Genomic DNA, 72,089 nt, shown 5'->3' with positions numbered 1-72,089 from the left:
AAATCATGAAGTGTCACCTCTTGGTGAAATAAATTGCAAAGATGAATAACGAAATAAAAAATGACATTATGCCTTTAAAATCAACAATTATTTACAAAGTAAAAAGTCTACAATTTACCGTACTTTTTTATTATTTTTAAGCTATCCTGATAATAAATGTATTTCCTGACTTGAAATTCATTGTTCATTTTGTTTACAAATCTAACTAATACCTAATCTATCTTGAAAGATTTCCCCTTTTCTGAGTAGAAGAAAAACAGATTTAGAGATCACAAAAGAATTGTAATTGGGATAAAAAGGGTCCAGAGCACAGTCCCCTGCAGCCCCTGAATGAGTGTAATCTATGGGGCTCATTTAAGTCTATGGAGGATGCACTACAGCTTGAAGCACTAGGGGTCGCTGGTGCACAGTAGTATACATATACATACATTTCTTTGCAGTAGATGAAATTCGTTCATATTCTGCGAAATTTGTCCAACATTTTCGTTTTCGGAAATCCCTTTCATTTGTCCGGTTGCCATGGAAACAAGAAAGAAGAAGTTGAATAGGGAATTTGAGATCAATCGATGGAAGAAAGAGGGTCAAAAAATGTGAAAAATAGCAGGCTGAGGCTCACCAAGTCTCACTCAGAAGAATCTCACTCTGTTAAACGCTCAGACGAAGCACAGCAGAGTCACAAAAAGCCGTGTGAACGGATCCCCTGTCTGCTCTGCTCCTATATAGGCTCTCTGCGTTACAAGTCTGCTTTTATTTTTTTTTTGAAAGATGCAGCACAGCCATTGCACAAGCCCTCAGCATGATGTGACAGGAGTGAGCTGATTGGACAAAGGAAGATCAGCTCACTCAATGTCCCTCCTCTTAGTGCAGGCAAAATGGCGAGATTCTCCTCCTCATGTTTCTTTCGTCCAATGGACGAAATGGTAAAATTTGGCCCAAAAAACACATTTGTATGAAAAATTCTAAGTCTAATTATGATGTAAGTAACCTGGAATTTCCAATATTTACAATTTACATTTTTTCTTTCAAGTTTATCAATAATTGATGATATCATTGCATTAGGATACAATTAATCTAGAACTTGTTAAGCGTGAGGAGCTTCCATCTTAGGACTTATCTCTTTCTGTTTTTATGAATTCCTCCGTGATAATGTCTTCAAATACTATGTAAAGAACTGCGTTTGTGGGGATTCCAGTATCTCAGGCAACAGGAAGTAAATAGAAGTGTGCCATTTCTTCAGTCTGGAATATTGGGGCATGATTGTGGAACGCTAGGCATGTGAACGTGATAAAATTATTTTCTAAATAAGTCAAATGTTCATAAAACATAATTTTTAACTGTATATTTAAACTGTATTTTTTTAACAAGCGATTTACCATAAATACCACAAAAAAAAAGCCAGAATAAAAATAGTTATTTTCCTTTAAGTGCTCTTGTCGGTAAATAACTTTCAGTTTTACTATGTTTTGCAGTGCAATGAATTATTTCCATTTTCTAATAAATACTCAACAAATGAGGTCCTCATATTAATATATTTTAACTCATTCTTACACTTACAACCTGATGAGGTTTCATACATCGAATTGTGTAATTTTAACTCACTGCAGAAAAAATACAAACCTCCAACCTAAAAATGTATTAAATTAAGTGGAAAGTTTCAACAGCCCATTTGATTTTTTTTCTAAAAATGTACAAGAAAATGTACCAATGACATCATAAGGAAATGTTTTTTTCTTACCTTTTCTCTTCTTTTAAACCTTAAACTTAGCAAATGTAACATTAAACTAACAATGGAATATATTTTCTTTTGCCCATTATGTTAACATGTTTTCAGCTCGTCACTAGCATACCTGGGAAATTTCCAGGACAGGAAACCTGGAGGTCTCTAGGGGTGTGGCTTTGTGAAGGGGTGGGGTAGCTATACATGTGGGTGGGGCTAGCTCCAGACAGCCTTTAGTGGATGGGACTAGGTAGAAAGTGGGGGATGGAGTGACTCCGGCCAAATGACGCTCACCTGTCTGGAAAAAGTAGAGACTTGGAGGAAGGGCTTCACCCGGAGACTCCGCGTCAAACCCAAGAGCGTTCCAAGGTATGGTCATTAGTTGTATCTGAGTCTACAAGTTATATACAAACTGAGAATACTTGTGGGCCAGTATGGCCACCTTAATTAGCTCAGGCTCCAATTCCAAGCTAGAGGCCAGGAGAAGGCTGGCCCAGTCCGACATTGACCGGGCCTCTGAACTACTTTGGACCAGTTAAATTCGGAACAAATTTACAATTTTCGCCAACTTTATAAAGCCCACTCACTGACTTTCTTCAGTGAGTGGGCTTCACTGGCTTATTCAGTTGTCAGGAGAGATTTCAGGAGAATTTGTTCCAAAGAAACGCACTTCAAACACCTCACAATTTTCCTCAGTTCTGAGAAAATGAATGCGTTCTCACAAAACCAGGCAGAAATCGCAAGCAGACATCATGGTACAAAGAAGTTTCATAAAACTTGCCTGCATCATGATGTCATGAGAACACGTGTGAGCACATGAGACGCAAATGAAATGCCAATGAGAATATTTTTCACTTTAGTTTCCATGGGGCGTACTTTCCGCCATGGTTTACAGTTTAAAAACACACACACAAATAGCAGGTTACGCATTTAGCAGAAACAAAAACTAACAAGTATTCTGTTTCAAAGGTTGTAGGTTGTTTTCTCTCTCTCTGTTTCTTTATAGTTTTGATATTTGGTGCTTCCTCTGGTGGGGGATGAAAATAAGATTTGATAGAGTGCTTCCTCTGGTGGTGGAGCTGATCAGATACCATCATGCATGCACAAACCTTGGTCAAGTATTGCAATGACTTACAACATAAACATTTTCTTCAACTGCAAACAATTACATGATTGAAACACAGATGTGACCGATTAGAATGTAAAAGGACAGCATTCTATGTTCTATATATATATAGTATATCACTTAATGAACATTTTTCTTTATACGTTATTGCTACTTTTTGTGGAAACCCTTTGTTGGCATGGAAAGCAAAGGTCAGACTTTTTCATCACACAAAACTAATATACTAGTTTGCCATTGACCATTTTTGCCAAACCTAGGAACTTTCGAGGGAAGGCTACTTGGAGCTTCTCATCTTCTGGAGTAGTGGTTTTGTAAGAAGAAGAGCTAGCCATACACGGGGCAGGGCTAGATGAGCATTTGGACACCAGGGCTGCCTGGGGCTAGCCCTAAGCGGGCTGGGGTTAGAAGGGCAAGTGGGCTCAGAGTGTTCCTGGTCAAACACAGCTTCTTTGCCCTATGAAAAGGAAAAGTGACCCGGTGACCAGCATTTCACCAGGAGACTGCCTTTGCAGTATAAGTAAATCAATTTCTTAAACTACCTACTACTTATCATCATTGTCATTTCTTTGGATAATTAATTTTGGCACAAGGTGGAATGGCAAGTAGCCAATTAGTTATCTAATCAACAAAGAGCGACAAAACAAAAGAGGAGAGAGAACCTATTGGGGTGGAACTTACAATGACTGCTCCCATGGTTTATACATCCCACTGGGATTATTTAGCGTGTAGAATTGTAGAATTTAGGGAAAAGCGACAGATCCCTTTAAAGACGGCGCCGATAATAATTGACAATATGCTCATGCAAGCTATTGGTAATCAGGATATCTTGTTCCTCCGATGTATCAGAGACAGGAAATGATACGCCGTTGATAGCAAAGATATTTTTTTTCTTTTTTATTCGAATTCTCAATAATTGCAACAGTGACAGAAGTGTTTTCTCAGTGGAAGGTAAGGAAGTTTTTCCTTTTCAACTCGTTTCTGAATTAAAAACCGTAGATTCATTTGATAATTGAATCTTTGATTATGAAGATCGTTCAGATTAGATTTTCTTTCGAATAATTGTAGAATATTTAATACAAAACCATAACATCAGTTTGTAAGCACTCTCTTTAACCAAATTAATTATGTAATGATTGAAACATTTTACTTTGTTTTAAGTTGGAGGGGCGGTTTACTGCGTTCCCACCAATGAAGGCATATTAACCCCTTAATGACAAAGCCCGTACATGTACAGGCTCAAAATGCATTGTTTTCAATGGGTTTAGGGACCGCCCATTGCCCTTAAGAGACTTTTAGGAGAAGCTGCAGTTCTGGAGGAAAATGCATAGAAGGGATATGTAAATGTGTTTGTATTAATGTTTTATTGTGTGCAAAATTCATATATTCGAAGCAAAATATATGTCTTTCAGCAGGGGCTTTACCATACTGAAAACCCATCAGCCCTGTTACATGGAAAGGGTTTCCCTTCCGGCAGTGTCAGCACCGATGGTTCCCTTACTGCTGATCCCAGACAGTGTGATCAGGAAAGCAGGGCTGCAGCACTTCACACTGCATGTCCTCGTCTGCGACTCACAAAATCAGCACATGCCATATTAAATAAATAAAAGAATAAATTGAGGGTTCTCGGGATAAATAGTCCTTAGGGGTATATGCCCTTTCATACTCCTCTCCCTTACCTCATGCTAATGGGGATGAGGGTTAAATTATCAAAATTGTGCACCCCCCCTTTCTGTCCCTCTTCTGTGGGATGGAGGGAGTCGTCCCCTCCGCCCTACGGTCCTTCCTTACTACTGGGCGCTAGGATGTTTCTCCATGTATTATAGCAAAATAAACTCTTTTGAATTCTGCAAATACTTATATGCGCAGCACCGGATTTTGTTTTATGTATTTCAGCATATTAACTGAATATAAAGCTATATATGATGAACCGCCGTCTGCCGGTGCTTGTAATCGTGGTAGTTTACCTGATACAGGAAACAAGTGAGTGGAGTTTTAATTAACCAATCAAAGTGACCTTCAATTATACTTTTGCCCCTTTTCTCATCCCCCTCCCCATTTGGTAGATATGCTTTTATTTTTTTTACTTGTGAAGTATTTTAATATCCATTCAGTAAACTGTCCCTTTAGTCCTCGTCTCAAGAACTCACTGAGAGGATGGATCTCTAATGCATAAGTGGCAGCTCTCATCTTTATACGCGTTTATACACCTAGTCGGGGGTACTAATGTAGACCAAGAAGTAGGAGATCTCATTTCTCGTGCTTTTCTATTTACTTATTTAGTTTCTTAGGAAGCCAGAAGGTAAACAAGGTTAAACGCTGAGGACATAGTCTTCACCTGTAGATGAGGGTATAATCTACCCCCCTCAAGGAAGCGGGGCAGTTACCCAGACTCACTACTTCAGCTGAACCTCCTTTATGAATTGCGTCACTCTAAGTCATTTGTCCCACCTGAATAATCACTACTATCTACTAAAAAAAGTATAAATTAACCTCTTACATGCATAACATGATATCTGCCATTATCATATCTGGGAGGTTATGATGGCGGGGCCGAACTAGCCATGTGTAAGTGTCGGGCTAGCCCCTGACAACCTCATCAACCCGGAAAAATAAGAAAACCGACCTGGAGACCCAGAGAAGCAGCGCTTCACCCCGAGACTATGGGTCAGACCTGGAGAGCTGCCCAGTATGATGACTTTTCGTCCCCCGTCGGACAGCTCTTCTACTTTGATGGACATTGATTTACTTCTATATCATATCCATACAGCTAACACAGAACGCAATCCGGACTGTGTTGTCGATTATGAATTCAAGATGCACTGCACGTGGTCCAAAGGATCGTATACTGGAGATGGACCTTTCTTCCTGCTTATCAACAGGTAACTTTTTTATAGGAAAAAAATTACTTTAACATATGATTTATTCAAAAGTATAACATTGTTAAGACTAATTCATTGAATGAGTCTATCCCAGAAATGGTGGCTGCTGACAAAAGCCAGTTTGAACAAAACATTAAACAATAAAATGTCCGGGGGCTCCTCTATGCACATGGAGCCCCCAAAGTTACATGAAAGTAGGGTTCACGGGCAGAATAATTGTTATTAAAAAATAATCTTCATTACCCATCAAAATAAAAGGACACCTCCGCTGAGAAGAGGTCCAGTGTGGAAAAGAGGAATAAGCAGAAGCTCGCCAGGTGTGCTTCTGTTTAGATTTCTGATTTAATGTTAGGGAATTTAACCCCTTAAGGACAATGGGCGGTCCCTAAACCCATTGAAAACAATGCATTTTGAGCCTTACGGGCTTTGTCATTAAGGGGGTAAACTATATGCTTATATTTAATGGCATATTTACATAATTTGGGGGGGTTTTTTGATACATAATTTTAATTGATATCAGTTGACTTATTTTAATGTTACAAATATATATATTTTTTTTCAGCTCTGGAACATTGTATTCGTGTGACTTCTCTGTTAGACGAGATGCAGAGAATTCATATAACTGCACTACATTGATATTAGACGGATTTAGCACATTTGACGAATACACAATGCAACTGCAATCACCAAATGCTATCGACGGAAGCGATATATTTGACATATTTCATTTTATACCTTCCGATAACAGTTAGTATTACCTTTTCTGTATGAATCCCATTAACTTCCAAATATCTGGACTTTAAATGTGGAACTATCACCTCTGCTGATTCCTCGTTAATATATATTTCTAAAATGTCTTTCTCAATGCCCCTCTTAATAGAGAACATAGCTTTCTTCCCCATCTGTACATGTCTTACGGAATCTAAATAAAATGTAATATAATGTAATTTACACGAAAATATTCAAGGAATAAATAAAAGAAAAGACCACAAAATAGCTAGAAGTAAATATGAGACAGAGGAGAATCGATAATAATGACGGCTGACCCATCATCGGCAGTCCAGCCCTTACTAGTCTAAGACGAGTCCAAGGACCAGGGCCGGCCCTATAATGGGGCAGACTGGGGCAATTGCCCCAGGCGGCACTTTAGAAGGGGTGGCACTTTGCCGCCCCAAGCGCTTTTTTTTTGTTTTTTTTTAAGCGGAGGAGAGAGAGAGAGAGGGGCATTGAGTGGTTTTCGCTTACCCGCTCGGCGCCCCTCTCTCTCTCTCCTCTGCGGCGAGTCTCCCTGTTCGGTCTCGGTGCCGGCATGTAATGCAGAGCGCCGGAAGTGACGTCAATTTCCGGCGCTCAGCATTACAAGCCGGCACCGTGGCAGAGCAGGGAGACTCGCCGCAGGACTGTTTAAAGGTAAGTACCGGGGGGGGTAGATTATGGCGTCGGCGAAGTTTAAAATGATGCCCCCCCCCGGCGTCGGCATTTTAAACTTCGCCCCAGGCGGCGTTAAGTCTTCGGCAGGCCCTGCCAAGGACTGATTAAGGTCTGAGTCTTTACAGCAGGAACAACAGACAGACTAGATGGGTTTTATCTGCCATCAAATTCTATGTTTCTCTGTTTCAGTGAAAGGTCTAAAACTGGAGGTTTTTGGTGATTTTTTGTGTCTGGGTGCATTGTTCACTTAGCGCCCTCTAATGGCCAGCCCTGGTATCACTGCCCCATGACAATTAAAATGTCATTAAGGTAAAGTGTTGCAACCAAATGACATTTAAAACATATATTCTATTTTATTTATATGGATTCTACTGCAGAGTGAGGTCTGGAATTCTGACATTTGTTCAGAATTATTGTGTAGGCAACCAAAAAAAAAAAAGAAAGTGGGATCTTTTATAATATTTTATGTTTTATGTGGTCTTTCATGTGAAGAGACGACTTTGATCTATGCATAGGTAATTGAGTGATTAATCCAGACTTCAGTGGTTCCCCTGCAAATACCTTGATTTTATCAGTAATAACAATAATAACTAATAATTATATATAATCATACCCAAAAACATTCTAGCTGATGAGCTGATCCGGAGAGATATTAACTCTTTAATAACCCGCCATGAAGATCCCATTGTAGTGTTTCCCTAATGGTGGTAATCAAATGGTTCTAATAAATGTCTTTATGAAGGCCGGTAATTGTAAGATGATAAATATTTTCAGGATAAAAAAAAAAGATTTTCTATGAAATCCTAGACTGGAATAAAAATTAAAAGACTTGGAGTAAAAACTGTGTATTTCCTAAGAATGTATCTGTTTTCTATATTGCATTGCATGGTGGTTTTTATATTTTATTTTTATGTTTAGATTTATTTGTCCGGAAATAAAGAAAAAAACAGACGTCTTATTAGTTGATGAGCACACATCCGGGGCCCATGGGCAAAAAACATAGCATTTTCTGTGTGTATATATATATATATATATATATATACATAAATATATACAAATATTTATATATATATATATAAATATAGAAATGTACGTATAATTTCTTTCTTGTCTCTTCTAGTAAAAACAAACCCACCTTTTGACCTTCATTACAATTTCTCGGACAATAAATATAATATAACATGGAGTGTGGATGTAGAACTTACACCTTACCTTAAAGAAAATTTGGAATATGAAATTCAAATCAAGAAAGAAAACTCAGCCTGGGAGGTAACTTCTTTTTATCTTTTGTTTTTATTTTTCTTCTCTAGGTCAATATTTTAGCTTTTCTGTGATCTTTTGTGTACAAATAACAATACTATAGATGCTGATTCATGGGACTCTGAATGATCATATTCCAGATATCATTCCCAATAATAAATCTTCCACCTATATTATTTGTTATATTATATGGACATTAATGCATATGATAGCTGACTGTCAACTAACACTTTTTCTCCCTTGTAAGCGCATGGTGGGATTCAGCAGATTTGTCCTCTTTTCCTGCCCGTCAGATCTTTGTCCTTCAGGAGATGTGTTTGACCCACACACTTTAAACTTCAGCAGCCAACTACAACACTGATTTCTAGAGGGTCTAATGAGATCCCCTCTCCACATGCGCAGAAAGGGCTCCTTATTGAGTAATCTACATGTTTATCATGTTGCAGAATGCAAAGCGCAAACAGGTCAGATATGATACATACGTGGAGATTGAGATGTCAGAGCTGGAGAGGGACACGGAATATGTTGTCCATCTGCGATGTAAGACAACTGAAGCCGTCAGTGAGCTTTATATTAGCAATTGGAGTGAGTGGAGCTCAGAGCTTCGCTTTCATACTATAACACAAGGTATGTGATATCTGATAACATATAGATCTACTATCTATTCTTTTTAAATAGTATGCACCCTTTCTGTGCCCTGCAGAGTGTTTCTATACAAAATTCTCTGCTGCCTAGCCTATGAATGTTTCAAATCCTCAACTGCATTTGCTTCTACCACTTCTGATGAGAGTCTGTTCCATTTATCTACCACCCCCTCAGTAAAGTAAAACTTCCTTACATTACATTCTACAAGCGGATAGTATGACTTCTTTTGAAGACATTTTTCTTCTAGAGTAAAACCTCCTTTAGTGAGACAATTTTTCTTTTTTTTGGGGGGGGGGGGTGGTATTTTTGTTTCTTTTTCTTCCATTAAATGTTATGGGAAATACTTAAAAAGTTACGCTTTACATTATTACTTTCTGTATTACCGATACATTGAACTCGTCGGTCTTTGCTTTTTAAACTAAATTAACTGAATAATTCTGGCAGAATCAGCCACTTTCCTCCTGCTGACCTCAGCAGGCAGTTTAACCTGGATGGTTTGCGTGTCATGACATCATGAGCAGTCATGTGACAAACGTTACGACGTTTGTGATGCAAACAAGAACTTAAACTCTGGAATATGTTACTTTCCACCAAATGTTGGAGGTCGGGGACAATTTTCGCCAGTTTTATTGTTAAATACTTATTTTCGTCTACTAATAACTTTCTCTTTCCAACTGCAACCATTCTCTGAGTAAGAAGCCGACGTGAGTCGATACGTAGTGTTCCCGCTGGCCGCAGTGATCTGCGCACTCATCGTGTTGTATGTCCTCAGCTTCCATATGTCTTCCAGGTAAGGAGTAAACAGTGGCCTTTTTTTCCTGGGTGCTTTTATCACTTAATGTCCTAATAATTTACGGCATATTAATGCGTTCTTCTTGTTTCCAATCACATTGAAGGGTAAAAGTATTATTCACGAGGGAAATCCCGACAGCGGCTAAATTCTTTCAACCGCTTTATAACGAATACAATGGAAACTTCCAGGTAAATGTACATTTATTTGTCATCTACATACCTTCCAATGGTCCCTTCTTTAAAGGGACAGTCCCTATTTTAGGCCCAAACCCTGTCCCTTTTTTCATCGCCCGATATCATCTTTTCTAGAATGTTTACTGGGTGTGAGTGTTTGCTGAGTATGAGTGTTTGCTGAATATGAGTGTTTGCTGGGTGTGAGTGTTTGCTGGGTATGAGTGTTTGCTGAGTTTGATTGTTTGCTGAGTATGAGTGTTTGCTGGGTATGAGTGTTTGCTGAGTATGAGTGTTTGCTGGGTATGAGTGTTTGCTGGGTATGAGTGTTTGCTGGATAGGAGTGTTTGCTTGGTGTGCTCTTCAGCCAAAAAAAGCAGAAAAAAGCGTGTAAATGAAAATGTGTAAATAAAATATACAGTCCTTCTAAATGCCTTATTTGCTTACATACATAGCTGTCAGATAAAAGTCTTGGTAAAGCTCCGACTCCTAGCCCTTCCTAGAAAAGCACCCCAAAAAAGCAAACCTACCGTAGGTGCTCCATTGGTTGGCTTTTGGTGGGCAGTGGAGCTCATGGGCTGATAGGGGAGATCCTCTGATCTCCCCAGACCTATGCAAGGAGCTATAAAATCAATGGAGGTCTGGGCTGTCCATTGTAGCTCCCTCACGCCCAACTCACAACCGTAGCACCCCAAGATGGCTACGTGTGTAGGGCGGTGGGTGTGGGAGCGCGACTTTCATGTTCAGCTGCAACTCTTCCTTGGCAGTTCTTAAAAGCATCTGGGCTGCTGATCCAGAGTTACCTTTTTGGGAAAAACCAACCGTTCTTTCTTTTTACCTCAAGAAATCTAAGCCCACTTTAGACTATGACCTGAATCGTTCATACAAACCCTAATCAGAGTTTTAACCCATTGGTTACCTGTGTTTTTACAAGGATACTTTTATTCCAGGACTGGGCTAAACCCCGACTGAAACCCCTCTACAGTCCCAATGGTGGGAAATCACGAGGTGTCACAGATCTAGACTTTCCAAGTATGACTGTTTTATGCTTCCACAAAGAGGTCTTCTCAAACATTGATCTTGTTATGCCGCTATCATCAGAACACGTGACACAGGACATTTGTGACATCGAAGATTATTCCCAAACATTTAACCAAGACGATGTATCCTTTAATGATTCTTATCCTGCTATCCTCCAAGAACTTAATACTTATAGTTATCAAGAGAAACCAACATCGCACGTGGATATTCTAAATTCATATATTTCTTATGATACAGATAATTTCAGCGCAGGCCTTCACAGTGTCAGTGGGCTGGCGGGGGAGATCCGTAATGGGCCCACTACATAGTGGTGCTAAAGGGAGCCTGATCACCCAAAAGGGCGATAGGCTCTCTGTTTTTGTGCAGAGGGGCTGCCGAGTCCCCCTAAACCAGAATACCCCAAGGAAAAACAAAACTGAAGTCGTTTTTGGAAATTCCTGCGCCTTAATTCAGCCCGATTCTGTATTTCACATAGAAATAGTTTTTTTTTTAATGGGCAACATTAAGACAGAAAAAAGGAGTTAAAAAAGTTAACCCTGTACGACATCTCCCGGGTTGGTTATGGATTTTGATTGACAGGGATGGCCCTTGGATTTTTGGAGCCCTGGGTCTCGAGATTTTGCAGAGCCCTTCGCTGACACAGATAATGGGTTAAATTATACACAAACTTCAGCACCAAATATACATTACATTATGGTGATTCATAATGCATACATTATTCACAGATCTCTATCCTCTGGGCCATCGTGGGAGCATCCTTACCAAGTGTCCATCTCCAGAATGGACAGTCCCTCATACCTCCCTTGACTTTCGTCTTTTATAGGAGCTCGGAATGTTTCTACTAAATGACCAAATGATTGTAACAGCGGAATCAGATGGTGCTATATAAATAAATGTAATGTACCTAATGGCATAAAAAGTTATCGATAGGTACCATAAAGATTCTCTTGAACCAAAGCTTCCCCTCTCTGGCATTTCAAATACCAGCGGTATGACCATTGATGGTCCTATGAAGCTTTCTAGTGTATTGGACCTGGGATGCTATCAATGTTCATTACTTGGTTATTTCATGCATTCTGTAGCCTAGTTCTGCTTATATACTACTTTTTTTTTTTTCCTCCTAAACATTTTATCATATTGTTGCAACGTTAAAGGAATAGTATTTCTTTGCAATAAAAATGTAAATAAGTGTAATGTATGATCTAGAAATAAATTTGTGATTACTGCGACTGAGAAGCCTCTGTACGATTTGTCTCATTATCTGTGTTCAGGTTTTCTCTAAACCTTCTGGTGATAAGAGCCATCTCACACGGGATTTATTAATCTCCCTAACCCACCAAGCACATTGTAACAGGCGTGGACCAACCATCGTCAAATGTCTTCTGCATCTAAGACAAGACCAAGGACTTATAAAGGTCTGAGTCTTTACATCAGGCAGGCTAGATGGCTGAATTGTTCTTGTCTGACCTCAAATTCTCCATGATTCCATATTTCTATCAGAAAAAGAAGCTGCAGATTTACCTTTATTGCTGGATGCATGCAGCTGCCTGTGTAGCGTGTAGCCCCGTGTATCCAGCTGGCAGCTACACGTATGTCATTGAGCAGCCATTGGCCTTAAAGTGCCAGAGTTGGTTTTCTCTCCAAGTCTAGCCCAACAGAATAGAGGTAAATAGCTACTGTATATGTAGGAGACACGATGACCAAAGGGATAACAGAACCCTGGCTGACTCCCATTGGTTTAAATAAAGCCCACATATATAAGTATGGTATGTGACAACGGTACAAATGGGTTAAATTCTACATAATTCAGCCAAGTTTCCTCTTACAATCAAGCGAAAGCTCGGGTTATAGTGAGTATTCTTTGTACAATATCACACTTCCAGTGTGCAAAAGTCACAAAACCCAGAAACGTGTTAACGCTGGTAACAACTTTACACACAGTTGCTGTGAATGTGCGCGTTACTGAGCCTGTCCTTTAATTAAAAAGACAATATATCATCTTGTGAATTTTCCGACGGTCTGGTGCCACCTGCAGGACCTTAGTATCAAAAAAAGGGAAAGTAAAGGAAATCAATCACTAACAAACTAAATGACACAATTAAGTATTTAACCCCTTTTGTGACCGGAGGTTTTAAAGGCGCTGTTCCACTTAGATAAAACAATTGAAAATGTATAAATGAGGCAAAAGTTTACTTGCTTGAATAATTATTTATGTTCGTCGGTACTAGGAACAAGGTTGCTAATCAAGTTTAGTTTTGTTAAGTAGGTGGAACTGCACCTTTAATGTCAGCAGCATGGCAGCCTTCTTAAATAATGTACATGCTGTTTTGATATGACACAAACATCTATAAAAGAATCTACCAATGTAAACATGATATCACATGGCGTCTATGAAATGTGATTAAATTAAATATCTTAGTTTCTTTTAAGGGATCGATCTGCTTAACAAAGCGTTGTTAATGTTTTGTGCTAGTGGAACAGCACCTTTCAACAATACTTATGATAAGATCTTTACTAACTCGGGTCTTAAATAGTCAACGTATCTGTGGTGTCCCCACATCACACAAAACTTAACAAAAATAACTTGAATTTGCGCGTACCGACAACCACAGCAATCGGCGGTAACTTCCTGTATTTTGTCACATAACGTGGCGGGTCTCGGTATTTGTAAATAACGTGCACTTACTACTCGGCAGGCAGAGGAAAAGCCGCCGGTATATATAAATAACAGACGCTTCTGAATAACAAGGTAGAGATCTGTTTATAATAAAACATTTTTGCTTTGCCGGCTGGAATGCCTTTATTTGTATAGTCTAACGCCAATGCTTCGCTGTGTCAGACACCTTTCTTCATTCCTCCTTTGAAGTGTAATCTTCATTCTTCTTATTTGTTCTACAATGTCTGCGGGGAGTCTATGCCAGACCTCCATGTCCCTACCAGGCAACGGTTCGAATGGCCAAAAAGGGACACTTTTGTTCTAGGGGTGTGGTTGGAGGTGGGGTTGGGGCGGGGCTTCATCAAGACATTTAAGGTGACTTTCAGATTTATCTATTTATACATATAGGGCTGCAGAACACAGCAATGCATTAATGTCCAGCAAACATTCTGGGGAGGAGAGAGGGATCTGGGTCCCAAAGAGGGACTGTCCTTGAAAAACAGGGGCATTTGGGTGGCATGCACCTTGTATGCAAGGTACTTAGAAGATTGAGCTTGGTTACATTTCTCAATCAGACAGGGTCAGCCGTACAAACAGGGTAACTAGCCAGCTGCCTAGGTCATAAGGTGGCGGGGGGGAATTTTGCTGGAATTTTGGTTCTGCTTGACTGCTAAAAACCCCAGGGCTGGCTAACAGAGGAGAATGCGTCATTATCAATAATTACAAAAGTTAATAGCGGATACCGTCAGTCCCAGCTTCAAAGGGTCCAGTTAATCACCTAGAAGCCTTGGGGTCAGGGGAGGACCGTCACCATCTGGCCCAGGGGGCAGGTAAAGCCAAGCAACCCCATCGGCCCCTTGGTCAGCCCCCACTATCATATGCACTGGCACACACTAACACATTCTCTCACACACACACTCTCACACTGTATATATGCACATTCTTGCTCCTTACTAACTTCTCCTGCCTTCCACCACTCTGATCCTTCCTCAACACTCCGGCTGGACTCATCTTCCTTTGTCATTGTCCCTCATCTCCTGCTCCTCTGTGCCAGTCGCTCCATTGTCTCCACATACCCTCCAGAATCAAGTTCAAACTTCTGACCTTGACCTACAGAGCCCTTAGCAACTCCGCACCCCCTACATCTGAACCCTCTTACCCAAATGGAATTCCCTTCCTGGTTGGTAGAACTTTCAGATCACTAAATGCAACCACTGGTTAGACTCTTCTCTAGAATAAAATCCCGAGCACAGGTCGCTGGTGGCATGTGTGAGCGGACCAGGACCAGACACTACCTACGGAATCAAACCAAACCTGGAACAGGAGAAATACATCAGACACAACACAAGCGGGTCCACGCAAACGGATATCGGTGCTAAATATGACAGAATTGTGTAGATTTATGGAATTACTAGCAAATTCCACATCGATTTCTATGGCGATGGCACTATTCTTATCACTTTGCTCATACATTCTCTTTTTCATACCATCAATGTGTTTTATATTTAGGAATCGTATGAAATGATCCCTTATTCCTTTACTAGTATGTTATTGCTACCATTTTGAAATTCCGAAATGACTAAAGGGACGATTTAGCCATAATCTGCACTTTAATGCAAGTAATAACTGAGGAGTCCCTTTACATTTTCATGCTCAGCCCCCATACGGATTTGCCTCTTTCCCCACCGTCTATTCTCCATGCAGGGGATGTGTTCAGCCGAACACGTCCTGACACGTGAAATACTTACCACCATTCAGCTCATAAAGCACTTCAACATGCATACCTTCTGGAGGCTGCCTGGCGCATTAACCTGTCCCTTTAATACATGCATATGGGGCAGAGTGGGCTGGGCTACCATTAAGCTCCTCCCATTCGCCGCCTGCAACGTTTTTAGAGCACAGTTTGCCTTTTATAGAACCCCGAACGCGCATTAATAAATTACTAAGCTAACCGTCCTTTCATTATTCATACATTTATGAATAAAACCTTTAAGTTTATGAATAAAAGTTTTCTTTAAGTTACATTTATAACTTTTTTATCTACACACAACTAATTTCATTTGTCATTTTTACATCAGCGGACTAAGCAACTCCTACGTATGAAATAATTAATAAATAAGTAATGCACCCCTATATATTATATATAACAACATGCGTATTAAATAACTAAATAATAAATATATATATGAATATATCCTGATTATACATTTATACATATATATTCATATTTAAAGATAAATTAAAATATATAACATTATATTATATAATTATAAAATTGTTACACTATATATATATTAAATATATGTATAAATTATCTTCAATCTGTGAATGGGTATGGTTTATTACATGGATGTATGTATGCATACATAAAGTTATTATACAAGTTAATACAGCTATGTAAATATGTAAAAATATGTATGTATGCAAATATGTATGTGTGTGTGTATATATATATATATATATATGTCTGTATGTATGCAAATATGTATATATTTAACTGTGTATGTACAAATGTAAATATGTAATATATATATGTGTGTGTGTGTGTCTATATATATATATATGTATATATGAATGTATATATATATATATATATATATATACATATGTGTGTATATATGAATGTATATATGTATGCATCTATGCGAGTGAATGAATGTATATGTCTGTACATTTGCACGGATAGCGTTCATTTTGTATTGTATGCACGGTGAGGCGCTCAGGTATGAGCCGGTGTCACGGGCAGGTACACCCCGCACCATCTTGCTGCGAAATGGAGGAAACAAACAAGGAAACGAAGACGCTTTTTCTGTGAATGAGGAGGAGGGGTGGGAGGGCGCGGGCGGCCACTGGGAAACGAGCGTCCGGCTCAGCCAATTACCGGTCAGTGTGGGCGGGCTGACAGCGCCAAGCGCCTATGGCATGGTGCTCAGTTCACCAAGCGGTCCCTCCCTCCACCACCACGAACATTGTTGTGGAGTGACGTCAGCGCCAGACGATGCAGGCGGCCATTACTGCTGGCTGTGTGATTCCCTGAAGCCACAGGAGAGGAGCCCATGGCCAGGACCACTAGCCAAGTGGTGAGATACCTGCTCGGTGTGGGGCTCGGTTATACGCTTAGGGGCAGGAGTGGGCCCAGGGGGACTGCGCAAGGGCAGAGAGGGAGGAGCCAAGTTCATTGGCTGAAGGCCTCTCCCCTCCTGAGCTGGGTGTAGTGCTGCTGGAGACAGTCACCCCATTTACCCCACTGCCTACCCCTGATACCTGCCCTGTCGCACACAGACCTAGGGGTAACGGGGCAGTAGAATGTGCGGGCAGCCTGCAGCGTGTGCAGCTTCTATAACTATAGCATGTGTGCAGCGTGGAAACACCCTTCAGCATAGGGCATCCTCATCCTCCTCATCTACTCAGCACCCTCTCCTTATGCTTCATACCCCAACATAGACTTTAATCAGTCCCCGACCTCGTCTTACATTCAGGATCCATATGCCTGCCCCATGCATGCAAAGTCCCTCACTGTATTAGCCCTCTACCACCTCTGCTGGGAAGCCGCAGAGCTTATCTACCACCCTCTCCGTAAAGTAAAGCTTCATCCTCCAAGCTATACGTATAATGTATATCACAACTGCTTTACGATAGACATCCTTCATCACCCCTCCCTAAGCAGATACCCACGTCAATTGCTTCACCTCCTGCCTGTGGATACGGGGGTACGTTAGGGGTTTTATTGGGGGGGGTTCGGGATAAAAGTGCAAAAAAAAAAAAAGTGCATTGTTGTTGAGTCTTCACTCCAAACCTTTGTATCCGATCCAGAGGACGGGGTGGAAAAAGTTACTTGTGCCGGTAAAATGACAGGGTGTAGTCTGATGTCATTCCTTCTGCAGATGCCACTTATTGTTTGTTTGTTTTTTATTGCGTGTGTTTTTTTCGGCTTAAAACAAAACAACAACATTCTAGTTCCTTTTCTGACGAGCGAAAACAGGAAGCTGCCGCGAGGGGTTAAACTCCGTGCCGAGTGGCCCGCGCCGATTCGCCGTGTAGTTTGTGGAAGCCATTCATAAAGTGGCCGTCATTCACAGATCTCGCGCCGCCAGTCGTTTGCTCGGAACGAGCCGTGTTGTTGTTGTTGGCGTGTTTGCCGTTGCCTGCTCGTTGCTTGCACGGCTGCAGCGTGTGAGTGCTTGTGCGAGCGTGAGTGCGGATGTGGCATTCGGATGTCTCTTTTCTGACAGCCCCGGGAACGGCTCCTCTGTCCGGCTTGCCTCGGCGTCCCTGTGTTACTCCAGCCTGGAAATGGTTACCGTCGCCTGTATCCCGCTGGCGTGCGGCGGGTTAAATATACGGAGTTTACGTTATTTTCCAATTCTTCAGAATTTCATTCTTTCGTAAACAATACATTCTAATGTTGCCGTATTAACGGGGCTGCGCATGCACAGGGCTTTATTTCGGTAGCTGTAGCGCGAACCCGTATTGGTTCGAGTCGTCACGTACGATTTCACAAAGTAAATTCCTTTTTCTGTATTAGCCTCTACCACTTCTGCTGGGAGGCAGTTCTATTTATCCACCACCCTCTCAGTAAAGTAACACTCCGCTGATAGAACAGAATGTGTCGTGTGTTCATCTTCCTTTCTTGAATGTATATTTCGACCCACTTGTTGCTTACCAGGCTGTGCAGCGCTTACAGGTTTCCGACGTCTCAGTTCCTAGCTAAGGATTATGGGAGTTGTAGTTCTAGGGACTGGTGGAAAGGCACCTGTTAAACTCTGTCTGGGGGGCTGTGATCTTGTATGTTGAATTAAGAATCGTACCCCTGATTAGAGCGCTGTGCGCTTTTACCCCTGCATTTGGAGAGACGGCTTATTATGTGTCGTTACGTGCCTAGTGCGTAATTGTTGATAAAATAACTCGTTTTATCTGCTGGTGTTGGCTGTAGAAGGTTGGGTTTCCCGTCTGATGAGTGCAAGCGCTTTCCCCGACTGTCAGATCAGAAATATCTTCTTGCCTTAGAGATCCTAATAAGAAGATTACTGTAAAAGTAATGATTTATCAACTGCACCAGAGCTGCTGGTAAAGTGACATCATTCACCGGGCTGCTGTGTTATGATGTCACGAGATGAGAAATGTTTTCACTGGAATTCTGATTGGGATCTGTTGTGTTGGTACTTCTTGGGAAAGCGGGGGCTTTGCTGGGGGGCGTCAAACACCCACCTTACGGATATAATGGATATCATATTCCATGAACTCTTTTCTGACTCTTTTTAGTTTACAAGCATATTAGTATTATTATTATTTATACATACAATCATAGACAAATAGACTAAGACAATTAGATAAGGAGGGTCCCGCTCCCAATATATATATATATATATATATATATATATATATATATATATATATATATATATATATATATATATCTCTATATATATATCTCTATATATATATCATGAGTAATATCCAGCTGCGCCACATCAGAGACCGAGAATGATACATTTTAGTTATATCTGGTGGCCAGTACTGTATACACTATATAGATATATATACTGTGTCTATATATATTTATACACAAATACTAAGTGTTATTACATGTCTCTATATATTATATAATTCATCTAAATATGCCATGCAATGCCGCTTGTAATTTGGCAATATCATTTACTTAACCACAGAAAAATGCCCAAGACGTTCTGCAAATCGGATCTGTTGAGCTCTTTCCTATAAATGTGTTTTATATTCTCCGAACGACTTAAATTATCTGCAAACCAAACTCAAGCCGCTCCGGGATTATACATTAAAAGAGCGTGTTTCTGGTGAAAAAGTTTCCAAAGGTGTCTATTTTTCACAGCAAGCGTCGGCAGGATCATCGTTCCTTTTGGTTGCTATGGCGATAAGTCCGTTTTTCCAAACTTTGTACCCGATTTCACATTTTATACATAAACCTCCGTTGCGTCTGCTGCCGTTCTGTGCTCCTGTGTGTTTTATTCCCCCCCCCCCCCGCGGTGCGTTGGGGGTAAAGGAGCAGAATATGTGACACAAGGAGGTCAAAGAAAACTACTATTTATATTATATGGAATAATCATCGATTGATCTGTAGACTTCGTTACCATAGGAACAGAGCAGATTATTATTTATTGATTTCTATAGAACCATCGTATCCCGCAGCCTTATATATATATATATATATACCGTATTGGCTCGAATATAGGCCGCACTTTTTTCCCCCACTTTAAGTCTTTAAAGTGGGAGTGCGGCCTATATTCGGGATCTAGCGCCGGGCAGGCAGCGGGGTTAGGATACAGATCCCCCGCAGCAGTGCAGGGGACCTGCATCCTACTGTCTGATACGCTCAGACAGCCTCCCCTGCCAGCACTTCCCACGGGGGGGGGGGTGCCGGCACGGGAGGTTATCTAAGCGCATCGTGCGGACCGTCCCCCCCCCCCCGGACTTACCAGAGCAGACTCCCGGGTGCCTTGCGGGGCCGGCGGGTGACGTCTACACAATACGCGCATACAACTTGTATTGTATTGCGTAGATGTCCCCTGTCGGCCCCGCAAGACACCCGGGAGTCTGCTCCGGTAAGTCGGGGGGGGGCGGCAGGAGGACAGTGGTAGCGTATCTCGGGGAGGGAGGACAGTGGCAGCGTATCTCGGGGAGGGAGGACAGTGGCAGTATATCTCGGGGAGGGAGGACAGTGGCAGTATATCTCGGGGAGGGAGGACAGTGGCAGGATATCTCGGGGGGGGACAGAGTGGCAGCATGTTTTTTTTTGGTGCTTTTTTAAAGAAGAAAACTTTTTCTTTAAAAAAGCACCAAACTTTTAGGGTGCGGCCTATATACGGGGGCGGCCTATATCCGAGCCAATACGGTATATATATATATATATATATATATATATATAATATATATGAGCATAATAATCCGTGCATCACAAGAGCTTACACTCTATCAGTTTCAATGTAACATCCATGAAGCTGTTTATTGCTGTGTATGTATATATGATCTTTCACGTGATTGTATGTGTTCTGTGTTATTATTTTATACATGTTTGGGTGTATTTTGAATATAGTATATAGAATGAGCTCTGTTTATGAAGTTTCTGGGCCCTTACGGCTTGTGGGTGTTATGGGAGATACAGTTTGATGGCTTTTAATGGTATTTTGGTGCTTCGGATGTGTTCTCGAAACACGTTGTGTTATGCAGTACATCCTCGCTGCTAGCACAATGTTTTCTTCTGTTTTATTATTTTATTTTGCGTAGACGGCTTATTTGTATGATATATAATTTATTATTTTTCGCTATATATGTGGCATCCTCGCGGAGCGTTTCTACTGGACGCGGATGAGTCATGAATCCCGGTGGAGTTGTTTAAAAAAAAAAAAAAAAAAATGCTCATGTCTGTTCTGGATTTGCAGCTTCTTATAATGATTAAAGCCCGTCGTGTTCCGCACGCCGCGTGTCGGACTGCATGGGATGTGTGCGTCCCGGTAATGTTACATACGTTAGGGAGAGCTAGCTGTCAGTGTGTGTGTGTGTGTGCGCGCGTTGTGTATGCATGAATGTATATATGTATATATATATGTATATATATAAGCATTGTTTCCCTAGTGTTGTGTTGGTTTGGCATACTCCATGGACCAGTGTTCATGAAGCACCTTTATTAAAGCAGGAAAAGAACCGAGAGCCGATATTCTTCGGTGGTATAGATATAGAATGAACTTCCTCGGAAGAAGTATTTTGCTGACATCCGTTGTCTCTTCGATCGTCCCCGCAGCAGTTGGACAGAATGTACTCCGGCTGTCAGCTTCTGGTTGACTGTCACTTGAGACGAGGAATCCTCATAGCACCTCCTGCCCTGTTTGGTGTTATTCTGCGACACGCTGCCCTGCATGAACAAAGGTTAATTATGGGGGCTGCTGACACTTAGGAAATGATTGTAAGCAGTGTAGAGGTGATGTGCTAAAGCGGCTCTTTAAGTCGCTCATCTTTAAGTTGTTATCTTTTATTTTTTATTGCGGCAACAATTTACGTTGCGCTTCATAAAATACAAATAAAGGGTCCGACAAAACTAGAATTGACAGGCAAAGCAATACGTTCGATCAAGCTTACAGACTATAATGAATATATTGACCTGCCTACCATTTCGGCTGGGATGCAGCTCCACGTATCTACCACCCCTTCAGTGAAGTAACACATCCCTTACATAGTTTGGTTTGGGAAGCGCGTTTTATGACAATGAAGACGTATATAGCGGAATGAGTGCTTGTCGGTTATTTCCCGTGAAGTGCTACGTATAAATTGACGTGTTGCCTTAATTATTGTAGATTATATAGGTTTAACCCTTCGCTGCCTCCTAAGCAGTATGGCGAGTGCCAGGTTTTCGCAGATTAACACTTATTTCTAGACTCGTGGAAATTCTGCGCACCGCAGACCCGTTTCTTGGTTTGGCAAGCGGCACGCCGGTTATTTATTTTTTTGTTTTTTACTAGCGGCCGCTCTACAATGCAAAATCATTTGTATGCCACAAAAATAACACTTTCTTCCGCTTCCGAGAAGGCTCTGAAATCAAGCTTGGCTTAACGGTAAATGTTTAACTCCGTCTATGTTTGAATTCCTCATTGTGAAAGCAGCGCAGCACAAACCGAAACGTCTCTGACTAGCGGGGTGTTTGTTTGAAGCCGGGCCGTTTGTTTCGTTAACTCCGCGAGTTTTATGAGAAGATTCTCTGTACAGAAATACTTTAAAGAACGCTTCTAGATTGTAAGCTCCTTTGGCCAGGGCCCTCCTTGCCTTTTTTTTGCTTCTGTAAGTCAGATTGTTATGTTATCCACTACTTGTTTTGTCTTGTTTACCCGTTGTACAGCGCTACGGAATATGATGGCGCTTTATAAAACAATAACTTATAATTGCCGGAAAATGTTACGTCGGGGAAATAATATCCCTCGTATTCTGATTTCCTCTTGATATTGGGGTTTATTCGCTAAAGGGATGGTTTTCAGGAGAGTTGTGTTTCAGCTTCTTGACTTCGAGTGTTATGAAGGACCATAACGTTCAGGTTTCTCCAGCAAGAAGGCTACGCTGGCCCTGCATAATGCATAGGTCAATGGGTGAAGGCGTCTCACTGATTTGAAGTATACATGTGCAGGGCCAGCCAAGCTTTCCGTGTTCCCTTTCATAATATATAGTGACGATATATGAGACACAAGTCCCCAGAAAACGCTCACGATGACCCGCCGGTATCTTCTGAGGTCGTAAAGAACCCCCATTGATGTTCTAGACATGATTTGAAGCGTGTCTGGGGGGGGTTGTTTTTTTACCTAATGTACTTCATGGCATTGCACATATCCCCTGATAAACCGCAGCGGGGTGAAATAATGTCATAATGATTTAAGTCAGATTTCATAGGTGGACATGTCTACGACACCGATGGCCAAAACTTTTGAGTCCTCGCTCCGCACACCGGCTCTACAGTGAAACTCTGCAGTCCTTTTAAAGATACTGGGGGGGGGGACACCATCAGTGTATTAAGTGTGACTTTTTATCTCATTCCCGTCACGCACGTTTCCTTTGGAAAACACACTTGCTTTCTCTAACCAAACTGACAAAAGAGCCGCGGTTGTTGTGCGAGCGAAGCGTCGCCGCCGTCGTCTGTCCTGCAAAATAAACATTGCGTTTCCCAAACCCTGATGACATCAGACGGGCCGTTTGCTCAGGAAATACAACGTAAATCTACAGAAACAGGTGCTGCGTGTGTGTGAATGAGTGCGAGTGCGTGAGTGTAATGTGTCAATATATTATATCAAATACTTTTTAAGATAATATTTCTAAATCAATAACTGTTCCTTACAAAGCTATTAGATTGTAACTCTGTATAATGCTATGTCAGTGTGCTAGCTAACACGTATATGCTGAAAGGGTTAAGTCCGTATCATATATATATATATATGTGTGTGTGTTTGTATGTATGTGTGTATGTATATTTTCCGATTAGTTTTGTCGGTGTCTTAACGAGCTATCGCTGGGAACATGAAGCTGGTCCTGTATCCCAATATAACCAGTAGGTGTGATAAACTGAGTGACAGTGACTGGGAACTTGAGACCGCTAAGCCGCTGATCTGAGAGGGAAAACAGGAAGCTAGAAAGCGTGGATCGAATGATGAAAGGCCGTTGATTGATGCCTAGGAACAGTCCCAGTCCCTTATGAGAAAATAACTTCATTTCCCCTCTTCCATAGCATTAATAATTTCCTTATAAATAACGAGCGCTTGTAATTGGCTGTTCTGCCCGGCTCGTGGATTACTTAATACAGATTATGCCATAAATAGGAGTCGCCCTTAATATACGACGACACATGCGGCAAATGCCACGAAATATATCTATTGTTTACCCTCTAAAATTATAGAATTAGCACAGGCTGTGTGATTTCATCAAGCCTAACGCCGTGGGATTTACCAAAAATACATTTTGCAGAAGCCGTGCAAAAAGACTGTAATAATAAAAAATTTAGTTTTAAAGTTTTATGCTAGAAATGATTGAAAATGAAGAATTTTTTTTTAAAACGTGTTTGAGCCTCATACAATTGCATAACGAAAATTTTTTAAACAAAATGTACATTATATTTTTATTACTAGAAAATGCTTAATTAGGAACTTTACTATTCATATTTTTTTAAAAAATACACAGATGTTTTATACCTTTTTACTGATTTGATGCCACATTTCCCAAAATGAGTCTCCCTTGTTACAAGTGCATCATTTAGCTGTCGATATGACTAAATATTTCAACACAATGTGTCGTTAATAAATAGTGGATTGTGTTCTTAGTAAGCGGGGTTTGAAGAGCGATGTGTAAACCCATAGAATAGATGCAGTTTGATAACAGAGGGATTTTTTTTCTTATTAAACATCTTTTTAGCACTAGTTATTTTCGTTCGCAGCCTTTCCTTTCATTCCAAGCGCAGTCCGTCAAATCGTGAAATCATTGAAACTGATACCAAAATTTTGATGCAAAAAAGTGAAATCTGCTGTGCTAAATACTGGAAGAGGCATTTTGTGTTTTTTTCGTGATAAAATATACTTTTTAATCGCTTTTTGCTCGTATTTTTTTATAGCGATGTTGCTGCATTCCCACATTATGAAAAAGGACACAATTTTCTGATAAATTCAGCTCAGTGTTTGCTTTACGGCCTCTCGTCAAACTGAAGGAATTATTTACGATTTTCTGTATTATTTTGGCTTCTCTGGGGTTTTCGTTTTTAGCCTTCGTTTTGTCTCTTTTATTATTAGGCATGGCATGAGAAAAATTGGTTACCATACATTCTGTAGATTAAGAAATATATTAAATTCCTGATATATTCCTGTTACGTTTTATTAGAACAATCTTCCAATTAACCGAATCAATACAACTCATCGAATAAAGGTTTTTTTATTATAATTATTATACTGAAAAGGTACAAAAAAAAGTTTTCTGTCATGAATGACATTGTAATAAATCCTCTGAAGGCTTTCTTTATGTTTGAAATTTGATCGGAAAGTATGCTGCGGCTGGAATTTGACCTAAAAATTCTTTGTCCGTTCCCCTCTCAGGAATTTATTGATTCGGATTTTACCACCGTTCACAAATCCTGCGAATAATCTGCGTTAGATGATGGGTTTGGTGGATCGATCTGCTTTTCCCAATATTGATAAAGTTAGAACGTTTATAAAGCGTTCCTTGTTTTACGTGGAATGTAACGGCAGACGAGATCCTTTCGCCCCGTCTAGTCTGCCCCACGTGTCGCGATGTAAAGACCCAAACCTTAATCAGCCGTTGGTCTCGTCTTAGATTCAGGAGCCATAAGCCTGTCCCATGTATGTTTAAATTCCCCTGTAACTTCTTCTGGAAGGCAGTTCTACTTATCTACCACCCTCATTACTGTATAATTGGCAGCCTTTTACAAAACTGTTGAAACAGGACCTAGATTTGACAGAAATTTTGAGGCACCCACCATACATCGTGAAGAAGCTTTGGGTGATGCTCGGCGAGGTTCTTCATGGTCCGGTGGGAAGTGACTCGAGGTTTAATGGATACCTTGTACTGTTGTGCAGCGGAAGACACTCCGTTAGGAAGAGCTGGGGGTAAATTATTTAGCACGCCATAGGAAATCACATTACTATTCGTATAATTTATTTATGCGGCTCCAACCATTCTGCAGTTTCAACAGATTCCTGTAACCAATATAAGCGAACAGATGGACAAGTCCCTGACCGCGCGTCCTTACAATGTAAAGGCAGCGATATTATCTAAGTTAGAGTAAAATGTACATTGCATTTATTCTGCCCCATTGGCTAGATAATGAATCGACGCCTGCAATTACCTGGATTCTAACATTTTCTAAAGTAGAACCCACTTGAAATGAGATCATAGATTCCCCGTCCCTCCCCGACCAACCGTGTGTCCGAGCTCTCCTCATTTCAAAATCCAGTCTTATTAGGCTGACGGCATACATAACAGCCGGTCGAATTTACTGTTGAACAGGCATTTTTTTATAGGAGGGGGGCAAAGGGTTAATAACTGTTTTTATTAAGTATTTTCCCCATACTCCATAGGGAATTTCAGATCCCATTGTACAGCGCTGCAGAATATGACGGTGCTATATAAAGCAATACAAATTAATGGTATTAGGATTTATTTTATCATTTTTTTTTCTTTAGGCTTAATTATAAAAATTTTCTTTTATGATGATAAAACCTCCAGGGCACACCTTAAATGTTGTGTTGCCAATAGCGTGACTTAAAAAAAAGTTTTTTTTTTGTTTTTTTTTGAGAAAACAAGATATATATACTTTTATGTTTTGTTTTTGTGTTTCTTTACGTTTGCCTTTTCTCCGTAAGAAGTTCTTGAGTCCATAGACTCCACAATTGGGACCAACAGCCAAGAAACGCTTCTGCTGACCAAATGTTTGATAAAACCTCAGTAGATTTATTTCGCAAACCTAGAAAAACAACCAACAGTGAGATTTCCCCTCCACGTAACCAAATCTATATAAGAAACAGCTTGTTCTATGTGACAGGGAAATAAGTACATTTGTTGCGCTAGACCTGGACATTCTCCGCCCGTTCGCGTTAAAACCCCACAAAGCGACATCTTTTATCCATGTGTCTCAATAACGTCTTATCGAGGGCAAGTTTACTCAAAACCCCGTCGGGATGGGCAAACCCCCTGGAGTTTAGGTTTGATGGGCATCGCTAGAATAGCCCAGGTGGCTGGAAAGTACCAACTTTTTTATTTATTGTAATCCTATATCTATCTATCTTAAATGAGTATACCAAAAAAAACCACTTTGTTATATCATGTTTTACTGCTTTCAGGACAAAGTTAGCATCCGCCCAAAAAAATAAATGATTTGTTGCATCTTAGTCTTTTCACATAGATATAAATATAGTAGTTGTTTAATTTAACAAATTTTAAGATTTTTTTCTGTCTTTGATATGCGTCCTGTGGCGCTAGCCTTGGCCAAAAAAAATACTCTGGATAAGGTGATTTTTCTATTTAGTTTTTTTTTATCTAAATAGATTTATGCATATGGATTTTAGTGTCATCCATTGCAGAGTTTTGTTTTGAATTTACATTTTATTTTTTTGATATCTTTTTGTTCATTTAGTTATTTCTTTGCTTTGTTTTGTAGAAGGGACTCCAAATGCTGGTTTTCAGCCAGGAACTGCACTGATTGGTGGTTCATTGGTGTGCTGTGTTCCTGGTCCCCCCCCCTGTAATTTTATGATGGGGGAAAGATATTAGACGGGCAGAGTGAGGGCATGTTTGGGCATCTTGGGTATCCTGAATAGGGATGGCTCTCGTGTTTGGAGCTGATAGTGTTACTGTGACTTGTGCGGTGTATGAATTATGCCAAAATGTGTTTGTGATTTAGCGGCCAGACGAGCATATTTAAAAGCCGGGCCAGGATTTTCCATGTCAAATAGTCAAAAAGGCACTAATCCTAAAATATTTCTCATTATGGAAACTATTGAGGATCTTATCATTCCGCACCCTCTGGTAACATTTAGCCTTTTTTCTGGAGTTAACTGAAAACATCTCGGTCCCCGTAGCTTGGATCTGGTCCTCTTCGCAACTAAACATCCCACTAATACGTTAGAGTCCAACGTGTGTTTCTGTTGTGTGGCCATCGCTACCTCGTTGACCCTAATGTTTGTCCTGTTCTCTCTTGTCCCTTTCAGTATGATGCTATTCCAATTCAGTCCAACGTGGTTATATGTTCCTGTCCATCCCCTTCAATGGTGAGAAACTCGTCCGAGTCCGGCTCACCACCTGCCCTGTCTACCTGTGGCAGCAGATCGGGCACCAACATGGACGTGAAGACACCAGACTCTAGATCTCAGCAACAACCTCCACAGCCTCGGAAGAAACGACCAGAAGATTTCAAGCTGGGGAAAATTCTGGGCGAAGGGTCGTTTTCAACGGTAAGCGCCCACCCTGGACGCAACTATGCGATACAGCCGCTCAGATCCATGTGCAATAATTTAGCAAATAATTGCAGCGTTGTATTTGCTGGAGTCTCCGTATCACAAACTTTTCTGGAGTAACTTGAAATACACAAACCACTAAGAAATAATTTTTCTATTTGTTTTGTATGCTTCTTGATCATAAAATCTGGTAATGTTGGTCGTCATTGACAAAAAATGTAGTGTTATCCCATTTTGCTCCAATAATCTTTAGTCCTAGAGGCGGCTGTTGTCAGCCATGGGTCTGGCTGGGTGATTAAGACTGAGCCATTCGGTTGTTTAATACAATGCAGCATAACATGTTTGTCTAGTAGTCTGGGCTTCGATACCGGAGCTAGAACATATACAAACGGGTAACATCCAGCTGTATGAAAACATTATATTGTGCAAAAACTAGGACTGTTTGAAAATATATACTTTTTTTTAATCGGATGCAATTAATACAAAAATTAGCAGGAGTTCCCCTTTAATCATTTTAAAATAACATCTTTGTAGCCATGCAAGACCCTTTTCACTGTTTTCAGGGATTCCTATCTGGAATCATTATAGTTTTATTATGAGCATATTATTTATAGGTTCCCGTTGTACAGCGCAACGTAATATGGTGGTGCTATGTAAACCCGACGTTAATAATTATTCTCTTTTCGGCTATATATGTTGATTTAGCACAATAGGATTTATTGTCTTCTTTTTTTTTTTATTTGTATTTTTTTTTTTTTTTGGCTTGCAGGTAGTCTTGGCCAAAGAATTAACATCAGGAAGAGAATATGCCAGTGAGTATTTTTTTTATTTGGAAATGTTTAACCACATGAGATTTTTCTCAAGGACGGTTACAAAAGAAACAAATGAAAAATAATAATTATATACAAAAGGTATATAATAAAAACAGCATTAATGGTTATTATAGCTTTATATCGCCTTTCGTTATGTTAAATACATCTATTTGGCCTAATGTACCTTTTTATTTTGCTTTAAATATCACAAATTTGTTTCATAGACAATGACAGCTTTTTTCAAGACCACCCAAAAGATATACGATCATTTTTCTTTGCATTGTAGTTAAAATTCTACAGAAGAGGCATATTGTAAGGGAGAATAAGGTACCTTATGTAACCCGAGAGAGAGACGTGATGTCTCGTCTGGACCACCCATTCTTCGTTAAACTTTACTTCACATTTCAAGATGCTGAGAAACTCTGTATCCTTTCGTCAAGTTTTACATGATTTTTGGGAATCGCGGTATATTATCAGTCCCTTAATATTGGGGGGGGGGATAGTGGTGCAGGAAAAAAAGAAAATTTTACGTATTCTTGGCTTTTTGGTCCTTTTGTGGAGTCTATGGACTTAAGAACTTAAAGTATTTCTCGCTTATTTTTTATGTATAATTTAAGTATTGATGAATTGGGACACAGTTAGGTACATATTCACTACGAGGTTAAAAGGCTGCACTAAGACCCATAGTTTGTGAAGTTGTTCCCATCTTAGGGGTTCTCTTCTCATCTAGGAACTGTCAGTATATCAGCCTTCAGTCTGTAAGTTCTAGTTTTGTCAGACTCTTTGAAAGTATGGACTGTATTAAGCACTGCATACATTGTTGGTGCTATATAAACAAAAGGTAATAATGTTTGAAGAATGCATATTAAAGTACTCACAGAGGGTTAGGGGTACTCACAGGGTACTTTAATATGCATTGTTCTATAGTGGGGGCTGTCCCTTTAATTTTACTGAGCAAATGTTCTAATATATATATATATATATATATAATATATATATATATATATATATATATATATATATATAATGTGTGTGTTTAAAAATGTTTGTATATTAAAATATGTAGTTTTACAGACAAAAACCTAGTAGAAAACTATCCTAAAATATAGAGGTAACAGAAACAAATATGTTGCCTAATAATTTATTCTTCTAACTCGCAGCCCTTGTGGGATGTCTCCGGCTGCTGATTTAATATGTGAGCGGCAGTCTAGTCAAGCCTTTATATATATATGCATTTGACTCCTTGACCGTTGCTTCAGATTTTGGCCTTAGTTATGCTAAAAATGGTGAACTACTGAAGTACATCCGAAAGATTGGGTCGTTTGACGAAACCTGCACCAGGTTTTACACTGCGGAAATCGTCTGCGCTTTGGAGTACCTGCACGAGAAGGGAATCATTCACAGGTAACAAGCGACTGTATGCAAACAGCGCTATCCCTACGGCTGTGAACGCTGTTATTAAGGATCGTATAACGTTCAACCCCCACCAAAAAAAGAGTTCATGCTAAAATACGTTGTAAGTCTTTTAATACGTGCTCCTTGGAGGTGGGGGGGGGGACTTGCCTTCAATTCCAGAGTAGTGATCCACCATGAGTGACGCCAGCCAGCCAATAAGTGAAGGAGATCAGGGTTTTATTAAATAAATCCATTTGCTGAATTTACCCATAGTAATAATGCTCATTTATTAGAATTACTGTGTGTTGTGATTGAGTCCTAGTCTGAAATCCATTAGGAAGGTCAGATTCCAAAAAAGTGGATTAATTATGAGGAGTAAGCATGCGCTTTCTGTTAAAAACCCTTTCACTGGCCTGAAAGCAATGCATCAAAAAATAATAATAATAAATATAATCTGTAAACACCATTAATTATATTTGCGGAGTGCTCTTAACTGTAAAATACAGAATTAATGGATGAGACAATTTGTAACGCGTCAAAAAAAAAAAAGTACAGTATATACTTAACACTTATATTTGTTTTTTTTTTTTTTTGTAAAGAGATCTGAAGCCAGAAAACATTTTACTTAGCGAAAATATGCACATCCAGATTACAGATTTTGGGACGGCGAAAATTTTATCGTCTGACAGCCGACAAGGTAAGGCCAGCTATTTTCTTGCGTGTTTCACATGACCTAGGGCCTTGAATAAGTTGTTGAGATGTTATGAGTGGATTTAAATACAGACCTTATTCAATTTATTCAAGAGGACAATCAATGAATTAAAAAAAAATGTGCTCATTATTTAACATTTTCTCCCCAACAGCACGGGCAAATTCATTTGTAGGGACGGCACAGTATGTATCCCCTGAGCTGCTGACGGAAAAATCGGCTTGCAAGAGGCATGTATTTATTTTTATCACATTGGGATTTCTTGATGGTGGCGGTGTGTGCAGTTGTCATTGTCACGCAGAACAGAAGTGTTACCTATTTTTTTTAAAAAATTATTTTAATGGAACTGAAGTAGCTGAAGCTCATCAACATAGGCTGTCATGTGATAATCCATGTTCCCAAACCACAGATTACATGATTGTAATTGGAGTTTTTCCGTGTGTGAAAGATAGATGCTGGTTGATCCAAATATCGTTTTATCCTAAACGTTGTGTTTTTTTAATATTTTCTTTTAGTTCTGACTTATGGGCACTTGGTTGCATTGTCTATCAGTTGGTTGCAGGACTCCCGCCTTTCAGAGCTGGGTAAGATCGGGCTTTACATAGTGTTATCCCTTACATTAATCCAACTGTTCCCGAATAGAATGATGTCAAGTAAATGGATTCCGTGCATTGATACGGAGCATAAAGCCCAAATACATGTTCTACTCATTATCCTATGTATGTAGTTCCAACAGATCCAGCAGTACTTTACTGAGAATTATACAAGAAATAAAAAAATTAATAAGCGGGCCGAGGGCGAGTGTCCAGGAGGGCCACACCTAAGAGAACACAAAAAGCATCTATATGTTATATTGTAGGGCCGAGGTGCAACAACAGACGCTTTAAGATAAATGTTATTCGTTAAAATTGAACAGGCATGATGACCTTTAATATATCTGTAACCAAATATTGTTTCAGATTGATAACTTTTTTTTTCTTTCTGCGTTTTCACAGAAATGAATATCTCATATTTCAAAAGATTATCAAGCTGGAATATGAATTCCCAGAAAAATTCTTTCCTAAGGCTAAAGACCTAGTCGAAAAGCTGCTGGTAAGTCATATAAGAGTTCTCTTGATGTTAATTTCACCTTTTTAAACCTGTGCCTTTTGGATTGAGTTATTCACGAGTTTTTTTTTTGAAAAGAAAAAGTAAATCCGTAAACGTGTTATTTTATAAATATCTTGATGCTGACGTATGTGAAATTGCTTTTTAGTAACATTTTATTCATGTATGATGTATATGTCATAAATTATTGTGGACGATAGAATTGATATGTTGGGTGTTCCTAGTCAATACATTGAAATATAGGTAAATGGGTTGTCTTCCCCTTTTGTTCCCATCAAGTTGTCTACAAAAAAAATGCCTATCCTGTTAAAAAACATTTGTTTGCGTAATATATACTATTTCTCTGATCCACACAAATGTCTCACTGGTGGTCCCTATCCTAGTTGGCTTGTAATGTACGATGGTAATTTGCAGTGCCTTTAAAAATGTTATTTCCCGTTGATTTTTAGGTTCTAGATCATACAAAACGTTTAGGCTGTGAAGATATGGGTGGCTATGGACCTCTTAAAGCACATCCGTTTTTTGAAAGTATAACATGGACAGACTTACACCTCCAAACTCCTCCAAAGCTCACAGCATACTTACCGGCGATGTCGGAAGACGATGAAGACTGCTACGGGAACGTAAGTAACTCTGGCCACAGACTGACGTATACTCATGGGTACAACGGGCTGTTGGCACAACCCCAACCGCATTGGACTGGAGCAGCTGTTGCCCCTTTTAACCCCCTCCTATTGGCCACAATCAGTCCCCCCCAAAAAAAAGATGGGTTGTAAGCATTCATAGTCTGTCTTGTGGAGAATGTGCCCATTGTTTTATTGAACACATGATGCTTCAACAATAGCTCAGTCTAAATGGTTTACATTGATTCGTTTTATTTATTTTTTTTAAATCTTTTATCGGTGTTAAGCTAGTTCCAATGTGTTTGTCTTTTACATGAGTGTGTTGGGTTTTTTTTCTTTAATTTTTATTTTATTTTTTTAAATGTTTTTATTTTAGTATGATGACCTCCTGAGTCAGTTTGGTTGCATGCAGGTGGCTTCTCCAGTATCGCCCACCACGCTGCCAGTACCGGAAGCCGTTCAACCTCAAAGGTCCGGCAGTAACATAGAGCAATATATCCACGACCTCGACAACAATTCCTTCGAGCTCGATCTCCAGTTCTCGGAAGAAGAGAAACGGCTACTTCTAGAAAAGCAAGCCGGAGGAAACCAGTGGTAAGGGTTAAAGGCATACGCGCCAACATGTCAGATGGCCACAGAGGGGCACTTTGTTTTTAGGGGGTATGGTTGGGGGGGGCTCTTTTCCAAGACGTATTATGAGACTTTGTGACACGTCGATAACTATAGAGCTGAGTAAGGCACTTAGTAATCATTTTCTGCAACCGTCATGCAGAAGAAGCTTTTACATTTTTTTTTATGTTCTACTGATTATATTTAACCTTTTTCTGCTTTATATATCTCCCCAGCAGTTTAGGTCGTAAGAATTGCTGGATCCACTTGTATTTCTGAGTGCTGTTAAAAATTCTCCACTTTTCCACGGAACAACCTTGAGATGTTGTGAATTTAATTTAATAATTTTTTTCGTTTACCAACAGGCACCAGTTTGTAGAAAACAATTTAATCCTGAAAATGGGTCCAGTAGACAAGAGAAAGGTGAGCGTGGTTTAAGCTGTCCTGAGGATATTTTGCACGCTGGTTAATGGGGAAAATAATGGAAAGAGCTCGTGTTATGTTTCTCACGCACGCATAGCTTGCAGGCACAGATACAAAAATAAGACAGATGATCGCGTTAAAGGAATTTACGGGGTGTTTTTAATATTCCGAAAAATATACAAATTTAAGGATTGGAAATACGCATTTCAGCTACGGCCATACTGGGAAATTTCACAAATAATGAATAATGTAAAAGTGAAAAGCGTTCATGGTGAAGTCCGGAAAATAAAGCTGCAAATAATACTTATTATCCTGTTCCGTAATATTAAATTGTTTTTGCGTATTGTAGCTGAAGCAGCTTACAATTATCTGTGTCCTCAGGGGCTGTTTGCTCGGAGACGCCAGCTGCTGCTCACAGAAGGCCCACATCTGTACTATGTGGATCCTGTAAACAAAGTTCTGAAAGGGGAGATCCCATGGTCACTGGAGCTGCGTCCAGAGGCTAAGAATTTTAAGACCTTTTTCGTTCATACAGTGAGTTGTTTTTTTTGTTGTTTTATGACATTTCTATTCTTTCCAGATTGTTCCAATAGCAGACCTTTTATCTGTAGAAGCTATACGTTTATATTAGGCAGATCCTCCATTGGAAATCTTGGTTTCCATATTTTGGATCCTAATGCTTTTGACAGGGTTGTACTCTTACTTCTTGTTTGACGTTTTACGAGGCTATCACCCATGAGTGCTGTTAACTTTGGAAAGGAAAACTGCCCAATAAAGTATGCAGAATACCATTCTGGCCTGAAAACAGGTCACCTCCAAATAAAAGTCCCTTAAACCTAATACAACCAGATATGCAAACATTCACAGAAACGCAGTAAAGTGCACTCAACTAAAATAGAGTCTTTTCAACTGTTTTCACGTTAAAAACCTATATAGAAAGAGCTAGGGAAGCTATTTGCGCAACATCCCACGGGGGCATTTAATTTCAAAAGTGTTGTTTCTCTGGGGGGTGCCCTGACATGGTACGGAAGTTTAACGTAAGGAGCCTGGAGAAGCAAGTGGGGTCTCAACACGCCATTATCTTATGCCATACAATGGGACCTCAGCTTAATTGCACATGCTTTGGACCCCATTCACTTGGATAGTTGTCATCAATGTGGCCCTTACAGTTTTTTTTTTTTCCTTTTCCCCTAACGTTTTCGGTATTCATTTGCAGCCTAACAGAACATATTACCTTATGGACCCCAGCGGAAACGCTCACAAGTGGTGTAAAAAGATCCTGGAAGTGTGGCAGCGCAGATACCAGAACCATCAGACTAGCGGCACCTAACGCTCCTCTCCGTGTCTTTCAAATCTTCCCTTCATGCTGCTAGAAGTCCCTTTTTCGACAGATGAGCAGAACAGAAGAGAAAAAAATAAAAATAAATAAACCCTTCTCCTGTCACCTTGCCACCATCTTCATGGGAAAGTATATGTCATAAATTAAAAAAAATGAAGAAGAAAAAAAAAATAAGAAACTATATGGAATTCAGGGTTGCTTTGCTACTTCTCTGTGCTTCTGTTGAGTTATAACATGCATATGGTTGCAGTGAGGATCTTAATCATGCGCACATTCGCTCTGTATCCTCGGCAGATTAGTGTAGGCCGTGCTACGCCAGCTCCATGTACCGTCAGTAGAGACACAGATCCGTGTGCGTGCGTGTGCACACCCCGACAGAATCGTATACAGTAGTGTGGGACTTTTTTTCTTTTTTTTTAATCTCTTCACTGCTGGAGAAAACGGCAACCCATCGTTATCCTGCCCCGCAGACGATAAGTACACAAAAGGGTTATTAAACGATCACTTCTTTGTGTAAGTGGCACATTAAGTCAAATGCACGCGTGCAGGTTTCTAAATCTCCTTGTCGTGACATATCAGTGGTACTTATGCTTGTGTTAGTACATGTAAAGTACATAATTTCATTTACAGACTCGACAAACTATATAAAGCAGGCTATGGGGGGAAAAAAAGACAATGCTGACCTTGGCACTGATTCTATGTATAGATAATATATATATATATATGAACACACATTTGTACAGGGCTAGAATTCTTCACTCGCCCATTCGCCTGGGATACGCAAATCCAGTAGAAAATAATAGAAATGTTCATTTTCCCCCATATGCAACACAAGGTCGGTTAATAACCTATAGTTCAGTTTTAACTTCACACTTTAAAAGAACAATTTTAATAGAAACTGACTTTAACATATAGTCGGTGTCTGTTTTAACATCACCCCCCAAAAAAAACATCCGCAGAATTAACACACTTGCCGTTTTTAATAGGCTGATCGATTTACGAAAAGGGTTATTTCTACTGGATGACGTAAGCACTGTCCACGAGGCATTGTGATGTCATACTTTGGATTCACACGACCAATCGCTGCTGCTATTTTAATCAATAGTTAATTCATTGAGCCACAAAAAAAAGATCACAGACCAGTAAGTGTGAGATATCGGAAAAGATTTATGGTACTTAAGTCATATCCATGATATTGGTTTATTAATCGCATCTATTTTGTGGTCAAAAACATTTCCGCGTTAAAAAAAGGGGGGGAAATAAGACATGGATATTGAATACTAAAAAACTTAAAGACTTTGTAATGTATACATTTAGCATTTAGAGGTTTGTTTTTTTTTTTTGGCCAACTGTACCAGAGGAATTTTTTTAATACACCCATCAAAAATTGAATAATAATCCACCCTAATATATGAATATGCCTTTCAAGAAGTAGAAGAAGAAAAATAGTGTCTGTGGTTATTGTGACCCTGGTACACTTTGCCCATAGCCTCACGGTTCATGTAACTTATTTTTTTTTAATGGAAACATTTGCGTTCTGCCCAAGAATTGCATCCCATGCACCAAATGCTTATTTCTTGTGTCGCTGCTGCGTATAGAAATGGACATCTAACTTATAGAGCGACGCTAGCCAATCTCGTCTGCTTTGAATGACCTACGTCCGTAGAAATGTTATTACCGGTGAAAGCCTTCGAAAACCGACCACGCTCTAGATATTATACGGTGTCTGCTAAATGCGCTAATTGGTGGCAGTGATTAGAGCTGCAGTATATCTAGATTTAAAAAAACAAAAAAAATTAAAAAACATTACAAAAAAAAAACCAAGCTTAGTAGTATATTGGCTTTCTTTCAGGTTGGTGGCAGTTGGTTATAAACGTGTTTGATTTCTACCTGGTTTGTAGCTGACTGTAACTGTGATGTACAGGCAAAGCTTAAAAACTGAATAAAAAAAAAAATACAACTTACGAAACAAATAACGCAATGATAGGATATTCACTTTTTTTTGTATTTTTATTCTTGTATAAGGTTATTTGCTGGCTAAATGTTGGCCTCTAGTTCAGTTTGTGTTATTTAAATTCTAATATATGAATTATTTGGATTGAAATCATGTTCCAGGCCAGGTTGTTATATGTATTGATGTACAGCCATGAATGTGAATAATTATTGTAAACTATATTTTACAACTTTTTTTTTTTTCTGGCTTTATTATATAAATTTTCTATTTGGTCAATGATTTAATCCTATTTCTCATAATTTAATGAATATGTTTTCTTCTCTTCTTCTTTCCAAATATTTGTGCCCCCCAGATGTAGTTACTGAATGAGGATTTTTTTTTTCACATATGCTTGATTTAGTCTTGTAATAAAAAGCATGTAGGGTTTATAGGTGTACTTGGTGTCTGATTCTTTATTTCTCTGTGAAAACTCACGGCTGCATTCATAGTTGAAGCTGAGTGCTGTTCGCAGCCACAATGGAACAAATACATAGGGCATGCGTCATGCATGCAGTCCACGGTCTCTTGAATTATGCACCAATATTGACGGGACCTTTGCGTGTATGTGCCAACATTGAGCTCTGTGTATAAGCTTTGGGCCGCAGGGCAGTATACCAACATGACCCCAAACACACCTCCAAGACGACCACTGCCTTGCTAAAGAAGCTGAGGGTAAAGGTGATGGACTGGCCAAGCATGTCTCCAGACCTCAACCCTATTGAGCATCTGTGGGGCATCCTCAAACGGAAGGTGGGGGAGCGCAAGGTCTCTAACATCCACCAGCTCCGTGATGTCGTCATGGAGGAGTGGAAGAGGACTCCAGCGGCAACCTGCGACGCTCTGAAGAACCAAGAGGGTTAAGGCAGTGCTGGAAAATAATGGTGGCCGCACAAAATATTGACCCTTTGGGACCAATTTGGACAGTTCCACTTCGGGGTGTACTCAGTTTTGCTGCCAAGGTGTTAGACATTAATGGCTGTGTGTTGAGTAGTATACAACGTAATGTGGCACAAGTACAGCCACCATACGAAAGGATATGATTTTGGTCATGCCAGTCTCAGGGAGCATTTGTATGTGTAACGTTGGGTGATGGAAACGTTCATTTCAGGGTATTCCTTAAAAATATTCACGTAGCACCACACATGACACAGGCTGTGTTGCCCAGGGCATGTAGACAGGAAGGTATGGAAGGGAATCACACGCACACATCTCACACGCTGCACCTGTACCGGTCAGCAACCTGTAAAAATGACACAGGACCTGGGAAACATGGCCCACACGGTCTACCTCCATCAGATACGGACGACGCGGCTAAGGGGATGTCCCACTTTTCCAGCATGTATAGGGGCAATGGGTCTTAGGTTTGTTGTCGCCTTTTTGTGTAGCACGGGGGATATTGTGTATACACAAATACACATTGTATACATAGCGTCTGCATTTTTATTTGGGGGTTATGGTGAGGAGTCGGCCTCGGTGAGACTTTCTATGTGACTGTTATCCTGACTGGGGCACTTTGGAGAGTATTGTATTTGTAATAGCGCGTTTACAGATTTTATATACCCAGAATTGTGGTATTTATGTCTGCAGAACACTGTGATTCCCTCTTACACACAAACATTCTGAGCTCCTAGCAAGGAGGGCGTCAGGGGAAGAATGAGGGACTGTCCCTCCTAAACAAGGACACTTGGGAGGTTCGTACTTTTGCTCGTGCATTATTCAGTAACCCTTTGCTGTTTCCAGCTGGTGCATCCTACAAAACATTCCCCCGTGGGCTTTCTGCTTCCGCTTCCGTCTGGCGTCACACACGCGCGCGCACCCTGCGCCTTGGAGGGAGGATGCTATTAAAGCGCGGACACTTCCGGGGCTGTCAGTGGAAGGATTGTGGCGGACATGGCAGAGAATACTTGCGAATTAAACGGCCCCGGGGCCTCGGTGTGCAGGCGGTGCGCGGCCACGGGGGAGAAGGGCATGGTGTCCAAATGGGTCCGGCTCAATGTCGGAGGGACGTGCTTCCTGACCACCAGGCAAACGCTGTGCAGGGACCCCAAATCCTTCCTGTACCGCCTGTGCCAGGCAGACCCCGACCTGGACTCGGACAAGGTATCCGCTGGCGGCCGGGGAGCTGAGGGTGATAGCCGCGGGTGATGTGGCGTCTTGGGGCTGGTCGGGGCTGTTCTAGACGGCCCCCTTTGCTAATGTGATGGTAGTTCGGGGATAAGGAGAGGCCATCGAGGATAGGCGCTTGGGACGGTTGCTGGATTAGGGTGATGGTAGTTGTGTGTTTGAGGCTTCTTAGCCAGGGGATGTTCTATATAGAATAGAGTGACCATATAATATTATATATATATATATATATATATATATATATATATATATATATATATATATACACACTAAGGTACATGTTTGTAAGTTGATGGTTGTTAGCGAGGCTGTTTTGTCTGACGTCTGGCTGAGTGTGATGTGGGTTGACAGTCAGATTTTTCCTTATAATGTGATGAATGACTGTGAAATACTGAGCTTTTGCCCCTTTTAAGTTGTATTTTTTTTTAACATCGCTTGTTACTGTTTTAATTAAATGTTTACAGTAATATATTTATGTCTACAAAATACGGTTACTGCTATTTGTGGGTGACTTCTGGAATTTTGATGGATTTACCCTGGACCTGAGCCGTTTGGATGTGGAGCTCCATGTGTTTTCCCCAAAAACATCGAATGGATGGAAAGAAACGCTTAAAGGGCAGGTAGAGTTCTAGGCGAGGGAGTGCGAGTGGAATTAAAGGGCAGGAGTTGCTGGATAGTGTTGTGTGTTTTTTGTTTTTTTGGATCGGCTCCGTAATGGGTCAGAGACCGTATAGTTTTGTCGTTATGATAAACGGTATGACGGAGACTGGGAAATAAGCTTTGTAGCTATAAGTTGGGTTTGTACAAATTATTGGGCTTTTGTAGCATTGTAGAACTCGCACAATTGTACACTTTTATTTTTGTGGTTCATAGTCAGGCGGACAGATGCTGCGTGGTTCTTCGTGATAAATAGGGTGATGAATGCTACCGAACGAGATCTGACGATTTAATTTTAAAATGTATTTAAATAGTTCCCTTTAGTACGACGGGCAGTGGCAGAAGGCAAGACGAGTCCGGTTGCAGTGCGGTTAGATTGTAGGAATGGAGTTAAGCTTTTCAGAGCTCCGATAATCTGTCCTGCAGGGTGTGACGATCGTTGGTAATTTTAGCTGAGACCGGTTTGCTTTGTTTCGCAGGAAGGTATTGGATGACTGGATAATTCCAAGTATGAGCCGGTAACGTAAAATTACCCCGGCGTCTATTAAATGGTTAAGAGTTATATCCTCGTCTATTATATAATAGTTAATATCTGCATTCCCAGAAGGAGGATTAGTTGATAAGAGAGATTTCTAATACTATTTGTGTGTATTCTTATCCGACGCACACTTACCTATAGATCCAAATACGCATTAACTGTCCCTTAATTGGACAGACTGATCCGTGTGCTACCTGAAAGTTTGGGTCAGGATACCGCGATTAAGCAGAGATTCTGAGAAATACTTTGAACGCAAGAAATGTAACTTTTACTTTGGCTCCAGCGTGGAATTCACTTGTTTGTTTGAGAGATTAGAGCTGTGTTACAGATCCAGTATGTACGGTTCATATTTATTGCCGGATGACCCAGTTTCATAGGATAATTAGCTCTTTATTAAAGTTAATATACGACGGGTACCTTAGTGTTATTGCTGCTTCTCGGCACAGGCTTAGCATTAAATACGAACAGTTCTGTTGCTTATGGATATTTTTTTCCCTTTCCTTTAGTGTTTTGTAATTGTGACTCCGTTATACTTTGTATACAAAACGTGTAGCTCATGTTTGGTAACAGTCTGCACCGTGGACGGGAAGAATGTATGTAATGTAATAACGTTGTGTACTGATGACCCGGGAGGACCTGATGGCCGCTGTGATGTCATCCTGGTGAATAGGAATTGTCAGGAATCGCTGGTTTCAATCGAATATTGTATCAATTATGTTTCAATCTTAAGTGATCCGTTCATAACTGATAAACGTGTCGTGAAAAGTACGTAAGCCGTTAAATCTCTAGCGTTGTAAGATCGATAGGACAGCGCTCATTTGTGTTTTTATTATGTATGAATAAACACACACAGGTTGGTAGCAAGGTAGGGAATGCAAGAGTAAGTAGATGAAACTTCTGACTTCCACGTTTTTTTTTTTTTGTTTTTTTTTTAAATGAAGAAATATCCAACTATTTTTGATTACGATTAACAGCCTTTTGGCTGCCTCCGTGTAAAAATTCTGCTGGGGTTCTGACATTTTAATAACGTTTTAAGATTTTTTACTTTGGACTCGTGGATTATCCTCGTGTAAACCCAGTTAAACATCTCACTTTTCCAGCTACGACATCTATTTGTAAATGTTTCCTTGGATATGTAAATCAGGGTCCCGGTTTTTGCATTTCCTTCCTCCAGCAGCTATGTTTGGAATCCGCTGCTTTGATTAAAGTACGTATTTATATCCATTTTGCATAAAGGCAAATGGCACAGAATAATTTGCGTTCTCTCTCGTTCCCAGTTGAAGAGCCAAATTTTCCACTTTCTTTTTATTTGCTAATTAGAATATTCCTGCCGGCGCAGCCCCCTGAAATACATTCTATTGCCTCATCCTTCGTACGCAGATTGCCCTGAATCTCTATATGTACGCAGTAGAGCTGTATTGAGGATAAACGAGGTATAAAGCTCTGCTGGGGCAAACCGTTTGTAATCAGTTAGTATCGAGAGCTTTTTGGGACATTTCACCAGCGTAAAAAAACAAAGAATTGGACAAAAAGTGGAGTAAATGTTATGACCATACAAGATCGTGATGGAGTTGAGGCTGGTCTGTCACTTTCATAGGTTAAAAGAAGCAATATATGTATTAAAGGCCACTTTATGTATATACCATGAGACAGCGGTATATTCTGTTTGTCTAGACCAGAAGCCGCTAGTCATTGGGGAGGGTGGTTGCCCAATGGGCCGGTGACGAGAGATCGTTTATCTCCCAAACCATCCAGTTTATACATTATGGAGGTCTACAGCCAACCAGCATATCCTTCGTAATGCTAAACCAATGATGCACAGCCCCAAGATATGACATCATATGCCACTGCCAGCGCTCTGCTTGGGGTGCTGCCCTGGGCCTGACCCAATGTAAATACATCTCTGCCATGAAAGATATCTAAACATGCCGCTCCCTGTAGATGCTTATTTCTGCCCGATATGTCGATGGGTTCAGACAGCCTGTATATTTGACGTCTGATGCGTTTGAACCTTAGATCCTTAGGTGCGAAAATAGTAATGCTATTCAGCTTCTGTTAATGGCATTCGTCTGTCCGCAGCCCCTCGCACCCTGTGACTTGCCCTTAGTAATGTCGGGGATGTCATCACGTGTGTAACCAAAGACCAGCTGCCTGTATCTGTCAGAGCTTTGGAATTTCCGCCGAATTCAGGCTTGGTTAACTAAAGCCCTTGTGTAAGAAATGAATGGCCGGTCTTCCGATCCAGGAGGGCACATCCTCGTTTGGCAACGGAAAGTACTGGAGATGAATAAATTGTGAAATATTCAAACCAGTATCTAAAATGGTCCATGGCATGAGGTGTTCACAGCCTGCGGTGTAATGACGGTGGTCTCCGGGTAGTAGCTGCCTGTAATGGTTACTAATGGAGCTTTCTCCTGATCACTTCTCTTGGCCGGGCTGTCCGGTTATTAGTAGATCAATTTTCCCCTCCCCAGAGAAAACATAAGAAGCGTCGGTCTTTTTAGCACAGAATATCGTGCCTACTTAGGGATTAAGTCAAGACGAGGTAAGAGATCACTATACGGCTGTATCAGCTTGGTCTTTGTAGTGATCTGGTACGTTGAGCGCGTGGAGAAGGCTTCAGGACCAGTAGCTCGTTGGGAGGGGAATTGGAATTTTGTGTTCCTCCCATCATGGGCAATTATATGTGAAGGCGTCCTTTTTTCCTCAGATTGTCCTTATTTTGCCTGTGCTCAGAAGACTGAACCCTTTGAAGACCTTTCTACAAGCTTAATATATATATATAATCGCATCTTTATAACTTGTCCTATACACATCTGTTTTCTTATTGCGTTACTTTCTTGAGGCTTGTTCCAGGATCCTCGCCGGACAGCGTGAGACACAAAGCTCTACTGATCGTGGTAAATCGTACCCGCGCCTCGTTCTTCGCATGGGCTGTGGTTATTCAGAACGTTCTCTTCCGGAAGCCTCCTGATCACATGTACCCAGCCTCGTGTGCTTATCACGGTTCCTGCTGTCTTAATGAATATTGCTACTGATCGCACAGAAAGACATAAACACGCGTGACATACACATGCAGATGTGGGCATATTACTTAACCCATCGAGGGAGGGTCCAGAGTAACGCTTGGATCAGTCGACTAAATATTTTGGTTGCTATAATTGCTCTTCTGGGGCGTTTTTTAGTTTAATTAAAAATAGCCGTTTAATCCATACATTCTGCAATACAATACACGCTGTATATACAGTATCAAATGGTACAGGGACTTGGTGGGGGACCTTTTTGTCTTTTAACCCCTTAATGACAAAGCCCGTACAAAATGCATTGTTTTCAATGTGTTTTGGGGACCGCCCATTGTCATTAACGGGTTAAACAATGCTTCTTCAATGACCTGACATTTGTGGATCAGTAAAGTACTTCTAATGAAATGACTGGGGGTATCGCTGTCAGAGTACATCGCATGCAGGGAGAGGCATTTGGTTAAGTGCTTCTCTAGCAGGGGCAAATGCATGGGGGGGGGTATACTCTGCAGAATCCCCCTGTGCATTTGCAAAATGAACCACATGAAAATTTAAGGGGGCCAAATGCACTTTAATGTATTAAAATGCATGATTGCAGGAGTGTCCCTTTAAAAGGCAAACATGGTGTGTAAAATATTACGGGCTGTACAGTTGGAAAAAGTTACTTTCTCTACAGTAAAATGGAACATAACTTGTATTTATTTTCACCCCTACCGGTTATTTGCTTAGATTTTTTTTTTTTTTTCGCCCACCATACCTCAAGCAGGATGTTGGCTGCCGTTGGGGGCTTTTTTGGGACCCCAGCTGCTTGCGCCCAGATATATCGCTCTGTTTATCGAGCTACCGGTTGCACAACAGTCATTATTCTAATTTGGTAACGCGTGTCTGAAATGTACGAAGGGAAAACCATGCGCACCTTGGGGATTCCTGGCTTGTTTAGATGCCTCTTTAGCGAGATGTCAAAAGAAGGTAAATTAAAATAATTAACTCGAAGCATCTGTTCGTTGTATGTACAGGCGACGCGCGGCTGATCATCAAGTTCTTACAAATTGATTTTAATTATTTTTTTTTTTTCTGTATTTAGAAAAACTGCTAGGAAATCTGGGGGGGAAAATCCATATGTATAACAAATAATCACTAGGCTATTAATTGGATAAGGTTGCCCCCGTCACCGGTCTTCTTTGGCGCCAGGACCGAAATGGGTATCTTTTCAATGGAGGGCCTGAGTTAAAGCTGCTGTTCCACCTGCTCCACTAAATTTGACACATTCGCTGTTAAATGCGGTGTTAGAAATGTCGTCCTTGGTGCCGTTTACTAACCAACCCTTCCCAGGAAGAATTCTTTACTCATTTTGCAATGAATCCGTGTCTTGTTTATAGGAAACCTCTTACTGTTGGGTTAGGAACAGGAAGATGCTATTCATATTTGCGTTCTATGTGATTAAAACTTCAAAGAAATACAGATCTCGCAACTTATCTCAAAGAGATTTGAAATCAGCCAAAATTCCCTTAAGATTCTCAACAGCCGTGTTAGAACGGTTCTCATCGAATGAAGGTGACTGGATCATTCTGCCATCATCGAGCCGAGTGTTTAGGCCAATAGGAATTCTGCATGACTGGTGAATTAAAAATTCACATCTAAAGACAATGAAATATATATTTTTTTAAAAATATACATATATAATATATAAAGTATTTTTCTTCTGGTAGAACCCTTTTATCCTTAATGCTGCATACATTATTCATGTAGATGCTGTAACACTCAGACAATATCCGGCTGCGTTACTTTGCAGAGCGTTTAGATAGGTGATGTTTGATGTGTTTCTTAACATTTTTTCTTTGTCTAGTATCAGTCTGGGTTTGTAGCTTTTTATTCCAGAAAGCTTCAACGCAAAGTTTAATCTTTTTTTTTTTTATTTTTTTTTATTTAAATTAAACGCGCTTGACCAAGACTTGGAAGCCGATTTCTCACACATTGCAGCCTAGCATTAAATCCCTGGCGTTGTCATCAGATGGACCCCCTCATGCTCATGCTCATGACATATGCCATACACACACACACCCTATTTCTGTTATGAATGAAGAAAGTTGAATTTATACAATAGTTGAGCAGGCTGAGGACCTCCGGGTTCCGTGTTGCCTGATGTTCCAGACAAGTGGGACAATGTTTGGGACAAATGGGACGCTACTAAGAGAGCTCACAGACTCTATAGGGATTGTACGTGTTCACATTTTATTTTAGCTTTAATATTTTATATGGTATAATATAAAGGCGTCATATGAAATTCCTCGGGGGGGGGTTAATTCTAATGTTATTTTGCCATGTTTGCCATCTTGTGGACCTGCCTGTGTCATCTGTTTGCGTTATAGTTCTAAAATTGGTAAAGACCAAAGAATTGATGAAGACTTCATGTCTTTAAATTTAACTGAATCCTCCTCTGGTCCTCCAAAGACTTCATGGTAGACACAAACAGTATAGTATATGCTTTAAATGCTGTTTTTTTTTGTTTGTGTTTTTTTTCTTCTCAGGATGAAACAGGTGCCTATTTAATAGACAGAGACTCCACGTACTTTGGTCCGGTGTTGAACTACCTGAGACATGGCAAGCTGGTGATAAACCGAGACCTAGCAGAAGAAGGTGAGTGTCGCCTCTAAATGTAATCTTTTTTTTTTTCTTTTTAGTTTGTTTGGGCCGTCAGCTGGTAGGAGGGGGCCGAAGTATCTCTCGTCGTATAAGCTGCCGAACCTACAAGAACCGCTATGAATTCAAAAAAACAAGGGAATGCACACCTTGGAAATAGTCTGGCACAGATTAAGACAAACTTTTGACAGCTCTGCTCGTTGAGTGTCCCAAGAGTAGAGTGTTGATGGTTGTTCTCTGTGCTTAAAGCTGTATTTCCAGTTCGTTTGGATGTCTTCAGGGTGTGTCTCTTGCACCAAGCAGACGGCGCTCGGCACAGCCCTGTAACTGGCTTCTGGTTGCCACTGACTATTAACAGGCTCTCAGATTCTGTGTAATACTTGGGCAAGTGTTTGATACAGCAATGGGCATTTAGAAGGGGACCAGACCCTTTGCCTTTATGTTTAATGTGTAAAAAAAAACTATAAATAAATATTCTTAACTTTATGTCTATTTAAGATAACTTTGAACTTTTATCAATGGCCTGGTCAAACCCCACTTTGATTTCATGCACACCAAACCTACTACACGCCTGTTTCTGGGTGTTCTGGGTGGTGAAGAGGTGTGTAATATACACTGTATACTTAATGTCCATTTCCTCTGAGTTGTGCATTAATCCCTACACTTTCATTGCTGCTTGGATATAGTTCATTGAAACGCTTGTATTTGTGTATTTATTCTCGCAGGTGTTCTGGAGGAAGCCGAGTTCTATAACATCACTTCCCTAATTAAACTTGTAAAGGACAGAATAAGAGAGAGAGACAGCAAAACATTACAGGTAAAATGCTCTATTGTGGTGATTGGAATGGCGCGGCCCTGGCACCGCCAGACATAATGTTTCACTGCGGGGGCTACAGCTGATGTAAACACTTTGCCTGCACGTCACGTGGCTGGAAGCCCGTAAGCAGAGTGTGCAGACTCTCTTTACCCTTGACTAACGATTACATTGGGATTTAGGATCATTGTCTGATAAGGCTGTTTGGAATCTATTTCTAGCCCGACCAGGATCTCTCGTATTTAAAAAGCGTGAGGTCAGCTGGGGATATGGGTCACGTCTCTTGCCGCCGTGCAGCCAGGCTTAAGTATTCAGTTACTGTTAACATGTTGGCTTTGATGCCAGAAACATCTTGGCGCTTAGCTTGATAAGCTTCCTATGTTGCAGGCTTAATCCTGTATTTCTTTTTTATGCTAAATAATCGTATGAGAATACCCCCCTACAACATATAGGAATATGTAGGTAAAATTCTACTAAGCATTGTAGGATCTTACAATTGTTCTACCTGTGGCACATCTCGTAGTCCTGGTGGTTCGCTAGATTACTGATTTTTGGCAATTTATCTGCCAAAGTGCCATTAAACCAGTTTTTATTAAACCTCGTGGTCTGCTCATACCTCGCGGTGAAAGATCAGGTTGTCGTACCTTGCCCAATAACTAAGTCTGTCCTTTTTATACCCCCCCCATCCAGAATGCGTGTGTGCAGACACGGGTTCTTGTTCGTAGTCTCCTGCCGTTCACACCACCGTGTAATTCCAAAAGACAAACTGTTTAATGCTTTTTACTTCTAGCATCAACAGTTTGTTCTGGATCTGCTGGCATTTCGGTAAACGGAGGAGACTAAAATGCTCTAAATATTCCTTAAAAGGAAGTCCCCGGCCGGCAGACGCTGGACAACATTAACAAAGTGCCCTCCGCATATAAATTATCTCAACGAGAGCAGACAAAACACTCGCTCGAGCCGAGATTATTGACGTCACCAGATAACGAATCGCAAATTTAGCCACGACGGTTAATACTAACAACATCTGTGCCTCGGCTGACACAAACACTGGATTGTCGAGCGTTCCGTCTCGCAAAAGGGGACTTTACACGTTTTTGGTTTTAAAATGTTTCCCTTAATCTTCGCTGCAGTCGATGTTTAAGATGCATAAAAATAAATAACCAAAAAAAAAAAGCCCTGCTTGCCCCCGCTAAGTGCTGATCTTTAAGGCCAGGGAATTCCCAGGCAGGGAAATCTTACGGTCTAATTAGGTGTGATGGAGACCTAAAGACATTAGGGGAAACGGTGTATATGTCTCGGAAATCGATACACTGCGTGGAGTGCTTTTTCTGTGGTTGTAGCACTTTTTTCAGATAAGTGGCCTAAAAGCAGCATTTTCTAAAACCTTTTTTCACATTATTTATGACGACCCCGGCGGACGGTGGCTCAGTCCAGTCATTGTGAACTTGCAACCTGCGATAGGAGTGTGTTTTGAAACTTTTTTTAAGAGCGTTTTCTAAAAACGCTTTTTTTAATTTATTTATTTTTTCTTCTCGCGAACGGCGCGTAAGACTTTCCGATTGCCTTGCAGATCCCCGTTAAACATGTTTACAGAGTGTTGCAGTGCCAGGAGGAAGAACTTACACAGATGGTCTCCACGATGTCTGACGGCTGGAAGTTTGAACAGGTAAGCAAGCTCCTGATGTTGTGTAGAATGGTAAGGTAACCTAAAGTAGCCAAAACTGTGTGTATTGAGGTGATGAGACTTGAGACTGATTTGTTTAAAATGTCCTTCATGGGGATCTTTAGATGTTTTTGGCTCCTCCAGAGTAATGGATAAATGAATGGACATCAACAAGTAATTGTTATGTAAGTTATCCAACTAATGGGAGGCCAACTGTTTGGGATGGTCAATTAATTCTTTATTACTTTATAACTTGGACCCGGTTTGCAATCTGGCCAGGGCATTTCTTTTGTATTTTCCATAACTATTCCTATAACTTGGATAATGCCGCACGCAAGGTTGGTTTCAACATTAGGGGATCGTTAAACTAGCGACAAACAATGAGACAAATGCTTAACCTTACATTTGCCTATGTTTTGACATCCTTGTATAGTGTATTTTATTTCAGCATTGATATACTTGTATGAACGTAATGTTGCCTCGTAACATCGAGTACGTTATTTCGCTGTGGCCGATGTACGGAATGCCCGATGTCTCCTCTCACTGTGGCTGTTTGCAGTTTGTCAGTATAGGTTCCATGTATGGATTTGGGCGGGCTCATCAATCAGAATTTCTGCTCATTGTGTCAAGGGAAGTGAAAGGGGAGGAAACGAGCCGTCAGAAGTGCAGCGGCGAGGTGTGTCCCGTGTTGCACGCAGCTCTCTGCTTGTCTTCCTTCCTATACCGAGTGTCTCTGTAGATATGCATGGCCTTCCACTTCGCTTCCTTTACACCAATGGGATGTTTTTTAGCCCCCCCCTTCTCTGTAACTGGGGTCCCTTGTTGCACCCACAATGAATGTTGCAGGTCCTGCCAGCTGAGATGGTTAAAGAAAATCCACCGGCTAGAAAGTTTTAACGGGTCGCTCATTAACCAGCTGCTATATGATATCTATTATAACTTTACTTACGGAAGCCTTGATGTCTGTCATAACTGGGAACTTTGTGGCCCCCGCCAGGGGCAGCAATATGGTGGACTCAATATCCTTGGTTTTCCAATGTTCCCAGTTGAGATTGGTAATGATGATGCAGGACACCATCTCATGTTGGAAAGTCTTGCATGTTGGCGTCTCCTCTCTTCTGCGCTTGGGCATGGCTTATTTCTGTCTTATGTTGCTAGTCTTATATTTTTTTTTCCTTGTTCGTGAATCTTTCAGCCACTTCATGCATGATCTGAATAAGAGAATATACTCCATGACACCGTTTATAGTGAGGACTGTAATCTGTGGGTGAATGTGTATGCCAACAGCCTGAGGGCTGCGCGATTCCCGTCTGTATTCTGGTTAGCGTTCTGTACAGTCCGGCCAGTGCATTGGACAGGCATATATACGGCCCTCGTGAATACATCATGGACCAAATAAACTTCGAGGTTTCTACCTCAAGAGGGAGAGGCGGACTAAATAGGCAGGCAGGTCCTTATGTGCCATCAAATTCTGTGATTTATACTAGTTTAACATCTGTGTTAATTCACACAGTAAAGTATATAAACAAAACTTAACTTATCCATGTGGGCTACTATTCTACTCATGGTAGGGGGTTTTGACCATAAATGTTTTTTTTTGTTTTGTTTTTTTGTTGTTTTGAGACCTAAGTAAAATTGCTAAAAACTGGAGGGTTTTTTTAATTTTTTATATTCATACTAAATGACAGCCTGTTCAAAAAAAGGCTTTAAATAGTGATATGATTTGTGTGGGTACACTAAACATGCGGAAAGGGAAATTGTGGGTGAACAAAGACATGGTTAAAAAGCTCTGGCCATGAAGGGGTTAAACTACATAACATCGTGTGACCTTCGTAGCTGATGCCGGAATCGTAAGAGGGTTGGAGCGGGTTTCGTAAATGCCCCCAGTCTGTGTTCCGCGGATGATGGTTTCCAACTCATTTTTGTAGCTGTACGAGTTTAGATGAGCTTTCTATATGACTGTTAGAAAGTGCGCTAGTGTTATTTCAGGAAACCGTGTAGATTTGTGCTTTTGTGTATCTTATAACGGTAGTAATCGGTACATATCGAGCTTCTCCTGCACTCTATAAGTCGGTAGCTCTCGTTAACCACTTCATGCAATTCTTTATGGGAGTTTATTAAAGACCAAATTCATGCCTCCGCTAACTAGTCACTAACCACACGTCTGCTCATCCGGGAAGGAACTGATTTGCAAACCAAATGCATTGAAGTCCCAGGCAAATCCCACATCACATGCAAGGCTTAATATTTACACCAAGAGCGTCATTATTTATTAAAGTGTCCCATTCAGCAGCTCATTCTATTGGTTTCTGTGACCGTTCTGCTGAAAATGTGACCATCACGGTATCTTGATTGAAGTTGGTGTCATTTCCCTTCAGCTTTACGTGACTCTGCGCATAGCATGTACCCCTCACCCATGACACGTGGTTTATCATGCTTTCAAAGCAAACAAATTATTTAAAAACAAAGTTCATATTTCCCTTTTTTTTACTAATGATTCATAACGCTCTTCATACCATTAACAGAGAGACTGCTTGTTGGGTTATTGGCAGTCCATTAATCCCAACCCTTCAGTGTTTGGGCTGGTCATGTATCGTCAAATTCTGTCCTCCCTGACGGCCTCCCTTTACAAGCCACCCCAGGAACCATTGCCTGTAGAGGAGGAAGCGTTTCATAGAGCGTGCGATGGCGTCTCCTGTTGTCGCCTCTTAGATGTTTATCATATCAATGCTTCTCTTATGACTTTGCGCTGGCGAGGCTGGTTCTTCTGGGACTTCAGCGAGTTCAGACTTGCACAGAGATTGTTACCTTTTGGAGATGACGTCACGAGCCGTTCAGCCTTTACAATGAAACGCAGCGCTGTTTACGGCTCTTTCTACAGAGTATTTATTTAGTTTCTATGAGCTGAGATTAGGACGCTGTGCATGCAAATCCCCGATTGCATAAAGGAAAGTTTGTTCCCTCCCCGAAACTTCACACTCCCTACAAATTACCCGGAAAGAGCAAGACGCGTTGCATATAATATATATAATGCATAGTTCAATAGATGGGCATTGCCTCTGGTTTTTAGTGTGTTATACAGGCCCCCAACCAAGCATAATGCATAATAAAGCTGGGGAGTTTAAATGGTCCCAGATTGGTAAAAACCAAGAAGGGTATAAATGTATTTCTGCGCATTGTAACAAATGCCCCCCGGCGGCATCCGAAAAGGGGCATCTTCCATCTAGACTAATGCCGGCGCCGTTTGGGTAGAATAACGCGTAGAGGAGGTCTGTGTGCCGTCTTGTCACGATTGGTGTCCTCTAATTCTGTGGTCTGTCGTCTTGCATATCGTTCCGTCTTTACATTTTATTGCTTTCCACCATCCCCCCCCACCACGCACACTCTAATTGGTAAAGTTTTTGTATTTCCTATCTGTTAACAGACTTTTCTGCTGTCTTTCACAGCTGGTCAGTATCGGGTCGTCCTACAACTACGGAAACGAAGATCAAGCAGAGTTCTTGTGTGTCGTCTCCAAAGAGTTGCACAATACGCAGTACGGCACAACTAGTGAACCCAGCGAGAAAGCAAAGGTAAGCGTTCAAACAGTCCTAACGCCTGCGTGTTACCCTACGGGTCCTGAGTGTGCGTGTGCCTCTTCCTGATATCTAGTAACCCGGGTATTTTCCTGCAATAACACTAACTCTGTTTCTTTATAAAACGCTGGCAACGTTTGGCTTCAGATTCTGCGGGAAGCGAGTGTCCCCTGGCCTGAAGCAGGTGTGATAACAAAACAAAAATCTCCCGCATTAACTGCGTATGTCCCTCGCGCTTTGAAAGATATATAGCTCTCCTTAGAAAGTCACTTTTTAGTTAGTCTCGAATATTTCGCACCACGGCGGAGGTTTCCCGTGCCCTAGAGTGAGATTTGGCCGGAAAGCCGTTCCTGAATACGGAGATGAATGTGTGTTGAGGAGGACGTCCCGCTAAGGTGCTCAGAGATGTTTAGATAAAATCTAGATTCACATTTGTTTAAGTGAAAAATTGTCACCATGCAGGGTTTCTCCCTTGCTGATGTCCAGCGGACGGTCCCCAATAATTTGCGTTAGGAGCAAGTTCATTATCTTGTAGTATTCTGGTTTCTTTCCAAGACCCTTCTAGGCTCATGCTAGGAGATTGTGAATGTGTGCTCCTATCTTCCTATATATATATACATTATTTTTCTTTTTTCACCCCAGCGTCTTAGTGGTTGTCTTCTATTGCTGAATACTACTTCTTCTGTTTATTACTTTTTGCTTTATTTCACTTAACTTTATTTTCCGCTCCCTTTCTCGCACTTGCATGCTGCATGCTCCATACAGAGTGAGGACGAAGAGACGGATTACGATATGAATGACTCTGATTAAGTTTTAACTCGCTGGTGAGAGATTGCTTTCCCAAATCTCCCACGGTTCACCCAGATCTGTTCCCGACCCTACGTTCAACCTCCCAGCCGCCCCGGTATACCTATATGTACCTATAATGTCCCGTCTCTTCTCTGTACACGCAGTGCGTTGGCCTCCCGATTGTAGTCTAAAAGGTCTCTGTTTCGCATTTTTCATCATCCATTGCACTTTTTTCTTTAATTACTTCTACTTCTAATTCTCTTGTTGAGTTTGTTCCCGATACCCCGACTTAGTGCGCATCCATAGCTTTTTAATAGAACTCCTGCTATGCTTGAGGATTCTCGAGGATTAGACAAATGAAAACTGAAAACCTATTAAACGTTACTGTCTCGAAGGTGTGTAAAATGCCACAGCCACTATTTCTGCTATCTGGGTTTCTGGCTGCCAATATATTCCAGCGCACTCTGCTTACCTGGTCTACTAAACATTACGGGGCAGCCAAATGTGTCTAATCCCAGCCAGCATTGGGCTAAGACTTTATAGTATTCTGCCACAAAATATTCCCTGATTTTTATTGGGGCTGTTATCTGTTTTATACGTACATGTATGACCTATCGGCTGGAGTAGCTAAGTCCTAAAAAGGAGCCATGTCAGCATCTCATCCTATCTGCTATGGAATGGGATGTTAATGTAATCTTGACTTGTTATGCGCCTTGCGTCATGCACCCGCTGGCATAGGTTGGTCCGTGGTGAATAACTGCTTTGCACACGGGAGCCGATATTCTATAAACCGATAAACCGACGGCTTCGTAACACCAGACCCCTGTGCTGAACTCCGGTCTTGAATAATATTTCCAAACCCACCTCCGACCGTTCTATGCATCTCGTTGAGTAAGTTGCTTTGTCATCTTCATCTATGATCGGAGAGGCGCACGTCTCCTAACTTGTGTTCAGTGTGCTGCCACCAGAAGCCGTCTTGCTTTACCCTGTGAGGGTACACGAGCAGAGCTCTATGACAGCGTTCCCATATGAAATTACACTACGGAAAGACTTAATGGCGCTGTCACAACCCCTGGAATAGCTAACTGAGACCAACTACAGCTTGTGCTTTCTGTTTGGCGGTCGGCGTCATTGGTTTTAAAGAGATTTAAGCAACCTCCATGAATGATGTCTCTGGGTGGCAAGGCCAGCTTATCCTCCCCTAAACTTCTCCTTTTCCCTAACCCGCTGTTAAAGGCAGATCGACTTAATGGGGCATAAATTAATGGGAAGGTGTGACCCAAATCTATGAATGGGGAAACGCAATGCCTTTGCCCGTGGGACGTGTAAGGTAGGTATTTAATACATAATCGTGGTTTTTAATCTGTAAATGTAGGATTTGGGGAAACTTCACATCTGTAATATTTGGGAAGAGGTTAAAGTCGGGCCAATATACCCCATGGATCAGACTTATTTAGGTATCAAGTATTCATTCCCTTCTCTTTAGTGAATAGCCGCTCCTGATCCCGATTGCCTAGTATTTTGATATGTATGTAGTCTTCTCTCGCTTTGTCTCATCTATTCCTCCAGTTAAGAATGAGTGGATCTCGTGCGGATATTTCTCCATGTCACACCCATCCCTTTTCTATTTGTCTTACAGATTTTGCAAGAAAGAGGCTCGAGAATGTGAAGTGCCCCGAAAGCTGAATTTTGGTTTTAACCGTTTTATTTGACGCACCCAATGACAAGATGCAAAGAAATCTAACCTTTTTATTTGTTCTCTGAGCCGCACCAAGACAAAACCTTTTTAGATAATGTAGTCGGGAGTATGTTGGAACAATTGGGTGCTGCGAGTATATGAATGAGGGCAGTGATGGGTATCTTGTGGGGTTGGAGGTGTCACAACCTACACGTTCGTCCTCCTGCAGACCCCTAATTTTGTTTTTTTTGTTTTTTTTTAATTTTTTATAAACTGCTTTAACACTAGTGGACTATGTAAAAAGAAATCAACTGACAGGCTATACGTGGGACTGCGTTGCCCCTAACTGCAGTCCCAAGTGTGTTCTCTTTGGGACGTTAACAGGACCCACTCATGATTGTGGAGGTTTTCCCTCTTTAAACATCAATGAGTAACAGATAAGCCGATTGCCGTAAGAAACCAATAGCCGTTTCCACGAGGGCTTAATTTGTGGCCTCTGTTTATCCACAAAGGGAAAATAGAACCCGTACAACATATATTCTGCACTCGTCCTTTGTTTTAATGTTTATGCTGAGCTTCAATCCTGCCCAAATATCTGGAGGTTTCATTTTTTTTTATTTTTTTTTTTTTATTATCCACAAGCGCCCCCCCCCCGGCTGAACTTTTTCAGTGCGTTTCTCGAAGGGACGCACAGGTATGTAATCTTTGGACTAACATGTTGAATGAGAACATAGTAATGGAAGTGTTTTTGCTGTAATGCCTCAATTTTTTGGAACTCCATCCAAACCATTAAAATGTATATAAATTGATACGATTTAGGTGAAGAACAAATACGGCTTAAATTGTACATTTACCAGACGGGGTTCCACCGGTCCATATTAAATCTTAAATTGGGATATTTAATAACGTCATTACGTTATATTTGAGACGTGACACATCCGGTAGATATTCTTTTAATTTTGGAATCCCCATGTTTTCCTTTAAAATATTGGTTATTTTATTTATTAAATACCCAAATGAAAACATTTTTTTTTCTTTATGTAATCTTGTAAAAATTTTTTGCAAGTTTCAACTTCTACTAGACCAAGGTGTTGGAATTGTTAACCCACAGCATGCCAGTGACCAGTACTGCATTGTATTCTGAAGGCCTTACTATAACACTGTAAAATTGTACAATTGTTTGTTTTTAATTTGTACCTACGTAGACTGGAAAGTTTGGGGTATTACACATCACTTTTACGAAAAAGAAAGTGACCGTGTGTATATATAATTTCCTATTATCTATCAATCTAAATATATTTCAGTTTGCTTAAAGGCCTTACTAATACAATATGTCTAACCTTACTTTGCCACAATGTGGTATGTTGTACTTGGCACTTTTATTAAACATTCCTCTGCTAAAAAAAAAAAATCCACCTTATTTGATGTCATTCAGTATGTGTTCACAGCACTGAATCCACAGTCACAGGTTGCAAAGTTAAATTTGATTGTCTGTGGGCTTCTGGAGTAAACTGGAGAATACTATGCGTTTCTTCTGAATTTCACCATTAACACGTTATTGTGTGGGTTTTTTGTCATGTTCCTGCTCTAGTGTAGACCCTGTCTAGCAAGAATATTGCTACACATGCACTCATTCATACACTCATTCATACACTCTCTTCCAGAATGCTTCTCTACCCATCAGTCTGTGTATCTCGCTTCCACCAGAATGCTGTCTTTCACTGGGTGTTGCTACTAAACAGTCAGTGGACTTACAGCACTGGCAGGTGTTCAGATATCCTTCAGTGGCCCTGCTGTATTTGCATGTAATTCCAGCTCTGTGAATGCTGCTTCATCGGCATCCTAGCAGAGCATTCGTGGGATCTGCCGGTGAATTACCTGTCGGCTCATGATTCCTCTTATCAGTGTGCACATTTGTTCCACGACTATTTTGTATGAACTCCTCTACCTGGACTCCCTAGTAGTAATACTACTTTTCATCACATACAGTGTTTGCGAATTCTGAATAGTGGCACTCGCTGTGTAAGCGTAAGTGGACAGATATTGACTCTAGTGAACAAGTCTCTCCCCCACCCCCACTTATGCAAAGAAAGTATTATAATGTGTAGCAATCTTTCAACAATGATATAGATCCCTTATAGATATGTTTATGTATATATAATATATCTGCTCATTTCGGTGTGGTATTTCCTCAAGTTCTAAGTAAGCAGAAGCCTCTGGTAGAGGGGAGAGGAAATACAAATTTATCTTCCATTACTTTTTTTTTTAATTTTGCATCTGTGAGTAAAATATCTATATATTATATATATATCTCTTTAAAATGTATGTACAGGTATTGGTTCTGCGATAGTAAGAGGTTCTGAGCTAGTACATACTGATGGCTTAAAGAGGAATTGGGTTTTGATCATTTATAGAGAGAGAGAAATAGAAATTCAACCCCTCAATATTTTAGCTTCCTTCTACCAATCCCAGGCGAGGCTAGAACGTTATGTGCCTCTGGAAGGTTCTATCATGGAACAAGTATTCTAAGTGCATTAACGCTTTAATTGCTGGAAATGTTGTATGTCTGCGTCTTGCCGTGTGATGTGGCTTTTAGTGTGTGTGTGTGTGTGTGTGTGTGTATAGATGATCTGCCTAACCTCCCATGTTTTATAAAGGGCTATTCCTAAGGTTTTTTTCCTCTTGGATTTAAACTGTAATGCAGTAAGATAAGGGCTAATAAAATATTTTTAACGTGTTTCCTTTTGGGCAGGTTTTTTTCCGATTTGTTTTATTATGAGGCTTTATACTATTTTCTTTGACATTACAACTGGGCCCGTCGATAAGTCCATACCTGTACTCCTGTGTTTTGGTTACTAAGTGGATGGGTTCTTCTGTGAAGCTGTTTATAATGGACACAAACCCTGCCTCCGCTCTTATGTGTTCAATAAAAAAAAATCTTATGTTCAGACCTTTCTGCCTTAACCCCTTAAGGACCACAGGTTGTCCTTAAACCCATTAAAAACAATGCATTGTGAGCCCATAAATGTATGGGCTTTGTCGTGAAAGGGTTAAAGGAACACCCCACAGCTATTTAGGGGGCTTACTGGGTTTAAATTTAACCCCCCCCCAAAAAAAAAAGGTAACATCCTCCTTGTTAGTGTTATAAGTGACATGGAGATGCCACCCACTGACGGACTGACATGTTTCCTACTCGCCCACCTTAGCGGGTTTGTGGGAATATAAGATCTGTACAAACACTTTATCTTTCGGCAAATTATCATATGAAGATCAACTTGCATCCGGATATCGCCCTGCATCTTACTCTGACTAGTTCAAGGGATAAACTGTTTTACTTACACCGCCTCTTAACTAACCAGAGCCCGGTGCTTAAGGATGGAACAGTCTCGATGATTCAATGTGTTAGCGTTATTCTCCATGTACGTTTTAGCAGAAGGCAGTCTAATAAAAAAGCCTTGTTTTGAAAAAAACACAGATTGTGAGCTCAGTGATCATGAGGAGATAGTGGAAGCCTATATGTATAGATAAACATCAACCATTACTCAAGATCTAGGGAACATTTTGTCTCTCAGCTTTAATTAGCTCATGGATTCGTTTCAAAATCCTGCTAAAGAGTGAGTTTTTTTTTTTGTTTTTTTTTAAATTGTGGCTTGTTTTAATTTCTCCAACTCTGACTCCAAACAGGTCATTTTGAACCCAAATTGTATTATCATGAAAAGTACTGACAAATTATCTCCTTGTATTATCTTAAAATGGTATGACCCAAACCCAAGAGCTTGTGGGATAACCCATTCATAAAGTGGTGAAATTTTGCTTCCGGCTCAGCTATCCTAACGTATAATCTGAAGGTTCAAACAAATGCATGTAAAGTGAATGTAATGCTGGGGCTTTTCGTGCAGCTCGTAACCAGACATTCTCTGCGTCCTATTGTCTTATGTCAGACAAGAATACGAAGCGTTTTTATTGCAGTCAATACAATTGCTGTGAGCATTGCAGGTTAAGGTGTGATTTTCTGATAAGGTAAGCGGAGTATGAACTCACTGATACATAGTGTTTAATGCATTACCTGAATTCAGTTTGTGTTTTGGTTGGGAGTGATCCCTTCTGATTCCTCTAAGGTGATCTCCAAACGGTAACTTTTTTTCTTTTCTTTCAAGTACCTGCTAATTAAAAACTGGGCTGAATCTTTGAGTGGTCGTTACCTTCTTAGTTTTCACATGCACTGCTGCAATAAGTTTGGCTTACATACGCAAAGAATTCTAGAATGACATTAAAATTAAACTGATCCCTGCAACTATCTTCGTCTAGTTTGGGCTGGTTCCTTTTGGATGACAGCTGGCCTAGGTTAAATGCCAGCATGTCTTGTTATGCTGTAGCCTAATTATTTCTTTATTTTCCTTCCATTTGTTCTACTGCCATGCAGAGCAAGTTCCAGCCTAGATCCTGCGCTCTCGGCGGTCATTGGCGCTGACAACGAATTTCGGTTCAGATTAAATTTGGAGCTTAGAAGCCACAATTGATCTTACTCTCCTCGCTTTGTGACACTTTTTTTTTTTCTCTCACCCTCTCCTTTCTTCGTGTTTTCTGCACTTTCTTTTCTGGTAATTGGCTTCTCCTAGTTAGCTGCTTCGTTACCCTGGCCTCCTGGAGCACTTCCGCATCAGACGGAGCCTCGGCGTGCTTCAAGGGGACACCTACTAATAAAAACATACGAATGGCTTCAAAGTTAACACGTCCACTGCCACACTGGTCTAGCACATGAACTTGCTTATATGTAGCTAAAGAGCAGAAATCACAAAATGTTACTCTCTTTTGAAAGGGGTAGAGGTAGATTGACCAAAAAAAAAGCTTATTTGATACTTGCTGAGTCACCTTTTCTTAGGCAATTCTGAATTTCTGATGCACAAAGAGCCTCAAATCACTCAGTGTCCTAGATCTTTGCATTTACAAAACAGCCAGGGACGTGTTACTCCAGAACTGTCACATCAAAGTTCCTAACTGGTAAGCACAGTGTTCTCCCAGAATGCTTCTTTCCTCTGTAAACAAAGTTTTTATTGGTGTGCAGTTTAGTGTAAATTCTGTAGTTTTACAACCTGATCTAATTACAGTTCAAAGTATACATGTTTAGGATGTACTCACATATGTAAAACTGGGCAGGAATATCAATCAGACCCTCTGATGACAGGCCTGAAGAGGAACGCCTTATTCTATTAGGAAGATCACATGCATTGCCTATATTGCTTTCAATGCTGGTGAAGATTCAGCTGTTAGACCTTTGGTGCCCTCTAGTGGTGGTAGTGAGACACGGCAATAGGCATGTCACAGTTATTAAAGTATAGTGGGACATCAATGGCTCAGCTTATCACTGGCAATGGGAACCGGATATATTCTCATTATTTATTTACATCTGTTTTGCTTGAGCAATTTTGTTTTTGAAATGTACAGCAGTTAATGTAGAGCATCTATAGGGGGAAGATTCTGTTAAGAAAAGATGGGAGCGAGCACAATATAGTGGCGGTCAAGGTTTCCCCCGTATTATAGAAAACGTGGGTTCTGCTGCCATGTCCTAAGTTAGGAAAAGGAATGATCCTTGGGCTAGGAAAACTACATATGTAATACCGCAAAGGCCAACTACTTATTAAAATATAGTTGTGGCAAACAGTATGTTGGTCAAAGTAAAAGGCTTTTTAAAAATACATTTTCCTATTGACTGTGATGGGTTAAAATCCTTTAGGTTTTGATATTTTCTATTTCTAGGTATAGAAGCTATGTGCATGTAGTTAGATAATGTTTGGTAATTTGTTGTATAGTTGGGGTATACTTTCTGTGCCATTATGGGGGTCTCATGTTTGTGCCCCCTACGGCGCTGTACCCTAGGCAGCTGCCAGTTGGCTGTATGGTAGGACTCCCCCTTTAACGTTAATGTGTAGCTGCAGATTTCAAAGGACTTGCTAAGCTTACAATATTGATTTATTTCTGGTGGTGCAGACAGTTATAAAATTAAGCATCGATCCATTGATTGTCCGCGGAGATGCTTATGGCCATTAGTCTCTGTTGCTCCATGATGGGAGTTGCCTACCTTTACACAATTTACAAAAGTATCAATTAAGTCCCTTGTCCTAATCCTGTTAACACTCGATCCTATGTATATTCTTTCTTTCCGGTAAGTAAATAATGGCACTGTGTGGGTTCTGGATTCACCTACTTATCAATAAAAATCAAAGTATAAAAAGGATCAGTAGGCTGCCAGATAATGCACCCCAAGGACAGAGTATAGAATACCTGATACCGTCCTAACCTCAACGTGTGAGGAAAGGGATTTAGGGGTAATTACTTCTGAGGATTTAAAGGTAGACAGACAATGCAGTAGAGCAGCAGGTAATGCCAGCAGAATGCTTGGTTTTATAGCGAGAGGTATTAGCAGTAGAAAGAGGGAAGAGCTCATGCCGTTGTACAGATAACCGCTGAGACCTCGCTTCAGAAGGATATAGATATGTTGGAGAAAGTGCAGAGAAGGGCTACTAAAATAGTTAATGGATTACAGGATAAACCTTACCAGGATAGGTTAAAGGATCTTAACATATATAGCCTCAAAGAAAGATGTGACGGGGGATATGATAGAAACATTTAAATATTTAATCAAGATAAAGGAAGAGAGTTTGTTACAAAGGAGAAATACTACCACAACAGGAGGACATAAGGTCTAAAGGTAACATCAGGAAATATTACTTTACTGAAAGGGTAGTGAAATAGCCTTCCAGAGGAGGTGGTATAGGTTAGTACAGTGTAGGGGTTTAAGCATGAATGGGAGAGGCACAAGACTCCTAGATATAAGGCCAGGGACTAAGTAGAATATTCAGAAATTGGGCCGACTGGTTCTTATCTGCTGACACAGTATATATTGAGCTAGCTTAGAAACACAGCCTTTGACAGCAGCTAAGAACTGTTTGGCCAAACTATTCTGCCTGTTTTTCCTAATATCGAGACACAGAGCTTAATCTGTCGTTTGGTCTCGTTTTAGCTTCATCTCATGTATGTTTAAATTCTCTTGCTCTTTTAACCTCCACCACTTCTGCTGGGAGGCTGTTTCACTTATCTACTACACTCTCTGCAAAGTAAAAGCACTGCTTAAATAATGAAATGAGGCACACATTTTGTGAGTACAATGTGTGTGTCCTTTTTGTCTTTAAAAAAAATAGCACACACTAAAATCATTAACCCTCTTCGTGACAGGACTGCTTTTATATATAATATTTTGTACCCTTCGTAACATTTCTGTGGTGTTTGGCTATTATTTTTCTTTTACTTCAGATACCATTATTTTGGTCATATAACCTGATTTACTACAAAACAAAATGATGAAAAAAAAACCTATAGCACAAAAAAACTTGCTAAATTTCATTAGAAAAATATTTTACTTGTCTACCAAAGCTAATACAAAAAGCTAAATAGATTCCTGATTTATTTTACTTTTTTCAGTAGATTGCTAATTCAAGGCCATTTTCTCCAAATCTGTTCGTCCTGCATCTATTTGGTACATCTTTAAAGCTGACAAATTAAATCTACTCCATACCATGTATTTCTGAGAACTAGACACCCCAGAGGATTTCAAATGCAGGTATTTTAACACTTCCCATGCACTAATGCTACCACCAGCCATTGTCAAAGTTTGTGGTAGATTTTTTTTCTTCTTCTTTCATACACATTATATGGTATATGCCACTGCCACACAACACCCTAATATGTGGTCTGTAACATCTCCTGAATACACTAATATCATCCATCACATTTGGGAGATGTGTATTTTTCACATCAGGCCATCCTGCATTCATGTCCTATTTGGGTCATCTTTCAGCTGGCCAATTCAATTTACCCCATCAAACCATATATATTTGAAAACCAGACACCCCAAGGTATTTAAAATCGCTAGGCCATTAGTTTTAACTGTTACAAAATGTATTTTAAAAAAAAAATATTTTACTAATCACATGACTAGAAAGCTTTGCTCCATTGACCTGCATGGTTGATTAATCAACCTGAAGGCAAAGCTCAGGAGTTTCTGGACAGATAACCTCTTGGAACTTTACTGGGTGCCACCATCTTGGTGTTTGTGACCACGTTCTGGAACCATCACATTTTTTTTTTTTTTTATTATTATTAAAATTATTATTATTATTATTATTATTAAAACTGCATGCTTTACAGGTACATGCCTGGCATTTCCGTTGTCCTCAAGGGGTTAACAATGCATCAAACATAATTTTGGAGTATTTTTTTATTTCTTTTTTTTAGCTAGCAGATGGCTTTCTAGTGTTTGTTTAGCAATGAGTTTGAGTCTTTTTATTTACCATTATCTCGGTGAGAGCGAATGAAGTGGTAATCAAGGCTGGTAATTTGATCTGAAAGCCTTGCCTTTTCTGTTATATTTTCATCAAGGGAAGAAAGTCTCCAGCGGTGGCCATCATCCTCGGAGTGTGAACATTATCAAAGGTAATTGGAAGAAACAGGACACATCCGCTCAGCTGTCACAAATCTTCACGTGCAGGTCATTTGTCCTCAAGCATTTATCAGCGGGAGCCTAGAAATTGTGCTGTAGAAAGAAAGCTTCTGAAAAGTGAATCTTATTAGAATACTGTCTGATTTCCACGTGAAGTTCTACAGTCAAAGCATCAGGCAAGAAAGTCTCTGATATTCCACATCAGGCAGCCTGATCGTAGCATATTTAAATAAAAAAAAAGTGAAGAATCAGGTCGACTAAGTTTAAACTGGATGAAAATAATCTCTACCATCAAGCTAAAACCTGAGGCTTTCTGATGAGACGCACACTGTAAATCATGGCAACAGAGGTGGCCATCATTTGCCACCGAAATCTAGTCCTCCACAGCTTGTTCCAAGTATAACATCCATTGGGTTTTCCATCAGGTTAGGGATAATTGTCACCATTACAGCTTTTAATTTAACTATAATAGCATTAATATTATAGCCTTAATAAAACCTTCCTATAGTTTGTGCTTTTTATTTGTCATGTCAACATAGTTGCTTGGGAGGCAGCATAGTATGGAATCTACCATTTTTATATATATGAACTTCCTTGTAGAGGCAGACATTCTATTAATAATGCCAGTGTAATAGTCCCGTACATCCCCAAAAATGTATAGAAAAAAGCCCCAGAAGTAGAGTGCCCCACCCCCTCTTGGGTGAGTTTTGGTTGCACTCCAATTAATCTCAATGGAAGCGCTATCTGCAGGTGCGTGGTGGGGGGTTTCGTAAGACCCCTGGAACTGTCACAACCTTAGTAGCCAGTACACCGCGCTGAACGCATCTCCTGCAAGTCAAGGGGTTGGGGACAAGGGAAACGGTGCAAATACATAGGGGTAGGTTCTGGTAATTCTCTCTATGCATTTACACGGGGGGGGGTATTCAATTAAAGGTGGTACTGGAACTGAGCCTTCTCTTGTGAAATTTGATACATTTTTCCCATACGAATGCCTCCTTATTTTGTAAATTTTGTGCAATTTCACAACACAAGATAAATGTAACAAAATACTTAGCAACACTACACTTGGCAAATTGCCCAGTAAGTTCTTGCAACTAAATTGCTGGTTTAAAGGAACATTCCCATGGCCCATACAGCCTCAACAACAAAGAATGCATTTTAAAGTATACTTTAAGTACTTTACTATGCACTCTGTAATGATTTGCCTTTAGGAGAAGCTGCAGCACGGCCTCCCCCTGTGGTCCTGTTCTCGCACCGCTGGTTTGCTTCTTGCGTACCAGGTGGAGAGAGCCTCATGAGAAACAACAACAAAACATGAATATGGGACACTTGGTGATCATAGGCACTAAGGTCCAAATGATGGCAGCAGAAGTGTCCCTTTAATGAGAAATGAAAGCTTTGCCTATAGAAACCACCATATGTATTAAATACATTTTAAAAAATACCGCATAAAAAGGTTCCCTGAATCAACTATGAGAAGAGATGCACATTCTGGCTTCCAATATAGAAAGAAGAGCTTGCTGGGTTCGGCCATCCACAAACTAATTACTGGGGACCATGTCTGAAATATCCGAGAAGCCGCTTTTGGGTAGGGAATGAGAAACTTTTGCTACCCCTGATAATTACCGATTTCGCTCACCACATTAACAGTTGGGGCAGAAATATGAATACGTTGGCTGCCTATATGCCATAATAAACACCCTCTGACCCTGCTGTAACAATATCAAATTTTGCATTTTGGAAGGTTGATACCTGGCGCTGATCTACAATAATATTTGTGAACAATATGGCTATTTAGCAGATCTATGGCCGGCCCTTTAATACAAGAACAAGTTACCGGTGCTCAAACACACGATATATACACTGGATATAACATCAGGATTATGTACCGTATCTTCTGAGCACAGAATGGCTGGGCTTCAAAACCAGGTTAGTGACTGATAAGAAAGTGGGTAGCTTTATATGTCCCATAATAGGGAACTCAAACCAAAAATGGGGATGACCATGAGCGTAAATCACGGGCACAATTTCATATCAAACCACATGAAATATCAACTCATGTTCATCAACGTTCTGCTGATATGGCTAACCTGTGACCCTGTAAATCAACAAACCGATGGGCACTCTTATTCTACATTTATGAGAAAAGTTTGCTTTTTTTCCCAGTTTGCCGGTTTCTGCCAGAATACGCGCTTGTAGAATGTCTTTGTACCAAACCACTTGAGCTTTAGAGCGCTTGTTGAACCCTTAATTACAAACAATTCAAGTCATATACAAACAAGTGGCATCATTTTTAACAATCAATTATAGTGTCCTATCACTATAGCAACCAATAGAATCATCCAGACAAACCAGGGACATTCCATTGGCTGTGATGGTGTTAACACTTTCAAACCTTTAACTAACCCCAACTGCCTTTTTAATAATATTAGGATCATCTTACATTGCATTCTCCTAATAAACAAAGCTAGGGGTTACGACAGCTTGAACAGTGACCTTATCACCATAGCAACAAAATAAATTTGACTGGTTGATTGTTCTTGTAGCTATGGCAACATGACTATTTTTCTAACTTTGCAACAAATTATTTTTTATAAATAACCTTCAGTTTGCTCTATAGATAGTTGGTCTTGGGGACAGGTGCAGGTTTATATGCTCTCCTGGACATCCTCATGTATTCTTCCTTGTAAAATATTAAAATATTTTATTTTGGAATAAATAAAAAATGTCATGAGGAACATATATGTATACATTATATATAATAATAATAATAATAATAATAATAATAATACATACTCCTGTCAGTAGTATGGCTGTGAGAATTGCTATGGCCCTTAAATTAATAGTGGTCACATTACATTATTTCTTTAAGACTAAACTAAGGGACTGTCAGCTTGTACCTTTTCTTGCTGCTTTTAACGTGTTTCCCATTCTGTGCTGACCATTCTGATTGGATGAGATCCCTGGCCACGCCCCACGCTTGCCGGCTGCATCAAATCAGGTGCGCGTTCTCTCCCAGCAACAGCTGGGTGGTCACCGGCAGAGCAGGAAAAAGTCCTGAGCACTATTAGGCCTCACTCACTTTTCCCGTCTCAATATCCGGTCCCCGAACTTTTTTTTCGGTTGATATCGATTACTAAACAGCTCCACTGGCAATATATATGCGACAATCGTGGTTATCGAGTTGGACGTTTCTGATATTTTTTGTAACATCTTCCTGAGGCCTAGTCCTTCACCCCAACCGGCACTTTGCAGACGGTCCCTAAATTTTTTAGAGTGCGGCTCCTTTAAATGTATAGCTGTCCTCAGAATAGCCTGCGCGGAAATACACAATTTAAATTAATTAAACCCCACATAATGTTAACTAAATGTTCGCTATCTCTTTATATAACCTGTAAATAAAATTTATTTTTACATAAACCTATCTTGCAATTAGACATCTCAAAGATTATCCGTTCCGTGATTTTATAGATTGAGGCGGGACAGGCACGTGTTAGTACCGGTTAAAGAGACCCCGTTATAGTTCGAGGTGTGACGGTCGGATGTAGTTCCGGGAGCGACTAGCATATCCCGCAGGTTTTGAGGTAACACGGCTTGACGGATTCTTGTGCAGGCTCGGATCAGGCACCTTACGGGCAGCCCTATTAGGCCGGGGTCCTTGTGACATGAGGTCCTATTTAGTCTGGGTCAGGTTCAGTGCTGCTTCAGGAGGGAAACTTCGGGGGCTTTGTCCCGAGACAAAGAAAATCGTCACCGCCGCGGAGCCACCGTTCTCTGAGGGGTGAATTTATCGCAGGTGAGGGGCTTTCCCCAGCTCGGGGTATTGGGGTGATTCCGACTCCCCACAGCATCCCCCATCCCCCACTCCCTGCGGACCGCAGCGGCTGAGGGGGGCGGGGAGGCCGCACCATGACCCGGGACAAGCGCTAGGCAGGGAGTGACAGGGGTGGCTTCTCCTCTCCATTTACCCCGGTTGGGGTAAGTGCTTATATTGGTAATCATGGGCAGTCGGCTGGGTGTAGATGAGGGATCACTGTGTGTTTCTCCATTCCACGCACTGTGATAAAGTTTGGGGTGTCCGGGGAGTAAGTTGGCTCCCGGTTACCAGTGATTGCCCCAGGGAGGGGGTTGTTGAGAAAAGAAGGGGGGCATCCATTTGCTGGGGGGTCTCATTATATTAGAGCAGCTTATTGATGGCAGGAATCACGTGTCTTGGAGACTTTGCAGTGCCTCCCTCTAAAAATACAAGTGCCCCATGGGGTGACTATAAAGACTTGGGCCAATATAGACTCTTCATAGTCGTCCTGATTAATGGAGGAACTACTGGATCTGTGGGCATCTCCTATTCTCTGTGGATGGGGAGAGATGCAGGACTTGCCCCCCCCCCTTGTAGTGCCATGCTTCACCCCTTCAGGGTACTTCTGTTATCCTGGGGCAGATAGTGCTGGCACTAGACTTAAAACACAAACTCCTGGCATCTGTTTGGGGGCAGCCAGAGCTGCTAAAGCTGTGCATGGTAGTAATGTATTTGGGTCTCCCCATTCATTCTTTGGGCTGTAACCCACTCCCATACAGGACATGTGCAGCAGGAGTGAAGATTCCTGCTGTCCTTATTCTTAATTGTCCTGGGGGCCGTGACGGCCCTTGTCGTGAGAGTCTTGGCATGTGGAGGAGCTATGATCTGTCAACAGCAAGACATGGCTTAGGGAGCAGTAATGGTGCATTCAGCGAGTTGAACGCTGTTGCTCTCCGTAGACGAGCGGCATGCTGCCCTCCCTCCTGCTTGCAGGTAATCTGTGATGCGTGGAGCACCTGCGGAACTTGATCTGACTTCCTGTTTTGTTTAGGAATGCAGCCTTATTCCATGATTGATGAGCTGTGTGTATTATATATTATATATAATCTCACACACCCTTTAGTACCTGAGTGAATGTGGCTTGAAAAATGAAAGCTCTGAGTTGCTTGCCAAGATTCACAGCTTGAAGTGCTTTTTTTTTTTAAAGCGTGGTTAGAAAATGAATGAGGGGACACGGCACGTGCAGTGGGTTTTCTTAACTCTCCTGTGCTGGGTAACTTGGTGTCTCTTGCACCAAAGTATCAACAATATATTAAGAAGTCAGAATTTGGCATGTTGCCATCTGAATGATCCCTTGGTCTATAATCGATTAGAAAGCATTTTTTTTTTTTAATTACGTGAGGTCAGAGGGGATCTTATCCTCCACTGTTGAGTTGGTGTGGAAGCCATGAAACTGATCTCAGCTCCTGTCAAAGCCACTTGTTTTAGGTTTATCAGCTCTATGCAAGTGGATTTTAGGCAGCGGTACACAAACTGCGTAAAAGTCGAACGCTTGAAGAAGTCCCGTAGTAGGGTCGGTCTGTGTTGTGCCGTAACCTACCGTTTAGTATTTAACTGCCCCTGGAAGTTGCAGGGGAGTCTTCAGTGAGGGGCCGGGTGATTCTCATGCCTGAAAGAGAGTCGTTGGTCTGTCGGAGCACTAGCTTCTCTTGTGTGATGCTTATTTTTCTCTGAAGGGTATATGACATGCATAAAGATTGGCCCCGCAAGAAGGAAACTGATATGTTTCCAGAAGGCTCCCCGCTGGTCCTGAGAATGACACCCGGTTACTCCATAGTTGCGATAAAGAATAATGTGTGTAAAATTTCTGGACCTGTAAACTGGATTTACCTTTATTGGTCATGTGACCGCTTGTATAATCTTGATTTATACACTTCCATGGTATTCAAATTGCACACTGATTGTACGGCGTACATACAGTGCTATGAATTGGAAATGGTCCGTATATAGCATGTTTCAGAATGTCTACATCGCTGATTACTTAATGGCGAAGACCAGCCCTAGAGGTCCGGACTTCATCTGCAGAAGCGCCTCTTGTAGCTGTGGAGACTGTAGGAAGCGACGTGTGTTCCCCGCTTCATGGAGATACAAACACCATGTGAAGTCTTTAAGGGTTGTGCTGGGGCACGAGGAGGTGACCTATAACCAGTCTGTTGGGTCCCGGCAACCCTGTGACTCTTCTTCCGGTGGCCTAGATTGACCTTTGCATACCTTTTCTTATTGGCATTTGAGTTTTTGTACTCTGGTGTTTTTCACTCTGGTGGGCCGAGGAGCCCTTCACACCAGATCACCTGTCATATGGGCAGAGCTGAAAACGTCTCTGCATGGGGTCGAGGTGTGATGAGTTCCTCTACCTGCGTCTTGCTGCCATTGCAGAAGCTGTGGGGCCCTCGCATTGAGTGTTTACAGACAGCTCTCTGCTGAGATAGCAGGTGTGCTCGGCTTTCTCTCTAGAGAAATGCATGCAACAGAACTGAGGAAGAGAGAAACAGACTGCGGGACTGATACACAAACCCGCAGGAAAAAAGCTTACGGCACAAGTACACGGCAAACATACTAGCCAGCCTCTGTCGCTATACCACCTGCAAAATAAAAAAGGTACAGGGACTTTAAAATAGGCAGAATGTCGTCACTTTACCAAAAAACTGATTTACTCTAAGATCTATGGCGTATGTCTTAATGACGGGGGTGGTGGTGGCCATGGTAGATGTATGGCATGTTGGAGTTAAATAAATGAACAGGGATAACTTTGTTTTAAGAAGAATGGGGGGGATACAGAGTATTTTTGTGGAAGTTGGTAAATTTAATTAAACCTAAGTGAGCTTGGCTAGCCCTGTATAAAGCATATGTAAACGGCAGGGCCGGCCGAAGACTTAACGCCGCCTGGGGCGAAGTTTAAAATGCCCCCCCCCCGGGGGGGGGCGGCATTTTAAACTTCGCCGACGCCATTATCTACCCCCGCCCGGTACTTACCTTTAAACAGTCCTGCGGCGAGTCCCCCTGCTCTGCCACGGTGCCGGCTTGTAATGCTGAGCGCCGGAAATTCACGTCACTTCCGGCGCACTGCATTACAAGGCGGCGCCAAGACCGAACAGGGAGACTCACCGCAGAGGAGAGAGAGAGGGGTGCCGAGCGGGTAAGCGAAAACCACTCGGTGCCCCTCTCTCTCTCCTCTGCTTCAAAAAAAAAAAACGCTTGGGGCGGCAAAGTGCCGCTCCTTCTTAAGTGCCGCCTGGGGCAATTGCCCCAGTCGGCTCCATTGTAGGGCCGGCCCTGGTAAACGGTGAGCTGACTTGACCTCACTGATTAAATTGTGCAGGACCAGACCAGCCGTTCCAGCTGAGAAATGCTGTCGGGGAAGCGCCTGTAATGCAAAGCTGCAACTCTCTGGCCAATTCCTACTTCAGAGAATAAACCCCTTTAAGCGCTTAAAGGATCATCGCTTATTGAATTGTAGTTAAGAATAACACGCCAAAGCAGCGTATGTGGGCAAAAAGGTTTTAATCGTCTTTATTGTATATTCGTATCCGCTAGCCTGTGTATACCTAACTTTCAAAGCTACAGTATCTACCGCTCTACCTAATGCCAGCATAAAGTACGGGGACGCCGCTTTCCTCTAAACAAGACTTGAAATGTCTTTTTCTTTACCCCCCAAATGCAATACGTATTTAGCATCGCTCTTAAAAGCTTTATATAGCACCGTTGTATTCAGTAGTGCATCGCATGGTGCAGGGGAGTCCTGCTTCAGAGAAACCGCAGGTTCTACCAATATAAATATTAAAGCCTCTTATGAACTAATCTATATATTCAACATGCTTAACAAAGCAAGAAAAGTGTAACAGATAAATGATTTGCCGATGTGGAGATCTCCTTTCTTATTGCTGCTATTACCACCGCTTCCTGAACCAATCTGCAACTTAAATGGAGGGGGGGGGGGTCTTGGTTGAGTAATTAAGTCAAAAACTTGGTTTGAGTAACCCGATATGAGAAGCCGTTGGTAGTATTGTTGGAACTACTGTCCCAGTTACGTGCAGTGATATACCATATCTGCATTTGCGAAGCAGAACACGTCGGAGATGAAGGTTTTATGGACATAAATATCCTCGGGATGCTGGGTTTGTTAGTCTTTTCATTGATGGCTGATGGTGAGAAGTAATTTTAAGGTGCGTCACTAGATGGCGCTCTTGGGCAGCCTTAGGACTGCTTATCTAAATGTATCTCACTGCACACTTGCTACATACATTGTTATAAAAATAAAAAATAGTTACGTGTATATTTTATAAACTCTTTACAGAAACCCAAAATATGTCTGGCATAGCCTTGAGCAGACTCGCACAAGAGAGGAAAGCTTGGAGGAAGGACCACCCTTTTGTAAGTCTTATTTTCTACTACAAAACACTGATCCTGTAAAGTCGGCAACTACGTTCGGCCCTGTTGAAATATGCAAAGAGCTTTTTTTAAAAAAAAAATTTTTCTTCTTTAGGGTTTTGTGGCAGTACCAACAAAAAATCCAGATGGTACGATGAACCTGATGAACTGGGAATGTGCCATTCCAGGCAAGAAAGGGGTAAGTTGTAAATCGGTGGCTATGTGGTGTAGAGGATGGGGCAGACATTGCTTTGTGGCCTCTGTGCAGAAGCACTTGCATGAATCTGACTTACTGTATCTTGGCCAAATTAACAGTTCTCACTTGGTTAATGGCGGTGCTGTCCTGCTCTGCTGCTGTAGAGGACCCGATCCTTGAATACTAACAAATACATCTACATGCTCGCACTAATTCATGCTTACACTCATAAATGCATTCACACTAACATGCGCACACACCCAATCTATCACAACTTTACCTTCCCTGGAGCCTTTCCTTATGGCTGCCTGCACACTGCAAGCAGCTGCTATATTAGTTTGCTTCCATTTTTCACAAGTGCGCCAGTCTGACGCTCACCAGCCCTGTTTGAAGAATTTTGGGCCAGTCACAAATGTGCATGTGGCAGGCCACCAGTTGAACAGCCATGATGTATGGAATAGATGTGTGTTTTTTTTTTTTTTGT

At 41.0% G+C, this 72,089-nt stretch overlaps 4 protein-coding genes across 5 annotated transcripts in view; all 4 read left to right on the top strand.

Annotated features, from left to right (window-relative positions):
• LOC128502252 (interleukin-21 receptor-like) overlaps nt 1-112 on the top strand; it is a 10,502-nt gene extending 10,390 nt beyond the window's left edge. The window contains exon 9 of the mRNA XM_053472010.1: nt 1-112. This exon is cut by the window's left edge and continues 1,060 nt beyond it. The gene's annotated coding sequence lies outside the window, so the exon portion shown is untranslated.
• A 16,547-nt stretch (nt 113-16,659) lies between these two features.
• PDPK1 (3-phosphoinositide dependent protein kinase 1) lies at nt 16,660-35,372 on the top strand. Its single transcript, XM_053471209.1, has 14 exons — nt 16,660-16,798; nt 27,932-28,174; nt 28,947-28,989; nt 29,276-29,413; nt 30,249-30,393; nt 30,984-31,081; nt 31,248-31,323; nt 31,609-31,677; nt 32,089-32,185; nt 32,650-32,823; nt 33,200-33,417; nt 33,798-33,855; nt 34,237-34,389; nt 35,072-35,372. The coding sequence occupies exons 1-14, from the start codon at nt 16,775-16,777 to the stop codon at nt 35,183-35,185; spliced, it is 1,650 nt and encodes a 549-aa protein (XP_053327184.1). The 5' UTR covers nt 16,660-16,774; the 3' UTR covers nt 35,186-35,372.
• Nucleotides 35,373-39,033: 3,661 nt separating this feature from the next.
• KCTD5 (potassium channel tetramerization domain containing 5) lies at nt 39,034-55,313 on the top strand. Of its 2 annotated transcripts, XM_053471515.1 has the most exons (7): nt 39,034-39,287; nt 46,055-46,163; nt 46,892-46,983; nt 48,554-48,649; nt 49,206-49,322; nt 52,093-52,218; nt 54,650-55,313. In XM_053471515.1, exons 1-7 carry the CDS (start codon nt 39,078-39,080, stop codon nt 54,677-54,679), a joined length of 780 nt encoding a protein of 259 aa, XP_053327490.1. In that variant the 5' UTR covers nt 39,034-39,077; the 3' UTR covers nt 54,680-55,313. The 2 variants fall into 2 exon arrangements, with proteins under 2 accessions (XP_053327490.1, XP_053327491.1); XM_053471516.1 differs by lacking the exon at nt 49,206-49,322.
• Nucleotides 55,314-66,828: 11,515 nt separating this feature from the next.
• UBE2I (ubiquitin conjugating enzyme E2 I) overlaps nt 66,829-72,089 on the top strand; it is a 7,495-nt gene continuing 2,234 nt past the window's right edge. The window contains exons 1-3 of the mRNA XM_053470925.1: nt 66,829-66,981; nt 71,336-71,412; nt 71,525-71,608. Coding sequence (XP_053326900.1) covers nt 71,347-71,412; nt 71,525-71,608 — 150 coding nt within the window. The 5' untranslated portion in view covers nt 66,829-66,981; nt 71,336-71,346. The remainder of the gene's footprint in view (nt 66,982-71,335; nt 71,413-71,524; nt 71,609-72,089) is intronic.

Source organism: Spea bombifrons, chromosome 7 (genome assembly GCF_027358695.1).
Source record: "Spea bombifrons isolate aSpeBom1 chromosome 7, aSpeBom1.2.pri, whole genome shotgun sequence".
Lineage (NCBI taxonomy): Eukaryota > Metazoa > Chordata > Amphibia > Anura > Pelobatidae > Spea > Spea bombifrons.
Note: the sequence above shows the minus strand (reverse complement) of the source record. Positions and strands in the feature narration are given on the sequence as shown.

Excerpts from the sequence above, each read along its gene's own strand:
- PDPK1 (XM_053471209.1), top strand. The coding sequence starts at position 16,775 with ATGGCCAGGACCACTAGCCAAGTG. Across the intron at positions 30,394-30,983 it reads GAGAAGGGAATCATTCACAG|AGATCTGAAGCCAGAAAACA; the intron begins GTAACAAGCGAC and ends TTTTTTGTAAAG. Across the intron at positions 31,324-31,608 it reads GAAAAATCGGCTTGCAAGAG|TTCTGACTTATGGGCACTTG; the intron begins GCATGTATTTAT and ends ATTTTCTTTTAG.
- KCTD5 (XM_053471515.1), top strand. The coding sequence starts at position 39,078 with ATGGCAGAGAATACTTGCGAATTAAACGGCCCCGGGGCCTCGGTGTGC. Across the intron at positions 46,984-48,553 it reads GAGACAGCAAAACATTACAG|ATCCCCGTTAAACATGTTTA; the intron begins GTAAAATGCTCT and ends ATTGCCTTGCAG. Across the intron at positions 52,219-54,649 it reads AACCCAGCGAGAAAGCAAAG|ATTTTGCAAGAAAGAGGCTC; the intron begins GTAAGCGTTCAA and ends TTTGTCTTACAG.